This window comes from Nicotiana tabacum, chromosome 13, assembly GCF_000715075.1.
Source record: "Nicotiana tabacum cultivar K326 chromosome 13, ASM71507v2, whole genome shotgun sequence".
Taxonomy (NCBI): Eukaryota; Viridiplantae; Streptophyta; class Magnoliopsida; order Solanales; family Solanaceae; genus Nicotiana; species Nicotiana tabacum.
In genome coordinates this window covers 21300822-21358772 of record NC_134092.1, presented here as the reverse complement: position 1 = coordinate 21358772, position 57951 = coordinate 21300822, and the positions used below count along the sequence as shown (strand labels likewise).

The 57951-nt window shown below is 36.8% G+C and overlaps 5 protein-coding genes across 6 annotated transcripts; 3 read left to right on the top strand and 2 right to left on the bottom strand.

Moving 5' to 3' along the window:
* The first annotated feature begins 13250 nt into the window (after positions 1-13250).
* Positions 13251-13979, top strand: LOC107819838 (dirigent protein 25-like). The gene has a single exon (XM_016645988.1). The coding sequence runs from the start codon at positions 13251-13253 to the stop codon at positions 13977-13979; it is 729 nt and encodes a 242-aa protein (XP_016501474.1).
* A 1227-nt stretch (positions 13980-15206) lies between these two features.
* On the top strand, positions 15207-16653 carry LOC107819840 (dirigent protein 24-like). The gene has a single exon (XM_016645990.2). It carries the CDS (start codon positions 15339-15341, stop codon positions 16515-16517), a length of 1179 nt encoding a protein of 392 aa, XP_016501476.1. The 5' UTR covers positions 15207-15338; the 3' UTR covers positions 16518-16653.
* Positions 16654-16950: 297 nt separating this feature from the next.
* LOC107819841 (uncharacterized) lies at positions 16951-21400 on the bottom strand. Of its 2 annotated transcripts, XM_016645991.2 has the most exons (4): positions 21220-21400; positions 21048-21111; positions 17964-19446; positions 16951-17883 (listed from the first exon to the last, which is right to left on the bottom strand). In XM_016645991.2, the coding sequence occupies exons 3-4, from the start codon at positions 19399-19401 to the stop codon at positions 17249-17251; spliced, it is 2073 nt and encodes a 690-aa protein (XP_016501477.2). In that variant the 5' UTR covers positions 19402-19446; positions 21048-21111; positions 21220-21400; the 3' UTR covers positions 16951-17248. The 2 variants fall into 2 exon arrangements, with proteins under 2 accessions (XP_016501477.2, XP_075083900.1); XM_075227799.1 differs by lacking the exon at positions 21220-21400 and having other exon boundaries at positions 21048-21187.
* Positions 21401-26105: 4705 nt separating this feature from the next.
* Positions 26106-30409, top strand: LOC107819842 (glutathione S-transferase DHAR2-like; the record flags this gene model as incomplete). Its single annotated transcript, NM_001326056.1, is given in 6 exon segments — positions 26106-26246; positions 27187-27277; positions 27373-27516; positions 29171-29288; positions 29388-29528; positions 30164-30409. Coding segments are annotated over 6 exon segments (639 nt in total). The 3' UTR covers positions 30251-30409.
* Positions 30410-31888: 1479 nt separating this feature from the next.
* LOC107819843 (uncharacterized) lies at positions 31889-33769 on the bottom strand. Its single transcript, XM_016645993.2, has 3 exons — positions 33616-33769; positions 33345-33450; positions 31889-32867 (listed from the first exon to the last, which is right to left on the bottom strand). Exons 1-3 carry the CDS (start codon positions 33646-33648, stop codon positions 32722-32724), a joined length of 285 nt encoding a protein of 94 aa, XP_016501479.1. The 5' UTR covers positions 33649-33769; the 3' UTR covers positions 31889-32721.
* Between the last annotated feature and the right edge of the window lie 24182 nt (positions 33770-57951).

Genomic DNA, 57951 nt, shown 5'->3' with positions numbered 1-57951 from the left:
TGTTTTTGTTTGTTTTCAATTCTATTCTTTTGAAGATGAAATAAAATTATTAATTATCTAAACTAATGGGACATTAAAAAAAGAAATTTATTTTAAAAATCTAACTACTACTCAATTAGCTAAAATGTAAAATATTTTTGTGATTTTTAATTTTTCAACTAAACCTACTAAAAAGTAAAATAAAATAAAGGTTAAAATATGTATATTAAACTCGAAAAATATTTACATACTAAAACGTGATAAAAATTTAAGTATGGTAAAAAATTAGGTGATCACATTGTCTGACCAGCCAAATATGTGACTTGCCAAAAAAAAAGAAAGAGTGCAAACTCCTCATAAAAGTAGAAAGAAAATTTGTCTCTTTTTAATAATAAAAATATGTTAGAACTTTGAATTAAGCTACTCAAATCTTCACATTGATAAATAATATTTTTTATAATAAGATCCAAAGTAACGCATTATAAATACATGGTTAAAATATTATTAACTTGAATTTTCTTACCAATGTAAATATTAATATCCGTATTATATTTTGTAAGATAACTACACCACAGAAAAAAGAAAAAAAACGCAAAGAATGACAAGTTTTGATAGAATGAGGAATCTTACAATCATGGAAACATATTATAGGAATATAAGAAATCGGGACTCGTCAAGAATTATATGCAATGAGAATCAGAAATGCATATTTTGGAAAAGTGCAGGAGTATTGGAGATCAAGAGTTGGAATGCATAGAGTTAGAGGAGTTGACATTGGTAGAGTCAGAATTGTTAATGTCGACGTCTTCACGCTCAGTTTCTAGCTCTTCATGACTGTTACTGTCTTCTTCACTCTCTGTTTCTTTCTTGCTCTTCAGAATCAGAACTAGCGGCTAGCCTTTCTTCAAGATACTATGCTAATTCCAAAAGTTCTTGGGATAAGCCATTATTATGATCAATTATCTCTCCCTCAGCGGCTAGCATCATCTCATCAAGATTGTACCCTCCTTCTCCGCCAGCATCGTCATCGTCAACATTCATGATATCAACTTCATCATCGTTCATGAAGGCATCTAGGATGGTAGTGTTGCTTGTAACGCTTATGTTTATCGTTACTTGAACTAGAGGAAGAACCACTTTCACTACTAATATCACCGTCTGTCATGGAGTTTCAAATGGAGATTAACTTTCAAATTGGGATTACTGGTTGCATCATTGCATGGAGGAAACTTAATATACTATTCATAGAGGATTAAACTCGTAAAATCGGTTACCCTTGCGGAGGGACTATTCCGTCCCATTTCAAACTATCTACCGACTTGGAGGAGCGGATTCTATTTCTTTCTTTTTTTAACTCTAATAACTACATCTAAATTTATTACTCTTTCTGTGAGTTTAAAAAAAAGTTTTTTAATGAAATTTTTTCTTAAATATTTTGAATTATTAATTATTGTGATTTAAATATTTTAGTTATTAAAATATATTTACATAGTTTTTCAAATACGTAAGATTCTATGTCCAAATTTACGGTCTAACATTAAGAAATTTGACTCTTAAAATCTAAATTGTGGCACATAATTGGGACAAAGGAAGTATCTCATAAGTGGTGTGCAGTAGTGAATATGTAGTGGTGTTTTAAGATAATGCTATGGTAGTAATTAATAGTGGTGGCTGGCGGTTGAGGGGCGATAATTTTTGTTGGAGGAAGTGGTAAAGATGGTTGATGGTGGGGATTAGTATGATTGAGGTGGTCGGTGAAGTGATTGACCGTGGTGACTAGTTTTGCAATGAAGGATGGTGATGGCAACGATCGCGACGGTGGCTAATGTGGCGATGGTGGGTTGTAAAAGTGGTTGATAGTGGTGGCCAGTGATGGAGGTGGTTGGTTGTTTGATGATCGTAACTGACAATAGTAGTTATGCCTGGATGGAGGCCGGTAGTTGTGGTTGATAGTGATGACCAATAGCAAAGTCAAAAATTTAAGTGGATTCAAAAATATATAAAAATATCATGCCTAATATACGAACTTATGTCAAGGGAATTCAATATATATATATATATATTTTTTCTTTTACAAAATATATATACTAAAAATAATTGATGCACACATATTCGAGAAACATTGATTTAATTATAAATTACAAAATAAATATATGAAAAGCTAGTATTCTCGCGTAACCCCAAGAACATTTATGAATAAAGTCAAAAGGCATACTCTCCCACCTATTTTTGCTCTTCCGGGCGTCATACTATTAATTAAACTTTGTGTTTGATATTTGATTGCCCCAATAGATGACGTCATAAAAGCAACATTCTTTGATCATCTTTATCTTCTTTATATCATTTAACTATAATAATATCAATTGAGCCTTGACATAATTGTCTTCTCGAGTTTCTTTTTAAAAAATATTCAAGCCTATCTTTTTAAATGTCAATGAGAAGGTAAAAAAGGGGACAGTAGTTAAAAGTTTCGACTGAGCTTCCACCTGCAATATTTTGCGTTATAAGGAGTTTTTTACTCTTGAACTTTTTATTTTGGTCAAGTTATATTTCATATGAAAATTTAACCAGATGAAATTAAAATGAATCCACTCGTATTGCATCTGTCAAGATAAAGTTAACCTTTCCATGCCAAAAACTAAACATAACTTTGAATTACAAAGTTGTAAATACATAATTTTTTTGTTGAAAATATGCAATTAAGAGGATTAACAAAAAGAATAGGAAGGGGATACAATAAGTACGATTAAGAGGATTATTGATTGACGCTTGAGAGAGGTGTTACGTCACATCTTTTGAGAAACTTAATTTATATAAATATATAGATAGATTACGATGTGGACTCTTCAAAAGCCAAAAGCTCAGGAACATATAAAAAGTTTCAGAAATACAACATTAAAATTATTTCTCATGACTATACGAACTCATCAAATTTGACATCTAAAAACAGAGTTTAGCCATTTTGGTGACTTGATGGGTCCGACAATAATGTTCTATCTTAATCCATTACATTCGAGTAAGGCTGTCCAACTCGACGGGACGGAACGACATTTAGTCGGAACGGTGGCGGGACGAGACGAAATGGGACGGGATAAACGAAACGAAACAGTAGGCCCATCCCATCCCGCTAACAAACGAGATGGGACGGGACAGAACGGGACGGTTTCGCGGGCCTTAAGTGGGTCATTTTTTTAAAAAAAATTATTATTTAGGCATTAAGTTTGGCAACAACTAGTCTTTTTACAATGACTAAGTTTTTAAAGTTTGCAACGGCTAGTTTTTGACTTATTTAATAAACTTAAAAGTTAAAACGAAAATTAAGAAACGACGTAAATAATTATAAAATATTAAAACAAAAGACTTGTAATGAAATATTCTAGTAATTATAATAGAGTTATAATTTATTTAATATAATTTCAAGCCATTAAGTAACTAAGTAAGAGTGTAAGTCAATTCATAAAAATAATTCTATGCTTAGAGCCTTTTATTTTATTAATAGAACTTTCAAATTTCACATACAAATATAATTCTTTTGAATAACACCTAATCTACGTAGCCACCTTCTAGGAAGGGTTCTGTTTGAACTAGGCCTCTTAGTAGCCAATTACAAATTATCATACTAATATTTGTAAGCTCCTATATAGTTTCGTTGTAACTTATCTATAGTTTCTCTCGGACATTGTTCTGGAATTGGCAAGGTTGATTGATGTTCCAAGAGTTCCATGCCGTCATCGCTCCCAGTGCTAAGTATCTCATTGTATTCTTCTTCTTCCCTAGTGGTTAATTTTTCAAAACCAAGATTTCTTCTTTCTGAATTAATCCAATCTGTGAATAATACGGAAATCTCTAGGATGTCCTCCGCTAATGAATGTTTATGATCTCCGATTTGAAATCTTGCTGCGCTAAAAACACTCTCCGATGCTACTGATGATGCTTGAATAGCCAGGATATCTCGGGTCATTATTGAAAGTGTTGGAAAAGCCTTGCCACGCTCCCACCACCATGTCAAAAGTTGTTTGTTGCCTTCTTCGTATTTAATACTTTCCAATCCTTGATTAAGATAAAAATCAAGTTCATCATCAATAGAGGAATCAAAACCTGTTATATCATCCATATCTTCGTCTTTAATACCTTCCAATCCTGATTCGTTGGGAACGGTTATATTTGCAATTGGTCATTGCCCAACAGCTATATTTCAAAAAAAAAATTAAAAAAATAAGCGGGACACACGGGGCGGAATGGGACGAAACGGTAGGCCCGTCCGATCCCGCGTACCGTTAATCATGAGCTCATCCCGTTTAGAATTAAGTGGGCCGAGACGAAATACGAGACGGGGCCGGGACAGGATACGGGACAGCCCGTCCCGTCCCGTGGGACAGCCATACATTCAAGTGACTAACTTGCACATGTTATGTATTCTAAACTTAAGCAACACTTAAGAGCTCTATTAGTTTTCAGAACTTGGGGGGAATAGGATACCATAGCCGTTTTTTCTCTGTGCTGTCGTTCCGAAAACGTACTTTTTGGATAAAAGCAACAAAGTAAGAAGGTCTGACTGCACATGGCTGGGAAAGAGTGTAAATAAGGAGTTCAACTTATTCAAGATATATACGACACATCTCTGATCAATCTTACAAGATTATTTCTGATAATATATCATTTGTGAGATGGTAAACAAAAACACGACAGTATGTAATTCTTTTCGTAATAAAAGGGATTTGCCTTTAATTAATCGATACAATATTTTTTTAAAGCTCAGTTACAGGAAAAAAATTGCCTATGGATCTAAATATACTGTTAGGATCGGAAAATCGAGTAGTGCAGCATTTAGCCAAACAACGTTATAATGATAATAACAAAGACAATGCAAGTTGATAATAACGGCAATTAAAGAAGATAAAGAAGACACAAATTTAACGTGGTTCGGTCAAGATGACCTACGTTCACAAGCGAAGAGAATCAATTTCACTTTTGTGAGCACTTAATTTTTGCCCTAATATAAAATTACTCCTAAAAAAAAAAATAGCTTTAAATTACTTTTCTATATTTTTACTTAGTTTGCTTTGTACGTATTCATGTTTGATGCATTTTTAAGTTGTATTTTAAATCCTAAAGAAAATACAAAAATATTTTGAATTTTTATATTTTTAGATTTTAATTGCATAATTAATTGCATTTGTAAAACACTAAAATACCAAAAAAATACATTAGTAACTCTACATGTATTTATTAGCTAAATAAATTAGTTAATTGTAGAAAAATAAGTCATTAGGTTAATTTTATAAATTAGTTGGAATTAGGAGTGTTAAATAAATTGATTAGTCTTGCAAAATACAAAGAAAGAAAAGAGAAGGCTATGAGGTCTCATTACAGCTTTGGGCCAGGTGCTTCTAATGGCCCATTTTCCTTCCATTCGCCTCAACCCACTACCCGCCGGCCCAATATCCCCTTCATCTCTAAAATAGACCCTAATTCCCCCATCCCTTTGGATTCTCAAGAGAAAAAGAACGGACACCCCCTGACAAAAACCATATCCGCCGATTTCTTCTTATCCATTCCCTCCGAGCAGCTGCCCCCTCTCTCACCTCAGTTTCAGCAAAGGGACCGAAAGCGCACACACACACATACACACAAAGACAGACATGTTCACAGTTTCATTCTCTCGTCGGCTGTGCTATCCGAAGTTCCATTTCGACATTCCCTTCTAAGCTTCCTCTTCGCGTCACTCAATTGAAATCTGAAGGTTCTAAAATGTTTTTGAGTGTTTCAGATCCGGATCTGCGTATGCGTGCTCGCTTTAAAGTTAATCTCGCTGCGTTTTCATTGTTGATGTGTTGTTTCTGTTGCTGTATTTTCCCATCTATTTCAGACCTCATTTGGTCATTTTCTATCGATTTCTTGTTTGAGGTACGCCATACTCATATCTGACCCTTTGTCGAATTCATAATTGAAATATGAGTTCATTCGTGTTACATGTTTGTTTTGAATTCACGGAGCCATCATGTTTAGCTATTAAATTTGTTTATTGGTTTTTTTCTGTTTGATGTTTACTACTACCTGTGTGTTTGAAAAGCCAATTGTTTGTACGTTCAATTGTTGAATTTATGATATATGGGTTTGAATTTGTTGAAAGCAGTGTTACTATTATGATAGTTTATTTATATCACATGTAAGCTTTATGGCTCAATTTGTTTTGGACTATATGAATATAGGCAACTGGTCTCTGGCATTTTAAGAATCCTGAGCCCAAAGTTAATTTCGGCTGCATTTGTACATGATAGAAGAGTTCATTTTGTATACTAAAATGGAGATTATGTCAAATATTAGTAGTAGATTTCTGGTGAAACTAAATGACTATTGTGATGAATGCACTGGTTGTGATTTCCCATTTTCTAATATCAAAATATCTAAATGGGATTGACATGTATGCAAAGGTATTAAATCCGCAAAATTGAGATGCTGGTGTTCTGCTTTCAGGAACCGCTTTGAATCGGCCCATATTGAAGACTGATAATGATTAAGTCGAACACTGATTTTAGTTCAAATTAGATTATGTGAATAAAATAAACTTAGAAAGAAATAATCATGAACATCGTAGCTTGCTTTAGACATGATTAATAAATCATCGTGGTCATGGATACGGTTCCCATCGCATGCTCACGATACCTTAACCCCAATCCGGGTGTGCATTTCATGTGACCCGATCATAACCTCTAGCAGTAATAAAAATAAGCATGTCGTAAATCGCGGGTGCATTTCATGTGGCGCGGTTTGCGACGTGTGCCAAAACGACAAGTGTACGATATCGTGACTTGTTCCAGAAATAATTCCATAAATAATTATAAGCGGTTAAAAAGTAAAAATGCACAATAGGCTTTAAATATGTAATAAATCAGATAATTAGGCCAAATATTAATTGTTAAGTGACCGTGCTAAAATCACGGAACTCGGGAGTGCCTCACACCTTCTCCCGGGTTAACAGAATTCCTTATCCGCTCTTCTTTGTTCGCGGACTATAAATAGAGTCAAATTTCCTCGATTTGGGATTTAAAATAAACCGGTGACTTGGGACACCATAAATTATTCCAAGTGGCGACTCTGAAATAAGTAAATAAATAACCTCATTTCGATTAATGTCACTTAAATTGAAAAAACTCCTTTATCCCCTCTCGTCGGAAAAAAGGATGTGTGACAACTGTACCAACAAGAGTACGAAAGAGAGTACAAAATTAGAGTAAATACTCTAATTACCAAATACCCCAAGAGAATAAATCACAAGATCACTCCAAAGAAAGGGTTCACACAAGTGTTTCCCAACACTCACTCTCTTACAAAATACTCTATAATGAAATAAAGGAGGAGAAAGAAAGACAAGAGTGAAAAGCTCTTGAATTGGTGTGTTTGCAAATGAGGAGAAGCTCCTCTATTTATAACAAGAAATCATTGGCCTAATAATGGATATTATGTCATGGCAAATGTCATGAAAATTTGGCCATATTACAAATCTCCACCTTGGTCTAATTTCGGCTTATATATAGTAAATTTGCTCCACCTTCTCCGCAAAAACCCCAATGGGCAAAATTATTCTTTATAAATGCCATTCAAGTTCAGGCAAAGCTTGAACTTGGACATTGGAAGAGGTTTTGTGAACATGTCAGCAGGATTATCTCTAATGTTGATCTTCTGAACAGAGACTTCTCTTTCAGCAATGGTTTCTCGGATGAAATGATACTTTATATCAATGTGCTTCGTCCTCTCATGATGCATTTTATCTTTAGTCAAATGAATGGCACTTTGATTATCACAGAAAATGGTAATACCACTTCGGTGTAAACTGAGTTCAACAAATAGACCCTTCAACCATAAAGCTTCTTTGGTCGCCTCGATCACTGCCATATATTCTGTTTCGGTAGTAGATAAAGCTACTATATGTTGTAATGTAGCTTTCCAACTAATAGCGCAACTACCGATGCAAAATACACAGCCTGTTAGTGATATTCTTTTGTCAAGATCACCTGCATAATCTGAATCTATAAAGCCAACCAAAGTGTTAGTATCTCTCTAAAATTCCAAACATGTGTTTTAAGTACCTCGCAAGTATCTGAGAATCCATTTCACAACATGCCAATGTGCTTTGCCAGGGCAAGTCATATACCGGCTTACCAAGCTCACTGCTTGTGAAATGTCTGGACGTGTACAAACCATTGCATACATAATACTGCCAACTGCACTGGAATAAGGAATATGTGTCATGTACCTCTCTTCTTCCTCTGACTGCGGGGACTGAGCAGCTGATAACTTAAAATGAGCAGCCAGAGGGGTACTAACTGGTTTAGTATCTTTCTTGCCAAACCTCTCCAAGATTTTCTCCAAGTACTTCTGTGTCAGAAATAGCCTGTTGTCTTTTTGATCTCTTTCGATCTCCATGCTAAGAATTTTCTTAGTTGTTCCCAAATCTTTCATCTCAAATTCACTTTTCAGCTAACTTTTCAAATTGTGAATTTCTGTTAAATCCTTAGCAGCAATGAGCATGCCATCAACATATAATAATAGGTACACAAATGAACCATCATTTAACTTCCGAAAGTAAACACAACTATCATACATGCTCCTCGAATAACCATGACCCAACATAAAAGAATCAAACCTTTTATACCATTGTCTTGGAGACTGCTTTAATCCGTAAAAGGATTTCTTCAACAAGCAAACATGATATTCTTTTCCTTCAATTTCAAATCCTTCGAGTTGATGCATGTATATTTGTTCCTCAAGTTCGTCATGTAAGAAAGTTGTCTTAACATCAAGTTGTTCTAATTCCAAATCATACATGGCAACGAAGGCAACCAAGACATGAATAGAGCTATGTTTAACAACATGTGAGAAAATATCATTAAAATCAACTCCTTCTACCTCACTATATCCCTTTGCAACTAATCGTGCCTTATAGCTCTCATCTTCAACCCCTGGAATGCCATCTTTTTTTTTGAAGACCCATTTGCAACCAACAATTCTTTTTCCTAATGGCGGCTTCACAAGAGACCAAGTACCATTCTTGTGGAGAGACTCAATTTCTCAATTCATTGCAATCAGCCACTTGGCTGAGTCAGCACCAGAAACTGCTTCTGTATATTTTGATGGTTCTCCAATTTCTTCAGTTTTCTGTGCAACTGAAAAAGCAAATACAACATAATCTCCAAATCTTAATGGTTGTTTACCTTCTCTTCTTGGTCTATGTTTGGCTATAGAATACTCTTCTTCTTCTGGTTCAACTTCAGGAGTCTCAACTTTAGGAATTTCAGCTTCTATCTCAACTTCAAGAGTTTCAACTGTATTTTGCTCCAAAGTTGATGAGCTTGGCTCAGAAGGAATGTCAATCTCAATCTCCACCTGGTTTCGTGTACTCTTTCCTTTATCTGTATTACAAGAACTAGAAGACTCTTTTCTAGAATGTAATATAGAGGATTCATCAAAGGTTACATCTCTGCTAATTATAAATTTTGGTGCCGTGGGATCATTATACCATAGTCGGTATCCTTTCACTCAGATGCATACCCAAGGAAAATGTATTTTTTATCCCTTAGCTCTAATTTTCCATCATTTACATGCATGTATGCAGGGCAACCAAATATCTTTAAATCAGAAAAATTAGCAGGAGTACCTGACCACATTTCCTCGGGAGTCTTAAAGTTCAAAGGTGCAGAAGGAGCTCGGTTGACAATATAACAAGCTGTAGCGATAGCTTCTGCCCAAAAGGCGTTTGTCAATCTAGCATTTGAAATCATGCAACGAGCCATTTCCAAAAGAGTTCTATTCATCCTTTCTGCCATACCATTTTGCTGAGGTGTCATTCTCACAGTACGATGTCGAGCAATTCCTTCATTCTTGCAAAATTCGTTGAATTCATCAGTACAAAATTCCAAGCCATTATCGGTTCTAAGCCGCTTAACCTGTTTTCTTGTTTGCTTCTCAATCAAAACTTTCCATTGTTTGAAATTTAAGTAAACATCACTTTTATTTTTCAGGAAACAAACCCAAACTTTCCTGAATAATCATCAATGAAAGTTAACATATACCTGACACCACCTTTTGATGGGGTACGTGAAGGACCCCAAAGATCTGAATGAATGTAATCCAAAGTACCTTTTGTTCTATGAATCACTGGAGATTTGAAGCTGACTCTTTTCTGCTTCCCGAACACACAATGTTCATAGAACTCCATATTTCCGGTACTTTGGCCACATAAGAGACCTCTTTTGCTGAGGATGGAAAGATATTTTTCACTCATATACCCAAATCGCATATGCCACAATTTGGTTATGTCAGAATCTGAATTATCTGATATTGAAACTGCAGTAGCACCTGTAACAGTAAATCCCAAAAGAGTATATAACGTACTAGATCTGCGTGCTTTCATGATCACAAAAGTACACCTTCACTTGTGTACTTGCACCCAAGAGATTCTAGAGTAACTAAAGAGATGAGATTTTTCTTCAAGTCAGGAACATGTCTAACATCGATGAGAGTTCTTACCACACCATCGTGCATTTTGATTCGGAATGTACCTTTTCTAATAACTTTGCAGGCAACATTGTTTCCCATCAAGACAACTCCACCTCCAATAGATTCATATGTGGTAAATAAATCCCGATTGTGACACATATGATAAGAACAACCCGAATCTAAAATTCACTCATTGTTAGATTTGAAACTATTATTAGTTGCTAAAAAATAGTTCTCTCAGTCTCATCAGCAGCTACACTTGTTTCGGCAGTGTCAATATTTTTGTGCTCATTTTTCTTTTCTGTATGCTTTTCTTTATTTTTCAATTTAAAGCATTCAGAAATAATGTGACCTTTCTTATGACAATATTTGTACATGACATTTCTGTATCTGGATTTTGATATTGATTTAGGTTTCTCACTACTTGAATCTTTCTTATTGGATCTACCTCTTATGAATAAGTCTTCCCCTTAGTTCTCACTAGTTTCCCCAGTAATATCTCTATCTATTTGTTCTTTTGATTTCAAAATAGATTTGATATCTTTATAAGAGATATTATCCTTTCTATAAAGCATAGTATCTCTTATATGTTTAAACGACTGGGGTAAGAAAATAAGCAATAACACATTTTGATCCTCATCATTGATTTCAGCATCCATGTTACTTAAATCCATAAGAAGAGAATCAAAAGTATCAAGATGTGTAAGTATAGAGGTACCTTCAGCCATACGAAAAGTGTAGAGTTTTTGCTTTAGGTAAAGACTATTTTCTACTGTTCTTTTCATATATAGGGTTTTAAGTTTTTCCCATATGCCTTGGGCTGAGCTTTCTGCTACAACTTCACGTAAAACTTCATTTGAAAGATTTAAAATAATATCTTCTTTTGTCTTTCTGTCTATGACGGCAAACTCCTCGTCCGTCATTTTATCCGGCAACTTCTCATTTCCTTGCAGTGCCAAATCTAAGCCATCCTGAATTAGGATAGCTTCCATCTTTAATTGCCACATTCCAAAGTTTGCACTTCGATCAAATTTCTCAACATAAGATTTTGTTAGAGTCATTTTGGCTATTTAAACTAACCCGGTTAGATATGACTATGATACTAATTTATTAGGATCGAGAAACCGGGTAGTGCGAAATTTAGCCAAACAACGTTATAATGATAATAACAAAGACAATGCAAGTTGATAATAACGGCAATTAAAGAAGATAAAGAAGACACAAATTTAACGTGATTCGGTCAAAGTGACCTACGTCCACAAGCGAAGAGAAGCAATTTCACTATACCAATAAGAGTACAAAAGAGAGTATAAAATTAGAGTAAATACTCTAATTACCAAATACCCCAAGAGAATAACCTCACAAGATCACTCCAAAGAAAGGGTTCACACAAGTATTTTCCAACACCCACTCTCTTACAAAATACTCTATAATGAAATAAATGAGGAGAAAGAAAGACAAGAGTGAAAAGCTCTTGAATTGGTGTGTTTGCAAATGAGGAGAAGCTCCTCTATTTATAACAAGAAATCATTGGCCTAATAATAAATATTATGTCATGGCAAATGTCATGATTCACAAATTTTGTTATAATAAATATTATGTCACGATAAATATCATGAAAATTTGGCCTTATTACATATACAATTCAACGCACCAATTTATGCACAAAGATAGAAGGGATTGTTTGAAAAATAGAAGAGAAAGAGTAGTATCATGCAACGTACATTAGAAGTCAACTTCAATCTAGCAGTGGCAATTTTTTTTTTTTTTTTTTTTTTTTACATATTTCAAATATAAGACTAGTATTCGAAACCAAGATTGTGCTAGCATAATAAGTTCGATTCTCAAAAGTTATTCAAACAAACATAAATAATTCGAATCGTAATCAAGATTGTGCTAGAATAATTTTGAATCACTTAGAATTAATTTCAGAAGCTGTGTTTTAAAAAATAGATGAATAGCCAAAATAACAATGCAAAAGGGAACCAAAATAAGGAGTACATACTGATTGCCTCGTGAGTCAACTTTTATTGCACTTCCATCTATTTTTTGTCACTAATTTTAACTGGACAGCCCAATTTAAGTCACCATAAATGTATTTGTTTAACATTACTATTATAGTCATTCTTGTCATGCCATACAAAAGATACAAGCACACTAATGGGTAATTAAATGATTTTTTTGTGTTGTAGTTCAAAAATCTCAAATTCATATAGATCAAATACTACTACAACAACAACATACCCATACCCAGTAATATCTCACACCGTGGGATCTGGGAGGGTAGTATGTACGCAAACCTTACCCCTACCTTGTGAGGATAGAGAGACGGTTTCCAATAGACCCTCGGCTTAGGCTTATAAGCACCATTAATGAAAATATAGAAAAGAAGGGACAGTATCAAGAAGCCATATAAAAGCATAATAAAAACAACCAGATAGTAAGGTGATCAACAATGAAAGAAAACAACGGTTAGTCATAAAAACCTACTACCAACAGAAAGCGAAATTGCGTGTCAATACTATATCTGAATCTCCTTTCTTTCTTCATCCTTCTTGATAGCAGATAATAGTCCTTAGACATTAACTACCATAAATACTACTAATACTGGACTAGCTGAAGTCCTGGGAGGATAATAGCCCCAAAAGTTAACTACTTCATTAATACAATAACTACTCCACTCCAAACCAAGTATTATTGGAGATCTCCCCATCTTAATTTAGCTCTCATAGAACCTACTGAAAAGAGAAAGAATAACTCTTCTGCAATCTATGGAGATGATAAAATCTCCTTCTAAACTAGCCATTTTTTGGTTCTTCTTCTTCTTCTTCTTGACGCATCGATCATTTTCTGCAAGAACTCTGAATAACAATCCTTCCCCAGCAAACCATCATCATTATCATGCACACCATGAAATATCCTTTTACATGCTAGATGTTCTTAGCCAAAAACACCGTTCGTCAAAACCTGCACCAACAAAAGTAAATAGTCATCAGCTTCCCTTCTCGAAACCATTAGGCTATTTCCCTCCTGTGGGAGGCATTCCATTGACCGACACAAATCCAAGTGTTGAAATGAATGGATTGCATACTCACACGCTTGATTTGGAAGGAATCAGCATGACATTCCCAGCTATAGCTACACTTCAGGAATTAGAGCTAGGGACAGTGACAACAATAGATGAGGACATATACGAAGGTTCTATTTATGGCTCGACTTTGATGGGAAAAGCTCAAGGAATGTATGTCGCTAGTTCAGAAGACGGCAGCAGTCATATGATGGCAATGACTACTAGCTTTCTTAGTAATGAATACAAGGATAGTTTAAGGTTTTTCGGGGTGCATAAGAGTGATGTTTTTGAATCACATATAGCAGTAATTGGTGGCACTGGAAAGTATCATGATGCAAATGGCTATGCTACTGTCAAGATTGTCAATGCAACCTCTAATAAGAGTGAAGGAACATACAAGATTCTTTCATTCAGTGTTTGTCTTGGTTAAAAGTTAGTAGAAGATAGTCCACCATATAACTTGCTAGAGTAATCATTGTGATGTAATTTGAAATTTCTTTTCTCTATTGTAATTCTTGCTGGTTCAAGATTTATTTAAGGGTGAAGATCACTCCTATATTTTTTCTTGCATATTTTTTGTTAAACTCTTGCTTTCCGTCAATACAAACAGAAATATTACCTGAACTTCAATTAGTGTCACCGTGATCTTTTTCGAAGTGTATACCATCAGAAATATACACAGATCATCAATGGTTTCAAAGTTATATGAAATCCACAGAATGTTTTCGAACATAACATTTTATTCCATAAGCAAATCAAACAAAGTATAGAATTGTGCATAATTAACTTCAGCTGAAGTCTATTCAAAAACTGCTCCCAAAGAAAGTGCTTTCTCTGCCCAGATTCGAAGGGAATAGTGCAGGGGCAGGCATAGTACTGTTAAAGTGACAGACTACATTCACGCAGTTAAGAGTTAACATATGTTACCAATTAAGGAGCACGGAATAAGCTGCAGAGACCCTTCTCAACAACAATAATCCTAGTGTAATCCCACAAGTGGGGTCTGGGGAGGGTAAAGTGTACTCAGACCTTGCCGCTTTGTGAGGGTAGAGAAGCTGTTTCCGATAGGCCCTCGGCTCATTTGAAAAAAATTCAGATAATGCTGATGGATGAATGGATAATACATATATTCTTGAAGATGTGCTATTTATGAGAAATGAACTTAAATTTCCTTATAGATTTACACCAGATATTTAGCATTTAGGAAACTTACGGAAAATTCTAGGGGTTTAGGAACTCATTTTCAAAATTGTACGAAATTCAGAGAATGTTTCTGCCTTCAACAAGATTTACTGCTAAATTTCAATCTTTTATTATCTACGGAAGGAAACTTAAATTGCATTTTCTTAAGCTAGGAAATACAGGAAGAATGAGACATGGCAACTCTGTCTGCAGATGTTGAAAAGAAATAAGCTTCTGTAAAGTCCCTAGTATATGGAACAACAATATGGTTTACCCTAAAAAACTGCTAATTTAAAAAAAAATTGATTAGTTTTAAGATAATAATATACTATAACTGTCTAGATAATCAGCAAAAAGCTGTCAGAGTTGGTCCAACCAAACCTGATGTCCATTTTGGATTTGCTGTTCTGCAAAAAAAAAATAGTATCTACAAGGGTGTTTAGTACTCCTTACCAAAACCACCTTATCAGCTCCACTTCTTATTAAGGATGTAATCAAAACTATATATACCCATTGAGCCTCCTTTCTTTTCTCATCAATCAAGCATCTACTCAGCTCCATTTGTTTCTTCTAATCTCTCATCCCCTAGCGTCATTCGCAAGAAAAAATGGCAAAATTTTCCCGACTCACCTCTAAAATACTCCAAGCCACGTTCTGCATTTTGCTGCTAGCCCTCACCTTCGGTTGTGCCAGTTCAGCAAGAATCCTTGATGAAGTGAACCGAGTGGCTGACGCATCATCGGAAACAGATGATCCTGTTGTAGCTCCTGTGGTTGCCCCAGCTGCCACATTGCCAAGTAACCAATTACCAGCTACTGTCACTGCTCCTGATTCTGACGTGGCGCCTGTAGCTGATTCTTCCATCCCTGCTGACACAGTGGCTCCTCCAGCAGATTTACCAGCTGAACCTGAACCAGATTCCATCCCTGTTGTCGCCCCTGCTGCCTCTGTGGCTCCTCCTGCTGACTTACCAGACACTGGAGCAGCCCCCGTTGCCGATGCAGCACCAGTAACTACCCCTGTCAGCCAAACACCAGGAGTGGCCACTGCAACCTCAGGTGGGGCCGCAGTAGAAAGTCCTGTCCTTGAGCACCCGACATTCTCCTTTTTCATGCATGACATCCTTGGTGGTTCACAGCCTTCAGGAAGAGTGGTCACTGGAATTGTAGCCACTTCTGATGCCAACAATCTCCCTTTCTCGACAACCACCAATCAAATCTTCCCAATCAATGGTGGAGTTCCTTTGAACAACATTAACAACGTTGTCAACAACAACAACTATCCATTCCTTGCAGGCCTAAATGGTCAGCAACAAGCTAACACTGTCCTGCAAAACAGCGGAAACAACAATGTAGTTAATGGTGGTAACAACCAACCTTTTGTAACAGCCGGTCAGCTTCCTTCTGGCTTATCGCTTCAGCAGCTCATGTTTGGCTCTATTACTGTCGTTGACAATGAAATAACCGAGGGGCACGAACTGGGATCAGCTGTTCTCGGCAAAGCACAAGGATTTTACCTGACAAGCTCTTCAGATGGCACCAGCCACACTTTAGCCTTGGCAGCACTATTCCATGGAGAACACGATCATGAAGTGGATGATACCATTAGTTTCTTTGGAATTCACAGGACAGCCACACCAATTTCGCACATTGCCATCATTGGAGGGACTGGCAAGTATGAAAATGCTAAAGGATTTGCCACCATCGAAACTCTTCCTCACGTGGACCAACATACAACTGATGGAGTGGAGACAATTACCCACTTTACTGTCTACATCACCCCTTAAGCAGCATGTCTTCTAGATAAGGTGTTAACTCAACATGTTTTCTGTATTTCGGAATATTTACATTATGTACTTTGCAGCATGTAATTGAATGGTTAAATGTGTCGATTATATTATGATCTATATCAGAGCTTTTTTACTCTGTCCCAAAAGGCGTATCCAACTTGGAGTTTCATTTGGTCATCACATATTACGAAACACTAATTATGTATACATAGAGATATCTAATGAAAGGAAAGGACTTCCAAAATCTATACCCTGGAAACTTTTTACACCAATATAGCAGCAAAAGGAAAAGCAGTCACAAGGCAAAATAGCTTGTAGAATTCCTTCTGGATGTTACATGTCTAAAAATATTACTCCTAGTATTTAAAAAGATATGCGCTAAAGTAAATCCAAAGCAAGAATTAATAGCATAACTCCTGCTCAGTGATAATTTCCTTTAAATTTCTGGCTCTCTGCCTTCAGAAATATACCAATAGTATTCATATTTAGTCATTTACACCAAATCTCTTACATGCATCAGCATGGGATATTCTACAGAAAAACAAGAATTGCACAAAGTGTTTGATGAATATAAGAATAAATAGCGCCACATCTTTCAGATTCTCTACACAACATCCTATACTTTCAGATCAAAACTGCTGTTGGAAAAAACTAAATCTATTCCCAGTAACTTGAGGAGGGAAATAGTGGGAAAACATAAGCGGCCAAAAATCCCATTTTATATGCTTTCAATGCAATGCTAATTCTGCAGCTAACTCATCAAACAAATATTTCTCTATTTCTCTACAAATGCTACTAAGTTCCTCCTCAACCTGCAACCATTTGGTTTCATTTCCAATTGCCTTTCCGGACAAGTCCTTGCGCACTTCATTTTCCTGACTAACCAGTATCATCCACAACTCTTCTTCAACGTCAATTCTCCTCAATGCAGAACAACACCTTCTCCTCAAAGATTTTTCCCTTATGTAGATATCCAGAAATGAATGCAAAATCTCACTCAGCCCTGAATTTATGCGGTCAAACAAAAGCTTCCTCTCTGATTTTAGCCAAGATGTTTGCTTCCCGTACTTTTTCTCTAATAAGTCAAACACTGAGGGGTTCACAGGGCAGTCCAAAGAATGCCACGTCTCAAAACAAATTCCTAGGTTCATGCCATGCAAACTGGCCTCATCTAAAACATCAACCAGGTAGGAGAAGTCCCTGCTTTCTGCAACTTTGAAGTCCGGCAATATGTTTTCACTATCTTGAAGGAGATCAAGAGACCCTCTCTCGGAGTGTTCATCATTCGAGACACCCATTTCAGATCCTTCTGAATATATTTCCTCGGAGTTGGTCTCAGGAAACTGAAGTTGTGCTGCTACACCTTACAAGTTTAGAAGAGTGAAAATGAGATTGGATGAACGCTGTAGAAAAAATAGTTAACACGGGTTTTTGTTTACTTACTACATAAGACATGGAATTCAGAGGTTCGGAGCTTCTCTTCCTGGAAAGGTGGCTCCAGAACGGAATTTGGACTACACTGATCGGCTTCCTTCAAGTTTAAGTCTCTATATTCCGCACTATCTTTCTGCTTTCGGTTCATAGACTTGGAATTTTTCTCAGAAACAGCTACTTTCTGCCTTAGATGCCATCCATAAAGAGAAGCTTTATTGCCAATCGTCCCTTCAGGATTTCCAGAGGCTATCCTAGAATCAATAGAATGGTTTGGAATTGGCGAATTTCTGCTGTAGTCATCCTTCCAGCCGTCCTTGCTACTGATACCCAGAGGATTGCACGAGCCCGAGATCCCAATGTGCATACTGAATGAACTGCCAAAACTATGTTTGTCACGTTGTGTGTCCAAATATTGAGGCCTCGTTTCTAAGTCATCCATAGCAAGCATTTCTCCATGACTCAGGCTTCTACGAGCTATTTCAACTTCTTGAAAATCATTCGTCAGTTTCCATCTTTCAATGATTTGCTTCTTCTCTTCTTTGGCAAAAGATGACCTCTTTGAAAAGGAAGTATCATCTCCTCTTCTTGTAGTAAATAAATTTGAAGAGGGCGGATTTAGAACCTCGGCCTTCAGAAAAGTGTTGCTGATGCTTTCTGCTCTTGATGTGAGTTTTAAACTGTGATTAAGTTCGTGTTGTCCAAGGTTCCTTGTCTGTGCTATTTTCCTTGGAACTCTAACCCCAATGTTTAGAGGTTCCAAGCTATTAACACCATTTGCTCTTCCTGATTTCTCAATAACTACTGCCCCAATTTCATTTTTTGTGAATTCCTTGTACTTCGAATCAACAGGATCGGATTCCACAGCAGGCCTAAGAGAAAATGACTGGTTTTTGGTGTTACGAGACTTTCTAGAGCTAGGTTTGAGCGCAATAATTCTTCCAGACGGATGAAGCATGTTTCTGTTTGGATCAAACTCTGAGTTTATTTTCTTCAAGTGATGAATAGCACATTCTCCAACATCATCTTTTGTTGTACCAATCCCAAGTCTCTGAAGAGATCTCGAAGTATTTTCAGATAGTAAACATTCTGAGGTACCTTTGGAGAGCTTAAAGTAAGAATTCTTCTCCTTCATTGATGTAAAACTAGAATCACTATATTTCTGCCTCTTCAACTTGGCTGCATTTTGGCTTGCTTTTTCATGGCTATAAATATCTGGCATCTCAACTCCGAATACATGTTTAGCTACTTGATGCTTCTGAGTATTTATTCCACGGGAGAGGCCAACAGAGAATGAGCTCTTCTCTCGCAAACCTATAGTAGCCGTGTTCCGGAGATAGTTCTCAGAGAGTACTCTCCTTTTCTTAGCAGGGAGAGGCTGCTGAGGTGGAAGCTCGTCAATGCCCATCAGCCTTGCTATAACACTTGGTGTGTGCTGCTTCTGTTCCATCTGTTTCAACAACTCTTTAGCTAGTCTGGTCGATTAAACCAGGCACTGTGCAGATATGACGAGAATTGTGTTAGTTTTGCAGCTTAACAATTCTGTCTACAAGAGCAGAGTAGATGCAAATCATGATTTTTTAAGAGAGAAAAAGAGAAGGGAAGGGATATATTGATGACTTGATGATATTGAATACAAAACTAGGCAAGAGATACAATCCATATCCTATATTTAACTAAAGAAGGACTAATTTGACACTAAAATTTAACACCAACTCTAACAACATTCTAAAGACCTGACTAAATACTAAAATTGTACACCAACTCTAAAGACATTGTAACACACTAACACTTCATTCGAAAAGATTTGAATAAATACATACAAGAGATATGAAAGGCATGCCACCATGCCAGAAAATATAATAAGTTTGCTGCAATTGAGTTAACAGATAATTGTATTCCAAAACATCCCAGAGCAAGAGAATGCTGTCAAGAACCTATCACTTTTCTCTGTTCTAAGCTGCAGAAAAATAATTCCTACAACATTAAAAATATTTTTAAAAGTAATCAAAGAGGCATCGAATGATGGTGTTTACACACAGAAATATCCAAATGAACAACAACAAAAAGCTTCAGACTTTGAGCACATAAAGCTGATTCTATACCCATGTGTGTTCACCTAATAAAAGACAAAGCAGACAGCTAAATTCACATCAGTAAGATAGCTCCTAAGTAAAGAAGAAGGGGAACTTAATTCAATCTAAATCACACAGATGAGAAAGTTTTACATGTGGATTTTGATTTACAGAAAATGAGAAAATGATTTGAAAATGTGGAAATACATGTTCTTGTTCTGCTTTAGCCAAAGAAATGAACATAGGATACCTTCAAATATCACCACTCACAAGTGTACATGAAGAAGAGACAGAGAGTCAAATATGTGCAACCAAAGCTAAAAAGCAGCAGACCATGGTTATTAACATCATCATTATAAATAAATGATAAAATTCCCAACACTGAGAAAGTCCAACCCAGAGACATCATAAAATACAATAAATTACCATCATTAACCACAACACAGAAGTTAACTCAAAACCCAACATAATCATTCCCATCATCACTCTCAATCAAATAAGCCTCAGTTCCAAACTAGTTGCGGTAGGCTATATGAATTTTCCTATATACAGAAGATTCAAATACCCCTCAATCTCCTGTATATATGTTGAACGGATTTGTCTTAATTAGACTATTTTTTATGCTGGCGGTCAACCTACTGCAACTGTCCTCCTTTTATGCAAACTTAAAGGCTAAATTATTCAACCAAAAACTGCTTTGTATGTAGTGTATCACTGCTAATATATTACTATTTTTAAAAATATATACATATATACATGAATTTTTGCTGAACTTTACGGGTGCCGGTGACCCCTCTCGGTATAGCATAGGTTCGTCTCTGGCTGAATATGTTTTACAAAGCTCACATAAGTGGAATCTCATAAATACTATAACTAGCAACAACCTAAGCTACTAATTCATTTCACATAAGTACTTACTAATTACTCACCCACAACATAAAACACAGTGAAAAAAACCCAAAAAATCCAAGAACCAAGAAAAAATCATGAATATAAAAAACCCAGAAGCTAAAGATGATACCTTTATTGCAGATGATCTTCAACTCCTTGTAATTGATGTTTACACGCAACAAAATTGATATAATCTATATAGCAGCAAAATGATGACGTCACCAAATAATTTTAATAATTTCTATGAAGTAATGATAAGTGAAATTGATTATAAATTGAAATTCAAGCAAGAACAAGCACACCTCCAATAAAACTGGATAAGAGGATCGAATTTCAAGAAAGTTGCATGTAAAAAATGAGCTTATGGGGATTTGTGTGTGAATATATTAATTAAAAATGGCTGAAAATTTGGGAGTACAAGAGTGATTGAAGAAGAACAGCTGGAAATTATTAAGGAAACTGATATATTAATTTAATGATCATATAATAATATGCTTTTGGTTAGGGTTTTAATTGCGAAAATTGGGTGTTACGCGCCGCCGCTATTATTGCTGGTCAACAGAAAGTTTGCGACAAATTTTGGTCGGTGAAATGTCAATCAATCATTGGATATCTCTATTTCGACCTTTTGTTTTTACTATGTTGACGCGTACTGACAGCAGAGAATAGGAAATTTGTACCCAAATTCAAAAAAACAAAAAACAAAAAAAGGACCATAGGATTGTACTGTATAGATTTTTCTATAAAAAAAATTGTTGTTTGATTAGTGATTTTCTTTTCTTTTTTTTTTGGAAAACTATACTAGAGATAGTGTTTTACTGAAATTTTATTATTCTCTCATTTTTATTTTATGTGATGCGTTTAACTAGGCACGAAATTGACGAAAGATATAAAGATTTTTAAAATTTATGATCTAAAGCAAGTTATAGATGTTTGAGCGGAAGTTTACAATCAAATTATTTCTAAATATGAAAATGTGTTAATTTTTTGGATAGATTAAAAGAAAAAGATATTACATAAAATGGGAGAAAAAGTAATATATAATGAAGATAACATGCAAGTGTTTTGTTGAAAATGGGGATATAAAACTAAGAGTTAGCATAATTTGTAAAAAAATGACTTCTTTCCAAAGTGAAGGATATCATTTTTTTTTTTTTGAAATAGATATCATATGAAAAATATTTTTTGTTAACCAAATACCATAAAGTTATTTCTTCATTTAAATTGTTTTTCTTGAAAATAGCTTTTGCCATGCCAAGAATTTAAGATTTTTGGGCCAGTGCGAACAAAGGACAATGCAATCATTATTCTTTGACAATTTCTGCTGACTTCGTATGGAAATAAAATTTTCAAAATATAAATTTATTACTATATAATTCTAGTTGAAGTTATGAATGTATTTCAACTGCTATCTTATATAGTATACATTAATGACATTTGATGAGTAGAATAAGAACCAAATTATTCACGAATACGAAATCTTAATATATTGTGAAATATAATGAATAATCTATATGTATGTTTGGATTCATTTGTGATAAATTTTTGCAAAACAACTGTGTTAATTTCTGTATAAATCTATCTTTGGATTGTATTGATTTCTGAAAAACTTTTCGTTTGATTTTTCGGGAAAAAGAATATCTGTCCTTTTTATATAGAAGCCATTTTGTTTTTAAATTTTTGAATCACCTCTCTAAAATCAAATGGGACTTCGGTGCTATAAGCATCTTACGACTTCAAGATTTGAAATTTGATTCTTCCTATCCCAAAATTGCTAGCAACATAATGTTTATAGTAATTACAAAGAGAGAGAGAGAATAATGAAACCCACGGAAAAAAAAAGCCTACGAATTCCGGAGGGAATATGATTCAGTATCGCCACATTAAAAAAATAATAGCCAGCAAAATATATATCTTTTGTATATTAATGTATAATATATAAAATTATACTTACATATTTTATACTTAATCAGTAAATATTTTTTGTATTTTGGCTAGCGCATGTAATTATTTTTAGCCAACCCATCGTATGTGTAACTCGCCCAATTCTGGACGTAATGCATCTGGAATATATGGAAAAACTCTCCAATATTCCCACTATGTAAAAAAGTATATAACAGAAGATAGGATGGATTTTCATAGGAGAAAAAGAAAAAGATGGAATAATCATTTTCAAATCTTTTTCTTTTTCTTTATCACTAGAAAAAAAAAGGACACTTAAAATGCAGATAGTCAATGTGATTTCCATAACAGTGGCCTTTTTGTACGTTATATCAAACTCTTACTTTATATTGTACCAATAACATCAATTTCATGATAAAGTTATACCAATATTCTCCACGATCAACTTAATTTATTATGAAATAAGTCTCAACCTCGAATGCGAATGGATGTCTTTTTTAATTTATTCTTAAAATCTTAAAGAATGACTAGTCAAACAAAACCATTATATTTATGGCACAATGGTGAAATCATAAGGAAAACGAGAGAAAACTTTTACCGAAATTGGTTAGCTCCTATATTTAGGTGTTATAATGTACAAAAGGGCTTTCATTATACAAAAGTTTTAGTACTCCATATGTTAGATAATTATAATACTCCTATTTAGTTATCTTGAATTGCACTATGAATCCAATCTCATTTACGTTAGATGTTCTTAGTAACTTGATGAGGGGTTCTCTCTGATTATTAAGCCTGTCTTCAATTCTTTTTTTTTTATCCTTTTAAATCGGGGCTGATAATTGGATAGAATATCCTTATGTAGAGAAAGGGGCGTATAAATTAAGTGTTTGGCTCGCAATAAATCTAGGGTCTTGATCGAGCAATTAGTAGTCATATCTATCCACCTTTTCGGACATAATATCTTAAGTACCTATGATGGTGAACACATCTTTCTGTTTTCGCTCAAAAAAAAAAAGAAAAAAAAAGAGCATTCACAAGTATCTCAGTTTTTACCAAGGGAAAATAACAATTAAGATCCTTGAGATTTTGTATTATTCTAATTTTGTTTCTCTTTATTTAGCTTAACATACTTGATACCTTTAATTAATCTAAATGTATCATTACTTTTAACTATGGCGATGAGAATGAACAAGGAGGGAGAAAATATCACACTTTGTATTTCTTGAAAAGCATTGGTCAAAAAGATGAGGATTCCTTTGACAAAATGGAGCACTATGAAGCAAGTTGACCATTTTCAACTCCATTTTCCAAAACAAACTTTTACAAGTTTAGATTCCCCTTTTCATGATTCTTCCCTAGTTTTAATACAGAAAAATCCAGTTGACCATTTTATGAGTCTGCTTTGCAAAATTATTAGGGTATCATCAACTATACCAACTACTTTTATATCTATGGCAAATATAGTAGACGAACCATAATCTTAAACTAAATTATCTCAGAAAAAAAAAACTCTATGTATGATTTTAGTCTCTAAAGCTAAATTTTTATTTTTACTAAAATGTCCAAGGGCATACCTCAAGCTCTGCGAACGTTTCGCTATGACAATCTATTTTCTTTCTTTTTAGAGAATACTTGCCCTGCTGCTTGTGTTCTCGTTTGGGCCTCGGGAATCTTTTGCTTTTGGCTAAAATCTTTATTTACCTTTTGTTCATCCGCTCCTCCATCAAAACTACAAATTAACAAACACTACTCGAAGAAAAACACCAATATGCTGGCCAAAGGAATGCATCTTAATAGACATATGCTTTTCATGTTTTTCACGAAGATGTAGAAGAGATTGCAAACATTATACGATGATACACAAGCATCTTTTTTGTACCAATATTTGAACAAACATTTGAATGTAGGCGACTCGTAATAACTGTATACACGAAATGCACTAAAAGTCTCTTTGCCATCTCCCACGATTCTTTATTAGCCCTGGCATGCAAATATGATTGACGAAAGACCTTTTATTAAAATAAATTTTTTTAAATAATATTTGGCATGAAGGTTGAGAAAGAATACATGGAATAGTTGTTATGATAGGAATGATGAAAAATTAAAGAAAATTTCCACTCTGAACGGAGAAGTCACAAACTTTCGTGGGAAGAAGAGAAAAAATTAAAGGCATTTTCGTAATGAAAAAACAAAAAAATAATGAAAAATAGTTTTAAGGACTGAAATCACACATTTTGTTTAATCAAGGGTTATATGTATTAAGTTTATTAATACAAGGATCAAAACTGGAATAACACAATATTTAATGACCAAAACAGCTTTTCCCGTTTTATTAATAAATATTTCTTGTTCCAGCAAATTAAGGATAGATTTCTCGACATCAAATCCTACAATGGTTTTTCCAAAATCTGTATCTTTTAGATTGTTCAATTACTATACATAACCTACTTTTATATCAAGTCAGATTGTACAATTGGAGTATCATCTTTCAGATTGAGAAACAAAAAAAATACAGTATTTTCAGATTGGTACAACTAACCTAATTATATATTCAGCCAAACACTCATTGAAACAAAAATAAAACACCAAAAGATATCTAAAAATTACTCTCTATGCAAAAAATACACTTTCAGGTTGGTGCAACTGATAATGTTTGTATATTTTATGTTTTTTTGAAGCTAGCTTTTAGATGACATAGTTTAAATCTATTTACACCATCAATTTAAGAGATCTTATACTACTTCTGTTTCATTTTAATGTGTTTTAGTTTAATCAAGTACAGAATTTAAGAAAAATAAGGAAGAATTTAAATCTTGTCATCTCAAACTAAAAATGAATGTAGTGCACCAAAATGCCGTTGAATGTGGCATCAAATATGCTTGGAGTTAAAGAGTTACTAAGCTTGCCTGAAAAAAATAAATTTTTAAAGATGAGATGAAATATGATTTTAAAAGTTGAAATTGTGTTTGGACATGTATTTTAGAAAACTTCAAAAACTACTCTATAAATAAAGTATTTGGGCATCACATTATACACATTTAAATATATGAAAGAAATAAGAATCTTTCTCTCTATATATCTTTTTTTATATATTATTACTTTGAGCTAAGTTTCTTAATATATATATATATATATATATATATATATATATATATATATATATATATATATATAAAAGGAAACCATTTTGGTTGAACACAATTTTGCAACGTAGCCCCTAGTTTGGACATGTGGAAAATGCTTTAAATAGACGCTATTGTACACTTCACCCCCACACACACACACAGTTCCAAAAGAAAGACACTATATTCACCCAGAGTAGAATTCTCTAGTCCTTACCACACTACAAAGCGAAAAAGCTGTAGATCAATGGCTGTTGAAATCTGTGTCAAGGCTGCTGTGGGTGCCCCTAATGTCCTCGGAGACTGTAATCTCTTCCTCTCTAAAAATTTATACCCTTGTCCTAGTTTTATTTATTTATTTTGGTGTATGTGTCTTTATTTGTGCAAATTTTTATGAGTTTGGTTTTATTTTTCTGATTTTCTAATGGTTTTGTGATACTAACTAAAGTCCATTTAGCCAAATAGTGCTTCTGAGACTCTAATCTGTTGGTCCGTAAAAGATTTATACCCTTGTTTTAGTGTGTTTCTGTGTGTGTTTTCTTTTTTTGTCTGCAAATTTTCATGGTTTTGGTCTGAGTGTTTCTGAATGTGTTATCCTTTCTTGATTCTGAGCTCCATTTAGCGAAAGGGTATCTCTGAGACTGTAATGTCTTGCTATTTAAGATTTTAACCCTTGTTTTAGTGTGTGTGTGTGTTGTTTTTATTTTTTGGTCAAATATTTATGGCTTTGATTTTAATTATTCTGAATTTATGATGGTCTTGTGACTAAGGTCCATTTAGCCAAAGGGTACTTCTGAGACTGCAATCCTCTTGCTCTTTACGATTTATACCCTTGTTTTAGGATGTGTTTGTGTGTTGGGGTAAATTTTCATTTTTTTGGTTTGAATTTTTTTACTAAACTCCTGTTAGCCAAAGGGTAATTCTGAGACTGTAATTTTTGCTCTTTAAGATTCTTACCCTTGTTGTTGTGCGCTCGTGTGTGTGTGTGTGTGTGTGTGTGTGTGTGTGTGTGTGTGTGTGTGTGTGTGTGTGTGTGTGTTGTGCGTGTGTGAATTTAGATGTTTTTTGGTTTGAATTTTTCTGAATTTGTGATGGTATTGTGAGTCCAAGGTTCATTTATTAGCCAAAGGGTTCTTCTGACAGTGGAGGAAGAGTGTGTGTGTGTGTGGTTTTTCTTTTTTCTTGCAAATTTTCATGGCTTTGGTTTTATTTTTTCTGAATTTGTGATGGTTTTGTGATGCTAAGGTCCATTTAGCCAAAGGGCACTTCTGACATTGGAGGAAAAGAAAGTGCCTTACAAGATGCACTTGATCAATGTTAGTGACAAGCCCAAATGGTAATAATTTGAAGCAAAATTACTCTTTTGATTCCCAAGATTACATTTTTTTTTACTCTGATAGTGAAACTTTTGTTTTGGGGTTGTGGTTTCAGGTTCTTGGAAGTGAACCCAGAAGGAAAAGTTCCAGTGATCAAGTTTGATGAAAAATGGATCCCTGATTCTGATGTTATTGTTGGGCTTCTTGAAGAGAAATACCCAAATCCCTCTCTCTCTACTCCCCCTGAATTTGCTTCTGTGTATGTTTTCCTCCTATTTTTCCCCCATTTAAATTAGTTTCTACACTGACCACATTGCATATTTTATTGCTGCATCTCTGAATTTGCTATAGATAAAAGTCAGTGTTATCCAAAGCGAAAAACGCATAAAAGCTCTAAGGTCCATTGGTGCTTTAAGCACAAAACGCAAATAAAGTGTGGGCTTTACTAAAGGAAGGCGCAAAAGGAGAAAAACTAAATATGTATGTGTAGTCCAAGACTAATAATTATAAGCATGAATGTCAAAATATGGACAAAAAATTGAAAAAAAAAGGATAAAGTGAAATATCAATTGTTTAGTGTCGTCTCTTCAACGTTACGCTCATTGGCAAGAAAAAGTTATGCCTTAGAGCCTTGATGATGACACTGAAGAGCCCGCTAAGCGAAGCGAAACGCTCAACATGTTCTGAGCCTCGCTTCAGGGCGCTGAAATAAATTGGAACTTCATGTAATGTATCACAAGTTATTAAAGAAAAGATAATTAACTTTTTCTTTATGTCCCACACTCTCTATTGAAATCAAAAGTGGAAGCATTTTACAGAGTTGCTATTTCTAATTACTTTAACATGGCATTTTACCTACAAAATTCTGTGAAAAGGTTTTCTTCATTTTAACTTCCCCAAGTTCTATTCTTCTTTCCATGGGGTGAAGTAAATTGTGGAATTATCTTAGGTTTTTGCATTTTTTGCTAGCTACATTTATGCTTCTGTTCATGATATGAACAATATCCCCTCCTTCCTTCCAAAATAGTTGGTTGGGGTTGTCTGAATCCCCAATATACATTTTGCTCCATTTGGGCATATTTCATTCCAACACTCGGTAATTTATCCCTTTGGTCAAAGTCAAACTAGTTCAAACTGCTTAGCCTTGTCTCCCTAATACTAACATTATAGATTAATCTTGTACCTTTATGTGCTTTTACCTCCTAAATGTTTTTGGACAATCTGTCCCCTGTTAATTTTGTTGATATTTAAGAAATGGCATTTTTTCTCCTTAAGTTACTAACGCAAGGCTTAGTCTACAATTTTTGTCCCCCCCCCCCCCCCCAACACACACACATGATTTACTGGGTGATTAAATTTTAATGAGCTCTGCTATAGTTCTCTTCACTTTTATGCCTTGAGTTTCTTTAGATCATGCAAAAACTCTTACTTCCTGTGGCCCAAATTGATTTTACATATTCTGTCTTATCTCAAGTGTCTTAGATAGCATTTGGTTTAAAATTTTGAAGAAGAGCTTTTGGAAAAAAAATTGTTTTTCCTTTCTTGTCGTTTTGGTTGATAAACAGTTCTTACTACAATCTAAAGGAGTTTTGCAAAAACTCCTTTTCAAAATTTTGAACCAAACACCACCTTATATATTTTAATTACTGCATACAAGATTCTCTTACTTGTTTGCAGAAACAAAAAAAGTTACCACAGTGCCTCATATGTTTCACGTTTAGATTCTCATCTTAATATGCCAAGTCAAAATGGACATTCAATAAGGAGTAAAGGAGTAATTAGTTTGTTCTTCTACTGAGTATTTCCTTTTACTTGATTTCTCTGTACTGTGCTTGTCCGTCTGTTGCTGTTTCCTTTTTATTTCATTGATGTCAATGGATGGAATATCATCTGTAACTTATCTGGGATTACAGGGGCTCGAAAATATTTCCTTCCTTTGTCTCATTTCTGAAGAGCAAGGATGCTAGTGACGGTACTGAGCAGGCTCTGCTCGACGAGTTAAAGGCTTTGGAAGAGCATCTCAAGGCTCACGTATGCTGTTTTTCATTGAGCTGCCTGATATTTTTATTTTAGTATGCTTCTCTTATTTTTACCGTGATGTTAACTTCAGTTGGTGGTGAATTTCTTCAGGGACCATATGTCAATGGGGCGAATATTTGTTCAGTCGATTTGAGTTTGGCTCCGAAACTGTACCATCTTGAGGTGGCTCTTGGCCATTTCAAGAAGTGGAGTGTACCTGAAAGCTTGAGTCATGTGCGTAAATACATGAAGGTATGCACTCTCCTCTCTGTGCATAATTTACTTTCAACAACATGAATTCTTAATTATAAGTGAGCGTTAATTCCATTTGATGATTTCTTTCTTTTACGGATTTAGCTAATGTTAGATTTATTTTTTTGGAAATAATGTATGAGGGAATAATTTAAAGGGAATGTATAGAAGCAGTGATATGATCAGAATCAGCTGTGTCAGTTGCACAAAGAAGACATTTTTGTGACAGCTTATACCGTCTGTCAACCATTTAACAGGCTTCTTTCTCCTCATGGAACTCTATGTTTTCATTAGGGTTTCCATGCTTATAGTTTGTTTTATTTCTCATCTGTGTCCTGAAATGGTGGCAGTCTTTTATATTTTTCTTTAAAACTATTAGTATAATGTGTAAATCACATTAACATTTTAATGTTCCTACCTGATTAAAACTTGTCACATAAAATGGGACAGCGGAAGTATAAAATTTTGAGTATGATATAAAACTTCACATATTAACTGTGCTGCTTTTATGATTCCTTAGTCTTTTGCTTCGCTCTGTCCATGCTTAGCTTGTACTAGGATGTTATTTCTTCCATTTTCTTGTAACAAAAGCAAAGTGGTGCAAGAGTTGACACCTTTTTGTTCTCCTTCTGCAGTTGCTCTTCGAGCGAGAGTCTTTCCAGAAAACCAAGGCTGCAAAAGAGTATGTCATTGCAGGATGGGCTCCAAAGGTCAATCCATGAACCGATTCATAATTATGATCCCGTTGTTTCGCAGGAAGTTAGCAGTTGAGGATACAGCATTTTGAAATATGAATGTATCTCGTAAGATCTAAAAATTGTTAAATGTTGGATCATGCTTGTACTGCTCTTTATGTTCTAATAAATAAGTCATGTTCTAAATCTCGTTTTAGCTAATGAAATATGCTGGTTGTTAGTTTTTTGCTGCGGTTTTTGCTATACAGAATTGCTAGATAGAGATAGCCAAGTAATCAGTGAAATATGTCTTGATCAAAAATAGATATAGTCAAGTCAGCTGAAGGAATGTTACATTCGTGCTCCTTTTTTCCAGTAAACTAGACGTTGCTAGAGCTTTGCACTCGTCATTTGGTTCAGTTAAAGAGAGAATATGATCACTTGGAGAAAATAATAAAGGTTTCGTACTATTTATGCTTACTGTAGAGCGAAGAAGTTCCGAATTGGAGAAGCTTTCTCACCTGTTCAATTCCTTAAATTTTTGAATGTTCACTGTTGGGAACTTACTATGTCGTTGTTGTTACTGTTTGTTGTTACTGTTCCTTTTTTTATCTTTTTCTTGAGCCGAGGATCTATCGGTATCGGGAATCGCCTTTCTACCTTCTCAAGGTAGGGGTAAGGTCTATGTATACACTACCCTCTCCAGACCTCAACTGTGGGATTACACTGGATTTGTTGTTGTTCACTGTTGGGAACTTGAAGACCTAGGCCTCGCTTTTTCTTCTTATAACGATGGTGTTCAGGCTCACCTGGACGCATCGACTATTCTATTGGGTACATTTGTTATCTCTACTTTGGATTTGAACACTAGTTTCTAAGGTTTTCACATACCCTTTGACGTGCTCAATGTTATTGTTTTATTAGTTCTTTTTGTGAACTCGAGCCCCAGGCGATGGCCCTCACTCCTCATTCTCACAGACAAGATGGCTTCCTCCTCCCCCCCCCCTCCCCCCCCAAAACCCCTCTTTCTTACCATCGTTTAACTCCTCGTTGCTCGTCCTCTCTTTATTTAGACCACAGGTGATAACTTGTGAAATCTTTTCATTTGTTAAGTCGATTTTCTTGAAGTGTAGAGGAACAACTTAAAAGCATGGATTTTCTTTTGTTTGGACAGAATATATAAAATTTGAATGAGGTTATTAACTATCAAACGGAAATATTGTCCTTGAAGTAAAGAGGGAAAACCAAAATGGCTTAATTTTCATGTTTGCTTTGATATCAGACAAGGAGTTAAGTGTTGCTTTCTCCTAAACTTGTGTCTTTATAGTGAATAGCCAAAATGCAAGAGAAAAGCCATACACATCCAACAAGCTGAAGTCAGCAACTATACGTTAATTCTTGGGGGGATTTCATATTATTTACTGTCTTAGTTTGAATCCTGTCATTTTGAAAGATGGTTAACCAGAAAGAACCGTAAACGCATCGTGTCAATCCTGTCATTTTGAAAGATGGTTAACCAGAAAGAACCGTAAACGCATCGTGTCGGCTATAAGTTACAATAACTACGCCTCAATCACGAGCTAGTCAGAATCGTCGGTATGATTTCTCACTAACTAAAAGGCTTTCTCACACTCTTGACTGGTCTCAAGCTCGGATTATAAAGAAAAACCTAATCAATTTATGATAAATCTTCATAATACATAATCTCGATTATTCTGAATTCATATTCCAAAGGTGCATGATTGCGACATGAAAATGAATAAGTAGCCCCCACAATGTTACACTTCATTAATTGCTTAATAACAACAAAATCACAAGTCACATGAAATCTTGTACAGCACTACAAGACAGCTACAGGCCTAAAATCACTAGACTACACCTTACAGATTACAATTGAAGATTCCAAGGGGCCATGACACATCCTTAGCAGCTCCTTATTAACAAGTCTAGTCTCAATCACCCACCCTTCTTTTATAATTTTGGCTCATTAATACCAACTTGCTTGAACAATACTCTGATATATCTCCTCAACTTGGGATTTGGGAGCTGATTTAATACACATATAGTACAATAAACATTTCAATAATAGACCATAGTACTACTCAGGGTGGAGGCAGCCTTATAACTACGAGTTCGGTAGAATCCAATAGCTTGGTTCAAATCCTCTATTTGTGTTATAAAATTTATTGAACATGTATAAATAGTCTATTTAGAACCCAGCAAGTAAAAAAGATTATGATCCAGAACCATAATATAAAAATTCTAGATCCGCCCCCGGTACTACTTCCATAGTTCCATTGATATAGCCAGGCGAATCCATGATCTTAGAGCTAGCGAGCGTATTCAAAATGAGTGTGATCTTATTATACGTACACATTGTAATTTTTCACAGATCTGCACCTGGATATATATGCAGGGGCATATTTAGTGGCATGTGAAGAATATATCAGATTACTACCAAAAATATATCAATTTAGCACGTTTATATTTTATTCCTTGTGTGACTCCTTCTAATGATCTTAGTCTGAATCTTTAGTATGATCATTGTCCAATATCATTTTCTGAATCATTGCACTTGTCTCTTCCTCTGTAATGCAATCTTTGTTATGTGATTGAGCATATGTCTCAAAGAACTCTTTATTCTCTTTCTCTAACTCATTCCACACTGCAAAATACAGGAAATGTCCTATTAGCAGTATCATTATGAGCGGTTAATAAGTTAATATTCGTTTGTTAAGTTGAAAGGGGATAAGTATTTGAAGCTTAATTACCAAAACTTTTGTAATATAAAGCTTCAAAAGCTTTTTGTATAGCTTTAACTAATCACTACCCTTGAAAAGCTAGTAGTCTTAGCTTATGCTTTCCAAGTCTCGCATAGTGCAAATTTGTGCATGCATGTGTAGGGATAGGAACAACATAAGATCACATAACATCTACATAATGACGGAAAGGAAATTTAAACTATTAGATCAGTTATAACTACACGTAACTGTCTATAATAAGTGAAACTAGTAACTGGGTAAATAAAGCAGGTAACTTGCTACTATGACATAATATAGTATTAAAATGTACCGATAGTGTAAAAGTTCTTTACTCTAGTAGTGTATGTAAGTTAAATCCGATGAAAAATTACAGCACAAACCAGTAGCAGTAATGACAGGATTGATATTTGCATGCTTGGAAAGGGCATCCATGCACTCCTCTTTGGTCATGTGGAAAATCAGACACTTCTCTATTAAGTGATGTACCTAAATTAAGAATAATCAGGTTAGTAGATAGTCGGAACCAAAAACAGCAAAATATATATACCACAATAAATAAGATTTCCAAATTCCAAAAGCAGAATCAACAAAAGTAAAGTTGAGTCAGTAAAATCAGAAGTTGATGATCATCTTATGCAACTTTTTATGTACCATGTATATGTATGAAGCAGAGGAATCACCCATAATAGTTTAGTACTCCTATCTGATCTTCAGCAAAGCAAGTTCAAGAAAATATTAGTATATGAGATCAGATTATACATGAATTGTAATGTCTGATTAGAGATCTTGAGCTGAGGAGTGAAATGGAATAAAATTATATATAGTGTACAAAAGGAGAAGTATAGTAGTTGTAGGGACAAGAATCCCACGTGAGAGATAAATGATAATTGGTGGAGAGGGGATTAGAGGAGATTTGTGAAATGACTATTTCTTTGTCTTGTAATATTGTCATAGGCAGCAGCCTTCACGTGATGATGTTGTCCAGCATTGAGAAATAACCTAATGTGGACAAAAGTTTAAAAATTCAGAGACCATCTATAAAAAGTGGCATTAGCAACAGCAAAAAATCCTGCTACAAAAAGAGTAGTACGGTAAAATATTTTATTTTTTTGATTCGAATTAGGTCACGTCCGAACAGGTGTGATGTAGACAGTTTATCCTAATGCAAGCATTAATGATTGCTTATGTGATAGACAACCTATTATATTATGTTAAAATTTATTTGCTCAGACTCTTCACTTTTAGTGCCGCACCCGTCTCGACGCGATATGGGTGTGGGGGTGGGGGTGGATGTGGGATCCATACTGAATATAGTCAATCGATTTTGGGTACTTTGATCACAATCAACGGAGAAATTCGGAATAAATACAATGATTTTTTTAAATCGAAACAAAAGCTAGGGTAAAATTTAAAAAAATGGAATACTTTGTATATAGAAATTTCTATGTCAGTCCTTTTCCTATTTATCTCCTTTTCGAATTCTGCTCTCGATTAATATTTTCTTCTTCTCAGAATATCTTAACAGTTTTTCGCATAATTTAGACATATTCTTATAAGTCTACTTTTAGATATTTGAATTATTTTTAGCCGAATTCCTATACTCGTATCCATCTCTGGATCCGTACCCCCGAATTTTAAAATTTAGATCACGAAAAATACAACCTCTAGATCCGCACCCGTATCGAACATTCACGCCCGAGTCCGAACAACTTAGGTTAAATTAAATTGATAGTGTAAGAATTCTTATCATCGACCAATCAGCTGTAAACATCTATCTGATTGAATGATTATACTGCAGGTACATTCATAACTCACTAGATTTTCTGATCTTCTTTCGTTATCAAAAAAAGGAGAGGACTAATGCAATTAGTTGGCAGCACAAAATAACATTTGACCCACAAAAATTGTAAGCTTTTGTAAACCTTCAACTTGCTGGTCTTGAACTCTTCTAAACTGCTAATGTATCTTTCAACTCATTTTTCAGCTTATTGTCTTGTCATGCTTTACGAGTTGCGACCGAGGTTTGACTTTCGTATAAACGGTCTCGGATTCATATGGTCATTTTGGACTTAAACGTATGTTCGGATTTGAATTCAGATGTTCCTAGAAGATTTTGGCTTTATTTGACGAACGTTAGCAATTTAAAGGTTTAGAAATTTCATAAGTTTGACTGGGAGTTGACTTTGAGGGTATCGAGCTCGAATCATTATTTTGGAAGTTGAAATTTGTTTGTTTTATCATATGGAACTTATGTGCAACATTTGGTCTCATTCCGAGTTGATTTAGTAGCATTCGGACGCGTTAGGCGAAATTTGAAGGTTTGAAAGTTAAGAGAATGATCTTCGTCTTCGATTTCTGATTTTGATGTTATTTATGATATTTTGAGATTTTGAATACGTTTGGATGATGTATTTGGACTTATTGATAGGATTGGACGAGGTCCCGTGGGACCCGAGTATGATTTGAATTGATTTCAGACTATTTCCCTCGTGGTTGGATTGCTGGCTTTTGCTCGTATTAGGTAAGAATCGCGTTCGTATTTGTGGTATCGCGTTCACGAAGAGTAAGTGAGGCTGGATGATATTGTTCAACACAAAAATTACTTATCTATTTTTCATCACTTAAAAGTCATTCAACTTTACCTTTGTAACTTAAAAATCATTCTACTTCAAAACCTATAAATATCCTATAAAAATATGACATGACATTAAATTTAGTTAAAAAATCTAATTATAGTGCCACATAAGCTTAGATGGACCATACCCAATTTAGACCCATTTCATCCACAATTTGATTTGACCCATAACCCAAATGAGTTTTAATATTTTGAACATTAGAAGGAAAAAAAGAGAACAATTATTTTGTGTTAAAAATATCTTACTTTATTTATTACGTAATAACCTTAATGTCACCACCTATAATTTCATTAAAAATATGAACAGAGCTAGCACATAACCAGTTTTTGCACCCTTCATATCATTTTATAATTTTTCATGAAGTTAAAATACTACCATATCATTCTCACATAACATATAAATGTACCACTAACAGACAAGAACAACAAGCTAATAAGAATCTATTTTCATAAATTACTATTCTATTAAAGTTAAAATATTACTTATTAAGCATTACTAACAGACAAAAATACTGCGGCGCAGTAAGAAATACCCACAATGAAATTGCATAGTAGAAGTTGTCAATACACACCGCAATCGTAGACAACCAATAGCGATAGTTTGGACAAAGAAAGAGACAACGTATTGTGTCATTGACCGTAAATGTACAACCAAAACTTAAAAGATAAATTCAAAAGACCTAATTTTTCCTAAATTTCTTAGACTTCTTTTTCTACAAATTAATCACAAAATCAAAGTGCTAGTCCAGTTAATTGTTCAAATATTAATAACCCACTTTGGTTATAGGTCAAATCGGGCCGAGTAAGAAATCGGTCTACCTTAGATATGGTCTATTTAAGCTTATGTGGCATTATTGTTAGATTTTTTAATTAAACGTAATGTCATGTTATATTTTTTATTGGATATTTTATAGGTTTTGAACTAGAATGATTTTTAAATTGCAAAAGTAAAATTAAGTGACTTTTAAGTGATAAAAAATAAATAAGCGACTTTTGTGAAATAAATGATAAGTTGAATGACCATCAGTGAAATTAACTCCAAGTTTAGCCAAAACCTCTCTGTTTCAATCAAGTGAGCCAGTTCTTAAAGACCTTTAAGTCATCTTTTGAATGGTGAATTGTTTCCTTGAGAGAACTAATCATATGGCTCAAAGAATGTACTGCCCCACTACGTACGATCAGCTTCTACACAAGAAGACGAGCCAGTAAGAAGATTGGGTGTCCTAGAGAACCACATCAGGTTCTACTCTTTTTAAGATCAACTTCTCTATTTATTTGGTATACTACTCGTATACGGAAGCTTTTTCGTTTGTTTACTGGAATCCTTTATTACTTGATCAAAAACGACAGAGGGACTAAGTTGTCCAAGTCTATATACAACACTGTCAAGAAAGGTATCAGCTAGCACACCTCAAGGCAATCTAAGTGGCAGCTTCAACACATTGTTGGTGAAAGTACAAGTACAGTTGAAAAAATGATGATGACAATTCTTCGGAGAAAGGTAATTGTTTACCCGAAAAATCGGATAACGTTAAATTTATGTATGATTCTAAGAATACGTAACACACTTTGATATAAATCGTACAGAGAGATACGAATATTCTTGACTATGACAATGGGAATAATGAATCAAAAAGAATGAATAAAATGAAGTAAGACAGGCACAAGGAGGTATCTTTTGTTCCAGTGTATTCAGTGTATCCATAGCTTACAAGGATCCCCTTTTATAGTAGAGGATCATTACTTTATTTATAACAAAAAATAATAAAATAAAGCATATAGTGGAGGACCCATGATGATTTGTCTCTTCCTCGATTCCCGCCAAGATTCTTTCTCTTGGTGTGGTTGCAACGGCTCTTGTCTGTGAGCTCGATATTGGCTCGAACTCGTTACTGGGTCGAGCCCTTCTGTCTTGGCTCGAGTTCGACCTTTGGGATGGGCGTCGCGCAATTCCGACCTCGAAGCAATACCTTGCGGATCGATTTGGTCACGGGCTTAATAAGGTTATCGAGCCAACTCCTCGAGCAGCCTTCGGACTCGAGGCTCACTAGTACTGTCTTCGGAGCTCACTCCCAAAATCCTACTCCGACTTCTTACCACTTGAACACGATCGAATGTAGGAAGGCCGAAATCTATTTCGATTATATATAGATAGTCCCCTCGTTTCTCACGAAGGATGCGGTGAGAATCGATATGATTTACAACGGTTCGATCGGGTTATAAGCTGACGTTTTAACATGGATCGATTATGACGTATGTGATAGTTGTCCCATTTATTTAGTCTTTCAAGGTATTTAATGCTTGTCAGATGACGGTCGGCCACCTCTGATATTGAACCGTCATGATGCGAGCCTATAAATAACCCTTCCATCTAACATATACCACTTTTACGCATTCCCTCCTCCAAATTTTCTTATCTTTTCTCTCTATCTCGTCGCTTGCAGAGCCATCTACACTAGAGTTTTGGTATCGTCAATTTTTCACTTTCCTTTGCCTTTCTTCCTCTCATATCAATGGCCAAAACTTCGAAAACTGTACCTCAGAAGGAGAAAGCTTCTTCTTCACGGCCGTCAGGCGACAAGGCGCCGGTGGAGCCGTCCACCTATGACTATGTTCCCGAACCATGTACTCTGAAGATCGATTTTAAGGTAGAGAATCCTTCATCTATTCCGGGTCGATGCACATGTGTTGATGTACATGTGCTCTATAACGGAGGGTCATCTCGAGGCCGTTAGAAAAGACTGCAACTGGGGTTCCGAGGTTGTTTTGCAAATTTCATCCCCCGAAGAGAGCATCATCACCCATGTGGAGGGGTTTTTAAGTGTTTACACTTATCCCTTCACATTGGGTCCCGTCGACCCGGTGATCATTGATTTTTGCAAAAGATATCAGGTCACCCTCGATCAAATTCATCCCTCTCTATGGCGTATAGTAATCCTACTTCGCCTCTTCTCCATCAAAGCAGGGGGGCTGGATTTTTCCTGAATCACCTCATACGATTGTATCGGCCTCAAATCTTTCGAGGACTAATCAGACTTCATCGTCGGGCATCGAAGGCTTTGATGTCGAGCATCGACGAAGACAGGGATCGGGGTTGGATGGGCCGTTATATTCGGGTGAGGACCCGTTACCTTATTCCGGAAGAGAAGATGTCGTTCCCGAGGAATGGAATTTCGACCGTAAGTGGTTCTCGTAAGACGTTGCTTTTCGTATCTTTTACCAAATTTTTTTATGTCTTTCTCTGATATACAACTGCCCCTTGGATGCCACAAGCGGTGCCCGACCTCAAGGATTGGGTTCAGAATTTAGCCTCGACTTCCTCTTATGCCAAACGCGCTTGGCGGGATTTGGGAAAAGGTAGATGGGAGGCCAAGAATCATGGTAAGGTTTTACTTCTCGTTTCCTTCGAAGTGTTCTTTGTTCTCCACTCGTTACCAATTTCCTTTCATGGAGGTGTAACCAAGGATGTCGCTTTGAGGCCTTCAAGCGGTGAAGAAGGAACCAAGTTCCTCGTCCCGAAACCGAGGAAAGATAAGAAGTAAAACGCTGCCTCTCAGTCAGAGGACCCCAAGCCCAAAACTTGAAGGGTGAGGAGGAAGGCAATTTCTCTTCCGATTGACTCGGTCCAACGACTGAGAGAAGAAGAAGAAGGCGGTGCCTCGACTTTGGTGATCCGATCTGCGAGAGCTCGAGGTCACCAAAGCTCCTGAGCCGATGGTGGCTGTACCGGTCGGGGTTGGCCCCGGGATCCCGAGTCTTGATCGGAGTGCCCGAGTGATTCGCTTGGGGCTATGACAGTGGGTCATTCGCCTTCCCTTCCAACCTTTTTTGATGAGGCGTTAAAGGAAGCTCGAGAATTGAAGACCCCCGATATGGGCGGAGGCTCTAGTGTAGGGGATCTCTTTCGGGATTGCTTTACTAGATTCGATGATGCTTCCGATATTGGTGAAGTTTCTCTTCTACTAGAAGAGGCCCAATGTTTCATTACTCGGGTAATGATTTTACTATACTTGGTTTCTTTGTTCTTTTCCAAACTTGACTTGTGTTCTTTCCCTACTGTGCAGGCCATTAGTAGGTTTTGAGTCGACCTTAGCTAGTGTAGGGTCGAGCTTTAGAAGGTCTCGGGGGAGAGACACGCCCTGCGGCTTCTTTGCAGCCAAAAGGACGAGGCTATAAAGGACCTCCAAGCGGATTTGGCTAAGGCTCGTGAAGAAGAGGCCGAACTCGATAAGCAGGTGAGCCTCGTTCTATTAAAGTATGGGTTTGACTCGACTGTGGAAGTTAACCCTTCGTTGTCTCAGCTGCAGCAAAAGGTTGAAAAGATCGGGTCACTTGGGGAAGAAGTTGATCAAATCAAAGCTGAATGTAATCGGTGGAAGGAGACTATCGACCGCTTGGATGCGAAAAAAGAGACCATTTTGACCAAGTTATTATCGGCCGATGTTCAGCTTCGAAACGTCAAGCAAAAAGGTTCGGCTCAAGCTAAGAGGATAGAGGTGCTTGAATCTCGGGTTGCTGAGGCCAAGGAGGAGTTTGAGTCATCAAAAATCTTGGCGGATAAGTCCATTGCCGTGTATAGGGCTGATGCCGAGGCTGCTCAGATGGAGGCACGAGAGGCGGCAGATACTACCGACACTAGAGCACATTGGGTTGCCGAACTTGCTAAATATAGGTCTCGGAGGGAGACCCTCAAGGAGATACACGCTCGAGGTTTCGACCTTACTGAAGAAATAAAAAAGGCTAAAGAGCTCGAAGCTGAAGCCTTGGCTTCTGATGGCGATGATGATGATGATGATGGTAGCAAGAGCGGTAAGAGCCTGACAGAGAAGCAAACGCCCCTGAGGATAATCAGGAAGCTTAGTTCTTATTTTTTTACGTTTGTAATCAATCATGTAGAAATATTTGTATATAGACAACTTGGCCAACTTGTGAAGACTTTATACGTGCCTTACAAATGTTTTCACAAGGATCTTAAAAATTTAATCAAATTTAGACTTCGTAGTGTCTATGATTGATTGTTTTCTCAGACTCGAAGTGGCGTAGCCCTTAGGCTTACTAGTTGAGTTAATGATTCGAACTCGAAGAAATATAACCCGTAGGCGTAATAGTCGAGTGAGCGCTCGCTTGAACTCGAAATGAAAGTAGCCCATAGGCTTTTGTCATCTACTGAATGATTCGAACACGAAGTTATGTAGCTCGTGGGCGTAATGGTCGAGTGAGTGCTTGCTCGAACTCGAAATAGAAGTAGCCCGTAGGCTTAGTCGTCGAGTGAATGATTCGAACTCGAAGTAATTTAGCCCGTGGGCGTAATGGTCGAGTGAGTGCTTGCTCGAACTCGAAATAAAAGTAGCCTGTAGGCTTAGTCGTAGAGTGAATTATTCGAACTCGAGGTAATGTAGCCCGTGGGCGTAATGGTCGAGTGAGTGCTTGCTTGAACTCAAAATAGAAGTAGCCCGTAGGCTTAGTCGTCGAGTGAATGATTCGAACTCGAAGTAATGTAGCTCGTGGGCATAATGGTCGAGTGAGTGCTTGCTCGAACTCGAAACAAAAGTAGCACGTAGGCTTAGTCGTCGAGTGAATGATTCGAACTCGAAGTAATGTAGCCCGTGGGCGTAATGGTCGAGTGAGTGCTTGCTCGAACTCGAAATAAAAGTAGCCCATAGGCTTTAGTCATCGAGTGAATGATTCGAACTCGAAGTAATCTAGCCTGTGGGCGTAATGGTCGAGTGAGTGCTTGCTTGAACTCGAAATAAAAGTAGTCCGTAGGCGTAATGGTCGAGTTTATCTTAATTATGATTGCATAATAAATCTCCAAATAGAGGAATCTTTCTTGGATATAAGATATCGGTAAAGAGGAGAACTTTTTTTTCAAGTCATTATACATGTGTTCATGTTTCGCGTCTGGGTTCGGGCCAACTACATGAGCATGGTTCGTTTTGACCATTTTGGCTCTTACAACTTTCCCTATTGGAACCCCGTTGTTGCGAAATAACTTTCTTGTATCAGAACTTGATATATTTGAGGGCTAATGCCCCCCCCCCCAGTATTCGAGGTCGATTGTACAGAGGCCTCGGATACTTGTTGTAAGTGCAGCGCGATCATTGGTTGCCTCATTAAAAACCTTGCCGAAAAACCCATTTGGGATAAAACCGGTCTAAGGAAAAAAGAGTGCAACACGTGCTTTCAAGTGATGGGTCCATCTTAGCTCTTGTTCGGACTTCTGCAGGGGACATTTTTGAAATATAAATGAATATGGAAGGGTAGTACCTTAGCAGTAGTATCGTTTTAGATGTGACACATTCCAACTGCTTGATAGCTGTTGCCATTTATAATGTCGAGCTTGTACGATCCCTTTCCGACGTTCTTGAGAACCTGATTTGGTCCTTCCCAATTTGATCATAGTTTTCCTTTGTTCGAATTTCGAGTATTGATGGTGAGTTTTCTTAACACTAAGTCCCCGGGCTTGAAATGGTGGAGCTTGGTTCTTCGATTATAATATCTTTCGATTCGCTACTTTTGGGCGGCCAATCAGACGAGAGCAGTTTCTCGTCTTTCGTCCGATAATTCGAGGCTAGTATTCATAGCCTCGTTATTTGATTATTCCATCGTGAATCGAAATCTGGTACTGGGTTCACCGACTTCGACTGGTATCAATGTTTCTGACCCATATACTAAGGAGAATGGGGTCGCCCCCGTACTGGATTTTGACGTTGTCCGATACACCCAAAGGTTTTCGGGCAGGATTTCTCTCCATTTTCCTTTAGCGTCGTTCAACCTCTTCTTTAAGTTTTGAATGATAGTTTTGTTCGTTGATTCGGCCTGTCCGTTCCCATTGGGGTGGTATGGTGTTGATAGTATCCTTCTTATTTTGTGATCTTCGAGGAATTTTGTTACTTTGCTGCCAACGAATTGTTTCCCATTGTCACATACTATTTCGGCGGGTATCCCGAATCGGCATACGATATGATCCCAAATAAAGTCTATAACTTCTTTCTCTCTTATTTTCTCGAATGCCTACGCTTCAACCCATTTATAAAAATAGTCAGTCATAAATAAAATGAATTTGGCTTTACCTGGGGTCGATGGCAGAGGGCCGACGATATCCATTCCCCATTTCATGAACGGCCATGGGGATAGGACTGAGTGAAGTTGCTCTCCGGGTTGATGGATCATTGGCTCAAACCTTTGACATTTGTCACATTTACGAACAAATTCCTTTGCGTATTTTCCCATATCGGTCCAATAATACCCCGCTTTGATTATTTTTTGAACTAATGTATCAGCACCGGAGTGATTCCCACAAGTGCCCTCGTGTACTTCCCTTAGGATGTAATCGATACCTCCCGGACCCAAGTATACTGCCAGCGGTCCATCGAATGTCCTTCGATATAGCGTTCCATCTGAAGCCAACGTGAATCGAGTAGCTTTAGTCCGTAGGGCCCTAGAGTCTTTTGGTTTCGATTGGAGCTTTCCGCTCTTTAAGTATTCAATATACTTATTTCTCCAATTCCAGGTTAATCTTGTAGAATTTATCTTAGCGTGACCTCCTTCGATTACCAATCTCGAGAGTTGGATGACAGTCCCCGAGCTCAAGTCATCTTCCTCGAGCGACGATCCCAAATTTGCAAGTGCATCGGCTTTGCATGCCGTAAAGTCCATTGTTTGAAATGGTGTAAAGTGATAAGTAATTTGTCTAAATACCTTTGCATTCTACCTTCTCGAACTTCAAAGGTTCTGTTCACTTGACTCACCACCAGCAAAGAATCACATTTGGCTTCAATGACTTCTGCTCTCAAGTTTTTAGCTAGCTCGAGACCTGCAATCATGGCTTCATATTCGGCCTCGTTGTTAGTTAACCTGGTAGTTTTAATAGATTGCCTAATAGTGTTACCCGTGGGTGGTTTCAAAACTATGCCCAACCCGGACCCCTTCACGTTCGAAGCCTCGTCCGTAAAAAGGATCCATACTCCCGATGATGTACCCGATTTCAACAGGAGTTCTTTATCTACTTCGGGTACGAGGGTTGGCATGAAATCGGCCACGAAGTCTGCTAAAATTTGAGACTTGATGGCCGTACGGGGTTGATATTCGATATCGTACCCACTGAGTTTGACGGCCCATTTAGTCAATCGACCTGATAGCTCGGGCTTGTGCAAAATATTACAAAGCGGGTAAGTGGTTAATACGCATATGGGGTGACATTGAAAGTACGGTCTTAACTTTCTAGAGGCGCTTATCAGTGCAAGTGCCAATTTTTCTAGGTGCGGATATCTAGTTTCTGCTTCTCCTAAGGTCCGACTTATATAATAAACAGGAAATTGCGTACCTTGCTCTTCTCGAACTAGGACACCACTTACGGCGATTTCTGATACTACCAAGTACAAGCAAAGTTTTTCGTCCGTTTTTGGAGTGTGAAGTAGTGGTGGGCTCGATATATATCGTTTTAGTTCCTACAATTCTTGTTGGCATTCCGGGGTCCAAGCGAAATCGTTCTTCTTTTTGAGTAGAGAGAAAAATTTGTGACTTCGATCTGATGATCTCGAAATGAATCGGCCTAAGGCTGCAATCCGTTTCGTTAGTCTTTGTACAACTTTCACGCTGTCCACGATGGTGATGTCTTCGATGGCCTTGATTTTATCGGGGTTAATCTCGATTCTCCGGTTTGACACCATGAAGCCGAGGAACTTGCCCGAAACGACCCCGAAAGCATATTTTTCGGGGTTGAGCTTCATGTTGTATTTCCTCAAAATCTTGAACGTTTCCTGCAAATGGGTCAAATGGTCCTCTGCGCGTAGGGACTTAACTAGCATGTCGTCAATATAAACTTCCATTGATTTACCTATTTGTTCTTCGAATATTTTATTTACTAGGCATTGGTAAGTAGCCCCTGCATTTTTTAGCCCGAAGGGCATCACATTATAACAATATGTTCCATATTTGGTGACAAATGAAGTCTTTTCCTGGTCCTCCGGGTTCATCTGCATCGAGAAAAGTGAGGATCTCGTGGCCGACCGTTGCATCGATCATGCGATCGATATTGGGCAGCGGAAAGGAATCTTCGGGGAATGCTTTGTTCAAATCCTTATAGTCTACATACATTCTGAGTTTGTTCCCTTTTTTAGGCACTACAACTACGTTGGCTAACCATTCGGGATATTTCACCTCCCGAATGGACCCTATTTTAAGAAGTTTCGTTACCTCGTCCTTTATGAATGCGTGCTTTTTCTCGGACTGGGATCTTCTCTTTTGCTTCACTGGTCTGAACCTAGGGTCCAAGCTTAGCCGATGCTTCATTATGTCTGGTGGGATCCCTGTTATATCTAAGTGGGACCAGGCAAAACAATCAATGTTATCGATATGAAATTGAACAAGTTTCTTCCTGAGTTCGGGGCTCAACCTCGTTCCCAAGTATACCTTATGCTCGGGCCAGTGCTCGATTAGTGTGATTTGCTCTAGTTCTTCAATTGTTGATCATGAAAGATCGAGGGACCCTTATGACCATCATCTTCTTCAATCTTCTGGTTATCTGGCTGGGTTGAAGCCGACATCTATGATTGCTATTTGGTGTACCGTTCTCCTTTTGAGCCCGATCACTTTATCGGCGAAGGCGAGGATATTGATTTCGCTTCCTCGACGGCGAACATTTCTTTTGCAGCCGGTTGTTCTCCGTACACTATTTTGACACCTCTCGATGTTGGGAATTTGAGGACCTGGTGTAGGGTCGAAGGTACAGCTCTCATGTTATGGATCCATGGCCTTCCGAAAAGGGCATTGTACCTCATGTCGCCTTCGATCACGTGAAACTTTATTTCTTGGATGGTTCCGTCCACGTTTATTGGTAAGATTATCTCGCCTTTGGTGGTTTCACATGCCATATTGAATCTGTTTAGAACTAGAGTTGCAGGTACGATCTGGTCCTGTAGGCCGAGCTGTTCTACGACCTTCAATCTGATGATATTGTCCGAGCTACCTGGATCGATGAACACACGCTTAATTTTAGTTTTATTCATGAGTACTGATATTACTAGTGCATCGTTATGAGGTTGGATGCCTCCTTCTACATCTTTATCATCGAAGGACAAAGTCCCTGTGGGTGCGTAATCTTGAGTCCGAGATCGTTTTTCCCTCACAATCGATGTTTTAGTGCGTTTAAACATTGGTCCCTGAGGGGTATCAGCGCCGCCGATGATTATGTGAATGACGTGTTGTGGTTCTTCTTGCTCGTTTTGCTTGCCAAAATCCCTGTTTTTAAAATGGTTCTTCGACCTATCACTTAGAAATTCCTGAAGGTGCCCTTTGTTAAATAAGCGGGCTACTTTCTCTCTTAGTTGCATGCAATCTTCCGTTCTGTGACCATGGGTGTCATGATATTCGCACATTTGATTGGGATTCCTTTGGGAAGGATCGGTCTGCATGGGTCGAGGCCACTTGCGTCTGATAGCCGACACGATGGCGGATGCACCAACGCTGAAGTTATACTCTGATAACCAAGGTGCTTCTATAGGATCGGCATATTTATCAAAGCCGCTATTGCTCATAAGTCCCCTAGAATTTTGCCCTCGATCAATCCTTCGATTGTTCCGAACTGTATTGCATGTTGAACCGTTATTCATCCGATCTGCGACGTACGGTTGATATCGGTCTCTGTTCGACATTTGTTCTCTATCGATCTCCCTTTGGTTTTTAGTAACTATCCTATTCTGATGCACGGGTCCATACGGAGCTCCCAACTGGTCATCTTCGACCCTAATTTTAGATTGATATCGGTTGTGTATATCTGCCCAAGTTATTGCTGGATACTTGATCAAATTTTGCTTCATCCGACGTGATGCTGTCGAACTCAGCTTGTTCAACCCTTGGGTGAAAGCTTGTACGGCCCAATCATCTGTGACCGGTGGCAATTCCATGCGTTCCATTTGAAATCGGGATACGAATTCCATTTGAAATCGGGATACGAATTCCCTCAGCATTTCATTACCCCTTTGCTTTACTTTGAAGAGGTCTGATTTTCTTGTTGCAACCTTTATGGCACCGGTATGTGCCTTTACGAACGAATCTGCTAACATGGCAAAAGAATCGATGGAATTTGGCGGTAAATTATGATACCAGGTCATTGCTCCCTTCGAGAGGTTCTCCCTGAACTTTTTCAACAACACGGATTCGATCTCATCGTCCTCCAAATCGTTACCTTTGATTGCACATGTGTAAAAGGTGACGCGTTCGTTAAGATCGGTCGTACTGTTATATTTGGGAATTTCGGGCATACAAAATTTTTTGGGGATTAGTTTTGGGGCCGCACTTGAGGGAAAAGGCTTTTGTATGAATTTTTTTGAATCAAGCCCTTTTATCATTGGTGGAGCCCTCGGAATTTGATCGACCCTGGCATTGTACGTTTCCACTCTCTTGTCATTGGCTTTGACTCGTTTTGTGAGTTCCTCGAGCAATTTAGTAATTTCGGGAGTGGTCCCCGATTCTTGCTCGTTTAATTTCACCATGGCGGGCTCCATTCTGGGGGTGATTTCTCGAAGCGGATTGGGATCCGACCGGCTTTGTATATGAGTTTGGCTCTGTGACTGGGCTATTGCTAGTTGTTGGGCTTGTAGCATCTCGAAGATCATATGTAAGCTGGCTCTGATTTACCCCGCGTTATGGGTATCTCTGGCTACGGATCGAGTACTGCCCTGAATGCTTTTTTCCAGTTCGGAACGCTGATTCGCCTCCAGAGCTATTCGTGAATTGACATCCAATGGTACTTCGGCTCGAATTTCGGGTACTTCGATTCGAGCCTCAGTGCCATCGTCAAGTGGCCTTCTACCTATGGGTGCCAAGTTGTTGGTTTCCTCTTGAAGGCCGGCGTCGTGGTCGATAGGTAAAGCCATTGCTGATTTGAAGTTGTTAACTGGTGTGTACTGCAGATTTATGTCAAACAATCACTGTTATCCTTAGCCCCACTGTGGGGGCCAATCTGTTTACCCGAAAAATCAGATAACGTTAAATTTATGTATGGTTCTAAGGATATGTGATACCCTTTGATACAAATCATATATAGAGATAGCAATACGAATATTCTTGAATATGACAATGGGATTAATGAATCAGAAAGAACGAATAAAATGAAGTAAAACAAACACAAGGAGGTATCTTTTGTTCCAGTGTATTCCGTGTGTCCATAACTTACAAGGATCCCCTTTTATAGTAGAGGGTCATTACTTTATTTATAACAAAAAATAATAAAATAAAGCATATAGTGGAGGACCCATGATGATTTGTCTCTTCCTCGATTCCCGCCAAGATTCTCTCTCTTGATGCGGTTGCAACGGCTATTGTCTGTGAGCTCGATACTCGCTCGAACTCGTTACTGGGTCGAGCCCTTCGGTCTTGGCTCGAGTTCGACCTTCGGGATGGTCGTGCATTTCCGACCTCAAAGCAATGCTTTGCGGATAGATTTGGTCACGGGCTCGATAAGGTTAACGAGCCGACTCCTCGAGCAGCTTTCGGACTCGAGGCTCGTTAGTACTATCTTCGGAGCTCACTCCCAAAATCCCACCCTGACTTCTTACCACTTGAACTCGATCGAACGTAGGAAGGCCGAAATCTATTTCGATCATATACAAATAGTATTTTATAGTCCAGCAATTAATGTTATTGTCCAACAATGTCGTATGACTCAAACTGACTTTGACTTCAACAAGTAAAATTCTTGTTTCATGGGGAATATGTATTTATATCTCTCTTTCACATATCATCATTTATCACATAGAAGAAAGACTCTTGTTTAGGTTTATTAGTGGGCTAATTCACATAAAAGGAGGAGAGAAGCGGCCTCAAAAATTTCAAGAACAATTTTGTTGACTAGCTAACCTCACAATAATAGCAACATGAAAAATCTTGTAAAGCTCATCAACACATAAATTCATGACGAAAACATTATGTGATCTCTTTCTTTTTAAGCCTTGATAGGCAGAGTTAATCGGTACATGTAGTGATGGGAGATAGTAGAAATATCCGAAATGCGTATAAGATAGCTCGAACACTATCCGTATTAGAAAAAACAAAGAAAAAGAAGAAAGGTGCAACCAAGTCTACTCAAATGTTACAACGAAGATTGGTGACACAAAAGTGGATTTGTGAATGGACGGAAGGATTGCAAATTATTTACAGTTGATCTAGTTCTTTCTAACAATTTCATTGTGAGGAATGAAATTCACTAGGCAAGAGTACTATAGAGGAGCAACAAGTTTGTTTTTATTATAAAATATAACTCAAAGTAACAATATAGAACAAGGAAAAACAAGCTAAGAGATGAATAGAGAAAGAGAGGAGAGATTCTTATTTCTTCTTCAATTGTGTGTATTTTCCTATCTATTACAAGGCCTTTATATAGGCATGAAAGGTGAAAAAAATATGTCATTGAATATGTCATTAAACATAGAAAATATGTCATTAAATATGTCATTAAGCATTTGAGATGAAGATCATGGAGGAAGAGTAGACATCCACCATAATTTGATATTTCTTATAACACTCCCCCTTGGATGTCCATAGATAATGTGTCTCGTTAAAACCTTATTAGAAAAAAAAATCCTAGTGAAGGAAAAAGAGTACACATGTTTAGGAATACGCTTTTTGGTTGCCTCATTAAAAACCTTGCAAGAAAAACCCAGTGGGACAAAACTTTATAAGGAAAAAAGAGTACACCGCATATTAACTCCCCTTGATGAGAGCATCAATTCACACCCTTGAGCCTTCGCATCCCAATCTTGTACACTAGTTTCTTGAAGGTTGACGTCGGTAGAGATTTGGTGAACAAATCAGCCATATTATCACTTGAACGGATCTGTTGCACATTGATATCACCATTCTTTTGAAGATTATGTGTGAAAAATAACTTTGGTGAAATGTGTTTTGTTCTATCTCCTTTTATGAATCCTCCCTTCAATTGAGCTATACATGTTGCATTGTCTTCATACAAAATTGTGGGTAGTTTGTCACACTTCAAACTACATTTGTCTCGAATTAGGTGTATTACAGACCTCAACCATACACATTCTCGAGTTGCTTCATGAATAGCAATTATCTCAGCATGATTAGATGAAGTAGCCACGATTGATTTCTTAGTCGATCGCCAAGATATTGCAATGTTTCCACATGTAAACACATAGCCTGTTTGAGATCGAGCCTTATGTGGGTCAGATAAATACCTAGCATCGGCATAACCAACAAGATCGGGACTGCAATCATTGCCATAAAATAAGCCCATATCGGTAATCCCTTTTAGATACCGCAATATGTGTTTGATTCCATTCCAATGTCTCATTGCAGGAATAGAGCTATATCTTGCTAAGACATTAACTAAAAAAGTTATGCCAGGCCTTGTAGTGTTAGAAAGATACATTAGTGCACCAATTGCACTAAGATATGGTACTTCAGGACCAAGAAGTTCTTCATTCTTTTCTTGAGGTCGGAACGGGTCCTTATTCACATCAAGTGATCGAACAACCATCGGAGTATTTATTGGATGTGCTCCATCCATGTAAAACCGTTTCAATACCTTTTGTACATTGGCAGATTGATGAACAAAAATCCCGTTTGTCAAATGTTCAATTTGCAAACCGAGACATAATTTTGTCTTTCCGAGATCTTTCATCTCGAATTCCTTCTTTAAATAATCAATTGCCTTTTGGAGTTCTTTTGGAGTTCCAATAAGGTTTATGTCATCAGCATATACTGCAAGTACAACAAACTCCGATGTTGTTTTCTTTATAAAAACACATGGACAAATGGCGGTTATACCACATTTTTCCTGATTGCTTTAGACCATACAAAGATCTTTGCAATTTGATTGAAAATATTTCCCTGGACTTTGAATTATGTGCGTCAGGCATTTTAAATCCACCGGGAATTTTCATGTATATCTCATTATCAAGTGAGCCGTAAAGGTAGGCTGTAACCATATCAAATGAGATAACGGAACGTTATAGCATCCATAATAGGAGAATGCGTCTCTTCATAATCGACACCAGGCCTTTGTGAAAATCCTTGTGCAACAAGGCGTGCCTTATATCTTTGTACCCCATTTTTCTCATTCCTTTTACGTACAAAGACCCATTTATAGCCAACATGTTTAACACCATTGGGTGTTTGGACTACATACCTAAAAGCTTCACGTTTCGCAAGTGAATCCAACTCAGATTGGATTGCTTCTTGCCATTTTGGCCATTCACGTCTTTGTCGACATTCTACAATGGATTGAGGTTCAAGATCCTCATTATCTTGCATAATTCTAGATGCAAAATTATATGCAAATACATAATCCACAACTATATTCAATCGATTCAAATCTGTCTCAATATCGATTGGGTTTATTGATAGTTCCTTATTTTCTTGAGTCTCAGGCTCATTGATTTCCTCATGAATTTCAGGATTGGTTAAATCATGGGTTTCTTTAAGAGACTCATTCGTAGTGTCATCTTGATCATTTATTTTTCTTTTTCTAGGATTTCGATCCTTAGAACCCAACGTTCTGCCACGCTTTAGGCGTGCTTTTGACTCATTATCTATGACACTAGAAGATTGTCCAACAGGGACATCAATACGGATTGGAACATTCTCTGCAGGGATATGTGATTTTGTTATCCTTTTCAGATCCGTAAATGCATCTGGCATTTGATTTGCTATTTTCTGCAAATGGATAATCTTTTGCACCTCCTTTTCACAAATAGAGGCACGTGGATCAAGATAAGACAATGATGTATTTTTTCACAAAATTTCACGTTTGGTTTCACCAATTTCTTCCCCTAATTTTGGGGAAAATGCCTCATCGAATCGACAATCTGCAAATCGAGCAGTGAACAAATCTCCCGTTAATGTTTCAAGGTAGCGAATAATGGAGGGCGATTCAAACCCAATATATATTCCTAACCTTATTTGGGGACCCATCTTGGTGCGATATGGCAGTGCTACAGGCACATATACAACGCATCCAAAAAATTTTAGATGGGATATATTAGGTTCATGACCCAAAACTAATTACAACGGGGAATATTTATGATAATTTGTCGGCCTGAGACGAATTAGCATTACTGCATGCAAAATGAGAAGACCCCAAATTGAGATGGGTAATTTCATTTTCATGAGTAACGGTCTTGCTATAAATTGCAGACGTTTAATCAAAGACTTTGCAAGGTCATTTTGAGTGTGAACATGAGCTACATGATGTTTCACTTTTATCCCAATTGATAAGCAATAATCATTAAATGATTGGGATGAAAACTCAGCAGCATTATCAAGTCGAATATACTTAATTGGATTATCATGAAACTGTGCCTGTAATCGAATTATTTGTGCCATTAATTTACAAACGCCAGATTGCGAGATGATAATAGGCACACATGAGACCATCTAGAGGATGCGTCTATTAAGACCATAAAATACCTAAACGACCCACTAGGTGGGTGAATAGGTCCACAAATATCCCCTTGTATATGTTCCAAAAACGCAGGGGACTCAATCCCAATCTTTATTGGTAATGGTCTAATAATTAACTTGCCTTGATAACAAGAAGTGCAAGAAAAATCATTATTTAAAAGAATCTTTAAATTCTTTAATAGATGCCCATTTGAGTTTTCTATAATTCATCCCATCATAATTGATCCAGGATGTCCCAATCGATCATGCCAAAGTATAAAAGTATTGAAATCGGTAACCTTTTGGTTTACGATAGAATGTGCCTCAATTGCACTAATTCTTGTCCAATACAGGCCACAAGATAAAGATGGGAACTTCTCAATAACCATTTTCTGGCCAGAGACATTCTTGATAACGATGAGATATTCGATATTATTCTCATCTATTGTCTCAATATGAAATCCATTTTGACGGATATCTTTAAAACTCAACAAGTTCCTCTTGGACTTGGAGGAGAACATTGCATTCTCTATGATAAGTATTGTTCCATTAGGCAGAGTTATAGTGGCTCTTCCAGAGCCTTCAATTAGATTACTACTACCAGAAATTGTAGTAACATCTGCCTTACACATACCTAAATGAGAAAAATATTTCTTCTCTTTGAATATTGTATGTGTCGTACATGAATCAATTAAGCAAATATTTTTACAATTGAAATTTGATCCAAGTTTTCTTTGAGAGATATCCATATTTGCTTCCCATGGTTTGACATACAAAAGAAGTATATGAATAAATATTAGTATTTTTAGAAAAAAAAAAGGAAAAGAAATAAAGTTAAACCAATAATTCAATAATGACCTTTTAATGCATTTTCTGGCAAATTCTAATTATTATACAAATAATTACGCAGTAAAAATAATACAATTATAAGTACATTACACATATGATTAATACAACTACAACAAATTTATTTACGTGTATAAGTTATTTGCATATTCCTACACATTGTGTGAAAAACAATTGATCCGTGTAAGAAAAGAACATACTTAGCTGTTTCTCTTTTCTTTATTCATAATATTTCATCCATGTACATGAAAAACAATTGAGGGTGAAATAACAAAAGTTGTTCCAGGGTGCTTGTAAACCTTTTCTTAAAGAGAATTAAAATAACATAAAGGAAAATCAAAAAGCGTTAAAAGATCACTAAGACCAGGACACTAATTACTTAGATATTACTCCTTGTTTGTAAAATTTATGAAATTTTGGAAATACATATATTTTTAAGAACTACAAAGAAGTATTATTAAGTGAAATAAAAATTACAAGATGTTTATTCATTAGATAGCAAAAAATAAAAATTAAACTACTCAATTTTCTTTAACCACAGATCCATCACCGATCAAGTAGTCTATTTTTTCATCAGGGCACTCAAAGAAGTCTGCCACATCTAAGTGGGTGATATCAAATTCATTGTCATAGACAAAATTAGCTTCAGGGCCTTTATTCTTTAGAGATGCTTGATAAAACTCAACCAAATGTTTTGGTATGCGACAAATATTTGTCCAATGCCATTTTTCACCGCAATGATAACATTCAGTTTCTGAACCATTTGCCTTTGGCCCTTTCCACTTTTGGAGGTTATTTTTCTTTTGGGGGGTGATTAACACCAGGAAAATTTCTTCCTTGTCCACGGCCACGACCTTTTCCACGTTTAGAATAATGGGAATACACCTCATTCAATTCAGGCAATGGTGTAGACCCAGTGGATCAGTTTTCGTGATTTCTCATGAGCAAGTCGTTATTTCATTCAGCAACAAGGAGAAGAGAAATCAACTCAGAGTACTTCTTGAAACATTTATTTCGGTATTGCTGTTGCATAACCATATTGGAGACATGAAACGTTGTGAACATTTTTTCAAGCATATCATAGTCAGTGATAGTATCTCCACAGAGTTTCAATTTAGAAGTAATTCTGAACATCACAGAATTATATTCAGAAACATACTTAAAGTTTTGGAGCCTCAGATAAGCCCAATCATATCGTGCTTGTGGAAGAGTGACCAATATTAAGTTGTCATATATTTCCTTTAAGCCATTCCACAAAACAAGTGGATCTTTGACTATGAGATATTCTATCTTCAACCCTTCATCAAAGTGATGGCGCAAGAAAATCAAGGCCTTAGCACAGTCTTGGGTAGATGCTTTATTTCTATCTTTAATGGCGTCTCCAAGACCCATTGCATCTAAATAGATTTCACCATCCAACACCCATGTCATATAGTTCTTGACCGATATTTCAAGGGCAACAAACTTTCTTTTCATAATATCAGTCACAATTAAAATAGGAGAAAAGTTATACCTTAGTCTTCTCAAAGAATTTCTTAAGACGGTAGAGTCTCGTGCTGATAACGTTTTATAAAATATAACTCAAAGTAACAATATAGAACAAGGAAAAACAAGCTAAGAGATATATAGAGAAAGAGAGAAGAGATTCTTATTTCTTCTTCAATTGTATGTATTTTTCTATCTATTACAAGGCCTTTATATAGGCATGAAAAGTGAAGAAAATATGTTATTGAATATGTCATTAAACATAGAAAATATGTCATTGAATATGTCATTAAGCATTTGAGATAAAGATCATGGAGGAAGAGTAGACATCCACCATAATTTGATATTTCTTATAACGCTCCCCCTTGGATGTCCATAGATAATGTGTCTCGTTAAAACCTTATTAGAAAACAAAATCCTAGTGAAGGAAAAAGAGTACACATGTTTAGGAATACGCTTTTTGGTTGCCTCATTAAAAACCTTGCAAGGAAAACCTAGTGGGACAAAACCTTGTAAGGAAAAAAGAGTACACCGCGTATTAACTCCCCCTGATGAGAGCATCAATTCACACCCTTGAGCATTCGCATCCCAATCTTGTACACTAGTTTCTTGAAGGTTGACGTCGGTAGAGATTTGGTGAACAAATCAGCCATATTATCACTTGAACGGATCTGTTGTACATTGATATCACGATTCTTTTAAAGATCATGTGTGAAAAATAACTTTGGTGAAATGTGTTTTGTTCTATCTCCTTTTATGAATCCTCCCTTCAATTGAGCTATACATGTTGCATTGTCTTCATACAAAATTGTGGGTAGTTTGTCACACTTCAAACCATATTTGTCTCGAATTAGGTGTATTACAGACCTCAACCATACACATTCTCGAGTTGCTTCATGAATAGCAATTATCACAGCATGATTAGATGAAGTAGCCACGATTGATTTCTTTGTAGATCGCCAAGATATTGCAGTGTCTCCACATGTAAACACATAGCCTGTTTGAAATCGAGCCTTGTGTGGATCAGATAAATACCTAGCATCGGCATAACCAACAAGATCGGGATTGCAATCATTGCCATAAAATAAGCCCATATCGATAGTCCCTTTTAGATACCGCAATATGTGTTTGATTCTATTCCAATGTCTCCTTGCAGGAACAGAGTTATATCTTGCTAAGACATTAACTGAAAAATTTATGTCAGGCCTTATAGTGTTAGCAAGATACATTAGTGCACCAATTGCACTAAGATATGGTACTTCAGGACCAAGAAGCTCTTCATTCTTTTCTTGAGGTCGGAACGGGTCCTTATTCACATCAAGTGATCGAACAACCATCAGAGTACTTAATGGATGTGCTCCATCCATGTAAAACCGTTTCAATACCTTTTCTATGTTGGCAGATTGATGAACAAAAATCCCATTTGTCAAATGTTCAATTTGCAAATCAAAACACAATTTTGTCTTTACCACATTCTTTCTGATTGCTTTAGACCATACGAAGATCTTTGCAATTTGCTTGAAAATATTTCCTTGGACTTTGAATTATATGCGTCAGGCATTTTAAATCCATCGGGAATTTTCATGTATATCTCATTATAAAGTGAGCCGTAAAGGTAGGTTGTAACCACATCCATTAAATGTATGTCAAGCTTTTCATGGACAGCAAGACTAATGAGATAACAGAATGTTATAGCATCCATAACAGGAGAATACGTCTCTTCATAATCGACACCAGGCCTTTGTGAAAATCCTTGTGCAACAAGGCGTGCCTTATATCTTTGTACCCCATTTTTCTCATTCCTTTTACGTACAAAGACCCATTTATAGCCAACATGTTTAACACCATTGGGTGTTTGGACTACATACCTAAAAGCTTCACGTTTCGCAAGTGAATCCAACTCAGATTGGATTGCTTCTTGCCATTTTGGCCATTCACTTCTTTGTCGACATTCTACAATGGATTGAGGTTCAAGATCCTCATTATCTAGATTAATGTTAGATGCAACATTATATGCAAATACATAATCCACAACTATATTCAATCGATTCAAATCTGTCTCAATATCGATTGGGTTTATTGATAGTTTCTTATTTTTCTAAGTCTCAGGCTCATTGATTTCCTCATGAATTTCAGGATTGGTTAAATCATGGGTTTCTTTATGAGACTCATTCGTAGTGTCATCTTGATCATTTATTTTTCTTTTTCTAGGATTTCGATCCTTAGAACCCAACGGTCTGCCATGCTTTAGGTGTGATTTTGACTCGTTAGCTATGACCCTAGAAGATATTCCAATTGGGACATCAATACAGATTGGAACATTCTCTGCAGGGATATGTGATTTTGTTATCCTTTTCAGATCCGTAAATGCATCTGGCATTTGATTTGCTATATTTTGCAAATGGATAATCTTTTGCACCTCCTTTTCACAAATAGAGGCACGTGGATCAAGATGAGACAATGATGTATTTTTCCACAAAATTTCACGTTTGGTTTCGCCAATTTCTCACCCTAATTTTGGGGAAAATGCCTCATCGAATCGACAATCTGCAAATCGAGCAGTGAACAAATCTCCCATTAATGTTTCAAGGTAGCGAATAATGGAGGGCGATTCAAACCCAATATATATTCCTAACCTTCTTTGGGGACCCATCTTGGTGCGATATGGCGGTGCTACAGGCACATATACAACGCATCCAAAAATTCTTAGATGGGATATATTAGGTTCATGACCCAAAACTAATTGCAACGGGGAATATATATGATAATTTGTCGGCCTGAGATGAATTAGCATTGCTGCATGCAAAATGGCAAGACCCCAAATTGAGGTGGGTAATTTCTTTTTCATGAGTAACAGTCTTGCTATAAATTACAGACGTTTAATCAAAGACTCTGCAAGGCCATTTTGAGTGTGAACATGAGCTACAGGATGTTCCACTTTTATCCCAATTGATAAGCAATAATCATTAAATGCTTGGGATGAAAACTCAGCAGCATTATCAAGTCGAATAGAACTAATTGGATTATCATGAAACTGTGCCCGTAATAAAATTATTTGTGCCATTAGTTTTGCAAACGCCAGGTTGCGAGATGACAATAGGTACACATGAGACCATCTAGAGGATCCTAAACCAAAATGTTATCTGCTACTCTAATCAAACCCCCAAATTGTCTTACTCTTTTCGTCTCTATTTTGCCGCTTGTAGAGCCATCTTCATCAGAGTTTGAAACCACCATCTTTTTATCTTCCTTTGCTCCTATTTTACTTATACCAATGGCAAAAACCTCAAAAACCATATCGTAGAAGGAGAAAGCTTCCTCTTCCCGGTCATCCGGCGATAAGGCGTCGGCGGAGCCGCTTCCCCACGAGTATGTTCATGGCCCGGGCCAATGAGAGCATGTGTCGATGTACATGTGCTCGATAACAGAGGGCCATCTCGAGGTTGTAACGACCCGGCCGGTCGTTTTGAGAGTAATAGCCCTGATCCCCTATTAACTGCTTTTCCCAAATCTTTTTCTGCTATTGTGACTTGCTGGGATGATTGGTTTTGAGTTTCGGAGTGTTTTGGGACACTTAGTCCCTAAATGAGAGCTTAAGCCTTAGGATTTGGATT

Coding starts and splice junctions, on each gene's coding strand:
- LOC107819840 (XM_016645990.2), top strand. CDS start 15,339: ATGGCAAAATTTTCCCGACTCACCTCTAAAATACTCCAAGCCACGTTC.
- LOC107819843 (XM_016645993.2), bottom strand. CDS start 33,648: ATGGGTGATTCCTCTGCTTCATACATATACATG. Junction 33,451..33,615: donor CTGCTTCATACATATACATG/GTACATAAAAAG, acceptor TTCTTAATTTAG/GTACATCACTTAATAGAGAA. Junction 32,868..33,344: donor TCCTGTCATTACTGCTACTG/GTTTGTGCTGTA, acceptor TGTATTTTGCAG/TGTGGAATGAGTTAGAGAAA.
- LOC107819841 (XM_016645991.2), bottom strand. CDS start 19,401: ATGGAACAGAAGCAGCACACACCAAGTGTTATAGCAAGGCTGATGGGC. Junction 17,884..17,963: donor TGAATTCCATGTCTTATGTA/GTAAGTAAACAA, acceptor TAAACTTGTAAG/GTGTAGCAGCACAACTTCAG.
- LOC107819838 (XM_016645988.1), top strand. CDS start 13,251: ATGGAGATGATAAAATCTCCTTCTAAACTAGCCATTTTTTGGTTCTTC.